General features: G+C 41.9%; 1 pseudogene; it reads left to right on the top strand.

Annotated features, from left to right (window-relative positions):
• Window positions 1–33,015: 33,015 nt before the first annotated feature.
• LOC132816202 (uncharacterized) lies at window positions 33,016–35,761 on the top strand (annotated as a pseudogene).
• The last annotated feature ends 36,328 nt before the right edge of the window (window positions 35,762–72,089 follow it).

Genomic DNA, 72,089 nt, shown 5'->3' with positions numbered 1-72,089 from the left:
TTGTTTAATGTCTATGACTTGTAGTTGATTAAATTAAGAGTGAGAGAAATGGCGCTTAAAATTGCTGAAGAGGTTCTGGAATTTGAAGATGATTCACAAATTTGCCAAGAAAGCTTAGAAGGAAAGAAAAAGAATTAGCAAGTAAGTTAGATTTGAGTTTACCAAGGACAAAAGTAAAGCTGAAATTGTAAGGGAGATACTCAAGTACTTAAGGGTATCAAAGAAACAGGGAAGTGTAGTAGAGGTTGAAAAACTGAAATTACAATTGTGGAAAATGGAGTTAGAAGATAAACAGAGAGAGAAAGAGAGAGGTAAAGAAAGAAAGAGAGGACAGAAAGGGAGAAAGTTCTTAGGTGAACAAAGAGAGAGAGAAGAAAGGGAGAGACAAAAAGAGAGAGAATTTGAACTTGAGAAGTTGTGACTTAGTCAGCCAAGTCAAGTTAACAGGATAGAATTAAAAAAGAAGGTAGTGATATATACAAACATGTCAAAACTCTGCCATATTTTGATAAGAAAGATGTTGAAGCCTTCTTTATTTTATTTGAAAAATTGGCTAGGCAGATGAAGTGGTCCGAGGTTTTATAGGTAATGCTAGTTAAGATTAAACTGGTAGGCAGAGCTAGTGAGGCATTTGCCGCATTGTCAGATGAAATGTCAAGAGATTATGAAGAGGTCGAACAGACTATTTTAAAATGCTTATAAATTGGTACCAGAAGGTTATAGACAATGGTTCAGAAACACAAGAAGGAACCAGGTCAGATTTATGTTGAGTTTGAAAGAATTAAACATAGTAATTTTGATAGGTGGGTGCGTGCTTTGAGAAAAGGTAGGAACTTTGAGGCTCTATGAGAGATTATTCAGTTGGAGGAGTTGAAAAACTCTCTTCCAGAGATGGTAAGAATTCACATGGAGGAACAGAAAATTCAGGAAGTGAGAAAGGCAACAGAATTAGCAGATGAATACAGGTTGGTGCATAAGACAAGCTTCTGGCCAGAATTTCGTCCTGTGAGGGATAGAAGTTGGGAGAAGGGAAGATCTTGCACTATGAAACCAAGGATAGAGAGCACTGATAAGAATTTGCCACAGGATAAAAAAGGAGTCAAAGAGGTTGGAAAGGAGGTGAAAGACCTCAGGTGTTTCCACTGCGGTAAAGTGGGACATGTAAAGTCACAGTGCTGGTCATTAAAGAAAGGCACTGTGGGAAAAGATGTGGTAAAAGAAGCTAAGCCAGTGGCATTACTGAAAGTAGGAAAGGAAACCCCAAGAAGAGCCAAGGAGCCGCAGGAGAGTGCACAGCCTAAGCAGGAATTGGGTATGGAGTTAGAAAATGATCTTGACAAAGAATTTGCCTCTGTGGGTAAAGTTTACTCAGAAAGAACAAGGGGAAGAGGGCAAGAAGTTATAATTTTGAGAGATACAGGATCCAACCAGTTGCTAATATTAAAGGATGAGTGAATATGCACTCTTTCTGATCTGTTACCCGAGAGTGTGTTAATGTGTGGGATAGATGGACAGAAATTTAGTGTTCCCCTATGTAAGATCAGGTTGGAGCATCATCTCAAGACAGGGGAAGTTACAGTGGGAGTGATTGACAGTGTCATTTCCAGAAATTCGGTTTGTTTTTGGGAATGGTTTGGTAGGGTCCAAGGTGGGAGTGACACCCCTTGTTGTGGAGAAGCCCAAGGAAGACCAAGAAACTGAGGAGTTAAAACAGAAATATCCTGGCATTTTCCCAGACAGTGTGGTGACCAGATCCCACTATGATAAGTCACAGCATGAAGCGTAAAGTAAAGAGAAAGATGGAGGAGTTGAGGTTCAGTTAGCAGACACCCTGTTTGGCACAATGGAGCAAGAAAAACCTTAACAGGCAGAGGGTCAGACAGAAGTGTTCAGTACTGAAAGGCTAAGAGACTTGCAACAGCAAGAAAGATGATAAAAGATATATGTGGAGATGCGTACTCTGAAAGGAGGTAGAGAATATTCCAGAGGATTATTATCCGAAAGATATAATCCTAGAAATGGACACCATGGCAGATTAGTGCAGAGGAGAAATGGGCCAAAATGCATCAGATTGTGTTGCCGGTAGCATACAGTCAGGAGGTGCTATGGGTAGCACATGAACTACCTATAGGAGGTCACCTCGGGATACAAAAGACTCAAGCTAAGTTACAAAAACATTTCCATTGGCCTGGAATGCTCAAGGATGTGGTTAACTTTTGTTGAACATGTCATACATGTCAAATGGTAGGTAAGCCACAGGCAGTAATAAAACCAGCACCTTTGTTGCCAATTCCCACATTTGAAGAACCTTTCACATGCGTTATAATTGATTGTCTGGGTCCCCTCCCGAGAACTGAAAATAGGAACCAATACTTGTTAACCATAATGGATGTGTCTATAAGATTTCCGGAGACAATTCTATTATGGAGTATCAAGGCAAAAAGGGTGGGAGAGGTGTTCAAAGCTTTCTTCACAAAGAATGGCCTACCCAGAGAGATTCAGACAGACCACGGGCCAAATTTACTGCTGGACTGTTTAAGGAGGTTATGGATAACTTAGGTATACAGCAATCTAAATCCAGTGTATATCATCCTGAATCCAGGGAGCTTGAGAAAGGTGGCATCAGACCTTGAAGACTATGTTGGGAGCATCCTGTCAGGATTACCCAATTGATTGGGATGAAGGGATCCCATTCGTGTTGTTTGCCATTAGAGATGCCCCAAATGAATCTGCTCAGGTGACTCCCTTTGAATTAATATTCGGGCATGAAATGAGAGGTCCTTTAAAATTAATTAAACAAAAATTGACAGGACCTAAGTCGGAGATCTCACACTTAGATTATCTATTGGAGGTGAGGGAGAGACTAAATCGAGAGGTGAGTTGCTAAACCATACCTAAAGAGAGCACAGTATAGAATGAAGCAGGTGGCAGATAAAAGCTCTGAGACTCAGACGTTTTCCCGAGGGAATAACTTGTGAGTACTGTTACAAGTGATAGGAGATCTCTTCAAAGCCAGGTTGAGTGGGTCCCTATCAAATTGAGAAAAAGTTGAGACAGGTGAGCTATCTGGTAAGAATGCCAGATAGAAAAGAAAGGTATCTAGTATGTCATGTGAATATGTTGAAACCATATTATACTAGAGAGGAAGAACTGGAGAAACAGGTGTTAGTTACTGCCCCTCAGAGTGAGGAATCAAATCCAGATTATGTGGATTTTGATGTTCCTCAAGATAGATTAAAAAAATGAAGAAGTCCTTGAGGAGTGGGATAGGTTAGTAAGTTATCTGTCTCATGAGCATAGAACACATTTAAAAGATTTGTTACTGCAGTATAAGGACATATGATCAGGTGTACCCAAGAACTCTGTGGGAAGCTAGAGAAGTGATTGCTGGGCCCCTTGCTGAGATATTTGTATCATCGATAGTCACAGGTGAGGTGCCCGAAGACTGGAGGTTGGCAAATGTGGTGCCACTATTTAAGAAGGATGGTAAAGGCAAGCCAGGGAACTATAGACCGGTAAGCCTGACCTCGGTGGTGGGCAAGTTATTGGAGGGAATCCTGAGGGACAGGATGTACATGTATTTGGAAAGGCAAGGACTGATTAGGGATAATCAACATGGCTTTGTGCGTGGGAAATCATGTCTCACAAACTTGATTGAGTTTTTTTGAAAAAGTAACAAAGAAAATTGATGAGGGCAGAGCAGTAGATGTGATCTATATGGACTTCAGTAAGGCATTCGACCAGGTTCCCCATAGGAGACTGATTAGCAAGGTTAGACCTCATGGAATACAGGGAGAACTAGCCATTTGGATACAGAACTGGCTCAAAGGAGAAGACAGAGGGTAGTGATGGAGTGTTGTTTTTCAGACTAGAGACCTGTGACCAGTGGAGTGCCACAAGGATCGGTGCTGGGCCCTCTACTTTTTGTCATTTACATAAATGATTTGGATGCGAGCATAAGAGATACAGTTAGTAAGTTTGCAGATGACAGAGGGTTACCTCAGATTACAACAGGATCTTGACCAGATGGGCCAATGGGCTGAGAAGTGGCAGATGGAGTTTAATTCAGATAAATGTGAGGTACTGCATTTAGGGAAAGCAAATCTTAGCAGGACTTATACACTTAATGGCAAGGTCCTAGGGAGTATTGCTGAACAAAGAGACCTTGGAGTGTAGGTTCTTAGCTCCTTGAAAGTGGAGTCACTGGTAGATAGGATGGTGAAGAAGGCGTTTGGTATGCTTTCCTTTATTGATCAGAATATTGAGTACAGGAGTTGAGAGGTCATGTTGCAGCTGTACAGGATATTGATTAGGCCACTATTGGAACATTGAATATAATTCTGGTCTCCTTCCTATCGAAAAACTGTTGTGAAACTTGAAAGGGTTCAGAATAGATTTACAAGGATGTTGCCAGGGGTGGAGGATCTGAGCTACAGCGAGAGGCTGAACAGGCTGGGGCTGTTTTCCCTGGATCGTCAGAGGCTGAGGGATGACTTTATAGAGGTTTACAAAATTATGAGGGGTATGGATAGAATAAATAGACAAAGTCATTCTCCTGGGGTCGTGGAGTCCAGAACTAGAGGGCATAGGTTTAGGGTGAGAGGGGAAAGATATAAAAGAGAAACTTTTTCACACAGAGGGTGGTACGTGTATGGAATGAGCTGCCAGAGGATGTGGTGGAAGCTGGTAGAATTGCAACATTTAAAAGGTACTTGGATGGCTATATGAAGAGGAAGGATTTGAAGGGATATGGGCCGGGTGCTGACAGGTGGGACTAAATTGGGTTGGGATATCTGGTCAGCATGGACAGGTTGGACCGAAGGGTCTGTTTCCATGCTGTACATTTCTAAGACTCTATCTCTAAATGTAAGAATCAGATGGGGAGGACTAATGCTATTGGACATGACATTGACATAAAGAGTACTGTTCCGATAAAACAACACCCATATCAGCTTAATCCTTTCAAAGCCAGACAGGCCCAGATGGAGGTGGAGAGCATGCTCGACGAGGATATCATTGAACCAAGCCAATGTGAGTGGAGTTTGCCAATTGTCTTAGTTACAAACTGGACAGGACTCAATGATTCTGCATGTTTTGTTGGAAGGTCAATGCCATGACAAAATCGGACTCATATCCAATTCCTAGATTGGAGGGCTGTATCAAGAAAGTCAGACAAGGCCAGTTACATCATCAAGTTGGTGCGTTAATGCATGGTTACTGGCAGGTACCTTAATCACAGATGGCAAAATAAACCTTTGTGTGTAACCCCAAACATGCTATGTCAGTTTAGAGTGATGACATTTGGAACGAAGAATGCACCCGCCACATTCCAAAGACTCATGAATAGAGTTGTAGCTGGGTTAACAAACTGCGCAGTCTATTTGGATGATGTAGTGATCTTTGTAAGTCTTGGAAAGATCACATGGTACAGTTGGCAGAGCTCTTTAAATGACTACGAGAAGCAAAACTGGTGATAACCTTAAATAAAATTGAATTTGCAAAGCAGAGGTGACATTTTGGGACATAACATCGGTCTTGGAAGGTTGACCCCATGGAATGCAAAGATGAAGGCCATCGAGGAATTTCCATGACCAGCCTTGAAGAAAGACGTGCTTCAATTCTTCGGATTCAGCAGATTCTATCGGAAGTTTGTTCCCAACTTCAGCAGTGTAGTGGCACCGTTAACTGATTTGCTGAAGAAGAACACATAGTTCGGTGGACAGAACCATGCCAGGAGGCATTCGACCATTTGAAATCGATACTAACTACCAAACCAGTTTTAGCTACACCAAACCTTTCAAAACCTTTTAAAGTTGCTATTGATGCTAGTGACATTGGAGTTGGAGCTGTACTCCCACAGGAAGATGAGGATGGAATTGAATTGCCAGTTGGTTACTTTTCGAAGAAGATCAATATCCACCAAAGGAAATACTCCACAATCGATAAAGAACTATTGAGCTTAGTACTGGCCTTACAACATTTTAATGTGTATGTCACGAACAATGTGTTGGAGATGATTATATACACAGATCACAATCCTCTTACATTCTTAGAACACTTTAAAGACAAGAATATGAGACTAACTCACTGAGGTCTTATGTTACAGACTTTTAATTTAAAAATCGTGCATGTTGCAGATCGTAGGATTGTAAATGCAGATGTGTTGTCACAGATTAATTGATAAAGTTTAGATGAGATTTGCTTTTGTTTAATGTTATCTATGTAAGCACAGTTATATGTGAAGAGGTTAAGGTGAATTAAGATTAAAGTTATCTGCATGTTAGGGTAATGTGTTTAAACAATAGAAAAAAACATCTTTTCATTATGATGGTTCATTTTCTCTTAAGCGGGGAGGTGGTATGAAGGTGTAGAAGTATGCAGTACCTTTAAGAAAGTTAAAAGCTAGCAGAACTACCTGACAGCATGAATGGTGCTGAACAAGAAACAATGTAACTTTTTGGTCCAGCGGCTAGTGTAGCTGGTTGCCTGGAGACAAAAACAAATTTGAATTAGGCCAATCAATTTAAATTATACCCCCAAAAATACCAAACTCCAATCAGGTTTGAATTTAATATATTGACAATATTAAAATCCAATGAAACAATCTGATGCTTTGGGATATAAGATTGGGAAAAATTGAACAGTTGAGGGAGAACTGCCAAGCCACCAGCATGCACACACTGCCCAAAAAATAGCTCTCTTACAGTACCTTTATCGATCAGTGACCTGTGAAACAGAAATCCCTAAGAAGAAGAAAAGAAAACAGAGGAAGGTATAAAGAGAAGAATCGATACCTGGCTGGTTTTGAAATTTGAACTATGGTAAATATTAATCAGGGGTTTTATCAAACTAGTATTATAGAAGGGAAAGTAGAAGACAAGGTAAAGAAGGACTTGTCAATATTTGTTAATTAATTATTCTCTGTTATGCTTTATTGTCCACATGGCAGTTAAGAATCAACCACATTCTGGGGGGTCAGGAGTCACATGGAGGCCAGACTAAGTGAGGATGACAGTTTCCTTCCTGAGAGGGCATTAGTGATCCAGATCTTCAGGGTTTTTTCAACAATTAGCAATACTAATAATCATGATGATTATTAGACTCTTAATTCCAGATTTTTAAAAATTGAATTCAAATTCCACCCTCTGCCATGGTGGGATTTGAACCCCCAGTACACAGGCGAGCACTGAATTTCCGCATTAATAGTTGAGTGTTTTACCACTAGGCTTTTGTCAGGATGGTGCGTGGCTTTAAGAAATAAAGTTGCTCCTTTTGCTTTAACTAGTTCTTCGCCTCTTGAATTTTCACAGATTATTGCATGGGATAAATCTTTTCTGTATTGCAGGTTTAAATTAAGCATAACACCGCACCCACCCACCCGTCCCCCCGCACGCACACACTTACACACACTCTATCCCTCTAAACCTGCATTTCCTACAAATGATCCACCTAACATACACATCTTTGGCCTGTGGGAGGAAACCAGAGCACCCAAACAAAACAAATCTGGGTCCCTGGTACTGTGAGGCAGCAAAGCTGACAACTGAGCCATCTTGCTGCCCTTATTTGCTTTCTCAGTTGTTTATTCTACTTAAGAATGTGGTGGTGAGCTACGTAATTAAACTGCTGCAGTCCATAAAGACGTACTTTAAAAAAAAATATTCACTTGTGAGATGCAGGCTTCATTGTCTGGGCCAGTATTCATTTGCATCACTATTGCCCTTGAGAAGATGATAGTGAACTATTTTCTTGAACGGCTGGATTCTAAATGGTATAGGTAAATAAACCACATGCTGTTAGGGGTGGAGTTCCAGGATTCTGTCCCAACAGCACGAAAGAAAGGCATTTTCAAATCAATAGGTTGAGTGGCTTGGAGAGGAGTCGCAGGTGGTAGTGCTCGTGTTCTTCTAGGTGGTAGTATTCGTGTGTTTGGAAAGTGCTGTCTGGAAGGTGCGACATTGGAAGATGCTGTTTGGAAGGTGCGACATTGTTGACAAACTGCAGTGCATCTTTTAGATAGTACGCACTGCTGCCACTGAGCATCAGTGATGGACAGAGTGAATGTTTGTGGATGCAGATAGATGTTATTCACCTGTGAAGGTACTGCCATATAATTCAGAGTATTTCTTTATTCATGGGATGTGAGCTTCATTGTCTGGGCTTCCATTTATGGTCCACCCCAAATTGTCCACAGGGCAGTTAAGAATCAACCACATTCTGGGGGGTCAGGAGTCACATGGACGCCAGACTAAGTGAGGATGACAGTTTCCTTCCTTAGAGGGCATTAGTGATCCAGATCTTCAGGGTTTTTTCAACAATTAGCAATGCTAATAATCATGATGATTATTAGACTCTTAATTCCAGATTTTTAAAAATTGAATTCAAATTCCACCCTCTGCCATGGTGGGATTTGAACGCCCAGTACACAGGCGAGCACTGAATTTCTGCATTAATAGTTGAGTGTTTTACCACTAGGCTTTTGTCAGGATGGTGTGTGGCAGGGAGGGGAGCAGGCAGGTGCTGGGATTCCTATGCACATTCTGCCTTGACTTTTTAGGTGATAGTGTTTGAAGTTTTGGAAGATGCTTTGAAAGGAACCTTGCTGAATTTCTCCAAAAAATAAATCAAAGTGGAGGACTTGCAATCCATACTTACCTGATCAAGTTAAAGGTAGTAACAAAATCAAACAAAAAGCTGATAGCTGTGCAAAGATGAATGGCAAGTCAGGAGTTTGGATATAATATAAAAATAGCAGAGGAGGACTAAAAGATTAGTAAGAATGATAAAATTAGACCATGAGAGAAAACCAGCTAGAGATATAATAACAGCTAGTAACAGTTTCTATACATATTTAAGAAAATAATGAGTTAACAAAGTGATCATTGTTCTGACAGAAAGTGGTCTGCTAATTAATATTGGAAAGTAAGAAAATGAATTGAACAGACATTTTGCACTCTTCACTGTGGAAAATATGAGTAACATCCCAAAATTGGTGATACATCAGAAAATGGAAGAGAAGAATGTCCAGAAAATTACAATAACCAGGGAAATGATACTGGGCAAACTGTTGAAACTGCAATTTGATATGTCCCTCAGTCCTGAGGAACTAAGGCCTTAAAAATAGTGGCAATTTAAATAGTTGACAAATTGATTTAAATTCTAATTCCCTGGAAATGGAGATGGTTTCCAAAGAGTTAAAAATAGAAAAATGAACTCCTTTATTCCAAAAAAGAGGATAACAGAAAGCAGGAAACTAAGCTTGTTAACATCTGTCATGGGGAAAATGTTAGAAGCTACTATTAAAGGAAATGTAGCAGGGCATTGAGAAAAAAATGTTATCAGGCAGTGTTAACGTGGCTTTGTGAAAGGGAAATCATGTCTAACCATTTTCCTTACTGAGAGAGGAAAATGTGAACAAAAGGGAGGAGGGTATCGTACGTCCTGGAATCATGGATCACTGCTTGTACCTCAACTATTTACAATTTATAGTCGTAATTTGGATGAATGGTTGCTAAATTTGCTGACAATGGAAAGATAAGTAAGAAAGTAAATTACTAATAGAACATAAGAAGGCTACAAATTATAGATAATGAAATTAATGGGCCAGTGGAGTAAGCGTAAGTGAAAAATGTGAAATTGTCAATTTTAGCATTAAAAAAAGCATAGTATTTAAATAATAAGAGATTATAGAGATTGAAGATGCAGAGGATCTGGTGACGCATTTCATAAATTTCAAAAGGTTAGCATGCAGATGCAGCAAGTAGTTAGGAAAGCTAATAGAATTTGCCACTCAGCAAAGGGAACTGAATACAAAAGTGGAGAAGCTATGCGACTGGGCAGAAAAAGGTGTAGGTAATCCCATAATTCATCAACATCATTGACGTGAAAGGATATTTCAAGATGGCTGCAGTGTAGGAGGCTCCAGCCAGAGCTCCTCTGCTCCACCCTTTTCTTACCTTTTTTCTTTTATCCCCCTTATTTCTTGAGTGTTTTATTTAAATTTTAAACTTTTAACTTACTCAGAGGGGAATGGACAAAGCCATTCTTGGCTGGTAGGCCATCGCAGAAGACCAGACCGGAGGCCAGTGTGGGGAGATGAGTCCCAGACTGGAGATGGGCGTGGGAGGGGTGTCCCAGTCAAGTCTGACTTGAGGAGGCAGGTCCCAGACCAACACGGAGAGGAGAGTCCCAGACCAGAGACCGGTGTGGGAAGGCAAGTCCCAGACTGGAGGCCAACATGGGGAATGTTGGACTTAGGCTCAATCTACCAACTTATTTTCTTCTATGTGTGAGCCCAGTCCTGCGTGCTCTTTAAATAAAGCAATAGGAGAAGATATTCAATCTTACAATTTTAGTTTTATTCTATCAGTAAGTGAATAAAGTATACAGAGCTCTGGGTCTAAACTTTTCTGTCCCTGACAAACTACTAAGTAAGTCAGTTCACAAAGAACAAAAGACGTATTCCTTCCCCTGACCCAGTCTTTTATACCATACAAAACATCATACCATCACTCAAGTGAGATTGTCTTCTAATTGGCTGTTGCTCTGACTCCATTCCCCACCTCCTCGCATGCCCGGATGTCCGATCCCACGTGACCCTCCTTTGTCTCTGAAAAGGAGCACCACGCGGCCTCCTGTCGGCGCAAAACGGCAGACTTGCACACTTCCGGGGCGCGAAACGGCCGATCACGTGACGTCCCGGCACTCTTCCAGAGCGAGAAACTGGGAGACCATGTGACCGCGCCCGCGTCTCGGAGCATCACATGATCATCCTCTGCGCACGCATCAGAGGACCACGTGACCTCTGAACGCCGAGGACACGCCCACTCAGAATCTACAATCTATTTTACCGGTAAACTATATATATTTTTACAGGAAGCAAGTCCCAGACAAGTCCAACACAGAGAGGAGAGTCCCAGAATGGAGGCCGCCATGGGGAGGAGAGTCCTAGATCAGAGACCGGCGTGGGGAGGTGAGTTCCAGACCAGTCCGACACAGGGAGGTGAGATCCAGACTGAAGGCTGCTGTGGGAACGGGAGTCCCAGACCAGAGATAGGTATTCGGAGGGGAGTCCAAGACTGGAGGCTGGCGTGGGGAGGGGAATCCCAGACTGGAGGTACACATGGGGAGAGGAGTCCCAAACTGAAAGCTGGAATGGGGAGAGGAATCCCAGACCAGAGGTAGGAGTGGGGAGGGGAGTCCCCAGACTGGAGGCTGGTGTTGGGAAGGGAGTCCCAGACCAGAGGCTGGTGTTGGGAGAGGAGACCCAGACCAGAGGCTGGTGTTGGGAGGGGAGAGCCAGACTGGAGACTGGTGTTGGGAGGGGAGTCCCAGACCAGAGGTAGGCATTGGGAGAGGAGTCCCAGACTGGAGGTAGGTGTTAGGAGGGGAGTCCCAAACTGGAGGTAAGTGTTGGGAGGGGAGTCCCAGACTGGAGGTAGGTGTTGGGAAGGAATTCCCAGACTGGAGGTAGGTGTCGGGAAGGAATTCCCAGACTGGAGGAAGGTGTCGGGAAGGGAGTCACAGACCGGAGGTTGGTGTTGGGAGGGGAGTCCCAGATTGGAGGTAGGTGTTGGGAGGGGAGTCCCAGACTGGAGGTTGGCGTTCGCAGGGGAGTCCCAGACTGGAGGTAGGTGTTGGGAGGGGAGTCCCAAACTGGAGGTAGGTGTTAGGAGGGGAGACCCAGACTGGAGGCTGGTGTTGGGAGTGGAGTCCCAGACTGGAGGTAGATTTTGGGAGGGGAATCCCAGACTAGAGGCTGGTGTTGGGAAGGGAGTCACGGACTGGAGGCAGGTGTTGGGAGGGGAGTTCCAGACTGGAGGCCAGCGTGGGGTGGCAAAACCTTGGGCTTTGAAGCCTGGTCTGATCTGGAGGCTAAGTGCTGGCATGAACAGGGGTGAAAAGACTGTACATTTATTTTATTTTTTTCTTTTTATTCTTATTCTGTATTTTTATTTATTATTCTTTCAATTTTGCACAAAATACTTAAGTATCTGTACCTAGATATCTTGTACCTAAGATGGCACCATTAGTGGTGACATTGCAAACATTTCACTGCACTCACTTGACTGCACATGACAATAAAACTAATTCATTCATTCTGAAGTGCAGTCATAAACACTTAAAGCCCAAGCTCTCAAGGACCTACTCCAATGAGAATGGAATGATACTCATCAAGGTCAGAGAAGCAGCCAGTGGATGCTGGAAGGATCACTTTGAGGAATCCTTCAACTGAGATTCAGCCATTAATCTGAAGGCTGTTAAGTATACCCCACAGCATATTATTTGCCACCACCTCAGCATAATGCCAGCCAAAGACATGTGTGAAAATGCCAGCCAATGGGTGGCAATGCAGGTGGAATCCACATTTAAATATTGAAATATGGTGGGGAATCATTTTTGACGTCAATACATATAGAGTCATTGAGTCATGGAGATGTACAGCATGGAAACAGACCCTTCAGTCCAACCCGTACATGCTGACCAGATATCCCAACCTAATCTAATCCCACCTGCCAGCACCCGGCCCATATCCCTCCAAACCCTTCCTGTTCATATACCCATCCAAATGCCTCTTAAATGTTGCAATTGTACAGCTTCCACCACATCCTCTGGCAGCTCATTCCATACCCGTACCACCCTCTGTTTGAAAAAGTTGCCCCATAGGTCTCTTTTATATATTTCCCCTCTCACCCTAAATCTATGCCCTTTCGTTCTGGGCTCCCACACCCCAGGGAAAAGACTTTGCCTATTTACCCTATCCATGCTCCTCATAATTTTGTAAACCTCTATAAAGTCACCCCTCAGCCTCCGATGCTCCAAAGAAAACAGCCCCAGCCTGTTCAGCCTCTCCCTATAGCTCAAATCCTCCAAACCTGACAACATCCTTGTAAATCTTTACTGGACCTTTTCAAGTTTCACAACATCTTTCCAATAGGAAGGAGACCAGAATTGCAGCAATATTCCAAAAGTGATCTAACCAATGTCCTGTACAGCCACAACATGACTTCCCAACTCCAGAACTCAATACTCTGACCAATAAAGGAAAGCATACCAAATGCCTTCTTCACTATTCTATCTACCTGCGACTCCACTTTCAAGGAATTATGAACCTGCACTCCAAGGTCTCTTTGATCAGCAACACTCCCTAGGACCTTATCATTAAGTGTATAATTCCTGCTAAGATTTGCTTTCCCAAAATGCAACACCTCGCATTTATCTGAATTAAACTCTATCTGCCACTTCTCAGTCCATTGGCCCATCTGGTCAAGATCCTGTTGTAATCTGAGATAACCCTCTTCGCTGTCCACTACACCTCCAATTTTGGTGTCATCTGCAAACTTACTAACTGTATCTCTTATGCTCACATTCAAATCATTTATGTAAATGACAAAAAGTAGAGGACCCAGCACCGACCCTTGTGGCATTGGTCACAGGTCTCCAGTCTGAAAAACAACACTCCACCACCACTCTCTGTCTTCTATCTTTGAGCCAGTTCTCTATCCAAATGTCTAGTTCTCCCTGTATTCCATGAGATCTAACCTTGCTAACCAGTCTCTCAAAGGGAGTTTTGTCGACTGCCTTACTCTGAAATCCATATAGATCACATCTACCACTCTGCCCTCATCAATCCTCTTTGTTACTTCTTCAAAAAACTCAATCAATTTTGTGAGATATAATTTCCCACGCACAAAGTCATGTTGACTATCCCTAATCATTCCTTGCCTTTCAAAATACATGTACATCCTGTCCCTCAGGATTTTCTCCAACAACTTGCCCACCACCAAGGTCAGGCTCACTGTTCTATAGTTCTCTGGCTTGTCCTTACCACCCTTCTTATACAGTGGCACCACATTTGCCAACCTCCAGTCTTCCGGTGCCTCACCAATGACTATCGATGATACAAATATCTCAGCAAGGGGCCCAGCAATCACTTCCCTAGCTTCCCACAGAGTTCTTGGATACACCTGATCAGGTCCTGGGGATTTATCCACCTTTACCCGTTTCAAGACATCCAGCAGTTCCTCCTCTGTAGTCTGTACATTTTGCAAGATGTCACCATCTATTTCCCAACAGTGTATATCTTCCATATCCTTTTCCACAGTAAATACTGATGCAAAATACTCGTTTAGTATCTCCTCCATTTTCTGCAGCTCCACACAAAGGCCGCCTTGCTGATCTTTGAGGGGCCCTATTCTCTCCCGAGTTACCCTTTTGTCCTTAATGTATTTGTAAAAACCCTTTGGATTCTCCTTAACTCTATTTGGCAAAGCTATCTCATGTCCCCTTTTTTGCCCTCCTGATTTCACTCATCTCCCTCACCTGAAAGGAGGAAACCATGCCAGCATATCGCTGAAATTCTATAATTATGATCCGGGGAAAGTACAAAGATCAAAAGTAGTCTTTAAACGTGGCTATCTTCATACCTTAAAAAAGCTTTCAGCTCAGACAATAGGGTTGTAGAGTATTCCCCTTCAATTAGGTTGTTTCTGTTCTCTGTGCGCTGTTTCACAACATGCCAGCCACAATCCTCACTAGCGGATCCACACTGAACCAAACATTGCTAAACTGGGGTCAAGCAAGACTGTGTTATTGCATCAATGGATATTGCCATCTTCCTTGCCATAATAATGCAGCTGATATTCATGAAACGTTGCAGTCAAACTTCTTTACAGGATGAACGAGAAGTTGTTCAACTTACAGCACCTCCAAAGCAGAAGTAAGACTACCCCAAATTTGTCATTAAGTTGCAATACTCAAACAAGTTTGTGTGTGTACAAACTCAGATGCTGAGCTCCAAAACCACTGGTGTGCATTCACAGAGACATATGGGAGAATGGAACTCCATTTACTCATCAAGAAGATTAAGGTCCTTCACCAGTCTGCTCCTGCTAGGCAACATTAACCTCCACATGTCTCAATACATGTCAAAGTTTCTGAACAACATTAATCAATTCCTGTATCTTGGCTCTGATCTCAGCAAGTTCAGCCATGTCTGGTGAAATTCAAAATTGTCTCCAGTGTGCTAGCATACCCTTTGGCTGCCGAAAGAAAGTGATAATAAATACGCTAAATCCATCAACAAGCTCATGTTCTTTGGAGTAGCAATGGCACTTGCTCTTATGAATGTGTTGCAAACATGGTCAATGTATAGCAGACATCTCTAATCCATTGAGAAATATCATCAGCTATGCCTTCAGAAAATCGAGCAAAACCCAATGGTAAGATAAATGCTCAACTGTCAGTGTCCTTTCACAAGCCACAGTTTTCAACATCAAGGTTTTGGATGTCATCAATTAGCTCTATTGGGCTTGTCACATCATCTGGATGCCTGAAAATGAATTTGCAAAACATGCTCTCTTTTCCAAACATTTGTCATAACAAGCAGTTATCAAGAGGGCAGAGGAAACTTTGATATCCTCAAAGCTTCCCTGAGAAAATGCCACATGCACTCCAACTCCTGTGCATCTATTGCTCAAGACCATGGAAAATAGAGATGAAACACCTTTGAAGATGTCAATCAACTGAGAGTCTCTGACAGTTCTGAAGAAGAATGATTGCACTCAAAATGTCTCTCTCTCCAAATGTTACCAGAGCTTTAGCACTTCCTTTCTCATATCCAGGACAGATGGTTAGGTTCGGTCTTGTTGAAGATGGTCATAGCCGAGCATTTACCACTTATCCCAAGCCTTAATCTTGTCCAGGTCTTGATTCATATTCACACAGCCTGCTTCAATATCTGAAAGACACTGAATGGTACTGTACTTTGTGCTATCATCTGTGAACATCCTTGTTTCTGATGTTATGATGGAAGTAAGGCCATAATGTAACAATTGATGTGAGATCCTTCCTTCATTGAATACAGTTGCACAATTGTGAACTTCTTTTCTGCTTGCACCATTCCAGACCCCAGGGCATTTTTAAAAATAACATAGCTAGTGCATCCATTATTTCTGCAGCTACATTTGATTTACCTGAAGATGAAGGCTATTCATCCTGAGAATTTGTTGGAGTTTAGATTCTCCAGTGCTTCGCTGCTGATATTAATTATCATAATTTACCCACTCTCATTATCTCTTATATTCTCCTTTATTTCTGTTGTGTAACTTGTATATTTTATTCTGACAAAAAGCAGAAGTATTGTTATTGCCCCCAATATTTTTTTCTATCTCTGCTTCTTAGGGGACAATCTTACCTTTTATTACTATTATTAAACCTCTTACCATTTGGTTTTATATTCCTGGCTAATTTAATCCCTTGGTCTATGTTTTGCTTTTTTTTCCAATTTTAAAAAAAAAGCCCGTTGTTTGTTTCTATAACACTCTTGACATTCAGATTTGGGAATGTTCTTTGTATAATTATAAACCTATTCTTTTAATTTAACCTGCTACATAACTAATTGTTGGATATATCTTACTGAGTTTCTATTCTCAATGGAACTAGTTTTGAACATTTTGAATTTTTAAAGAAACTGTTTATTTAGCACACAGCCTTTCAGTCTATTTTCTCAATCAACATTGACGAGCTCTTCTTTCATATGTATTTAATTGGTTTTGTTTAAGTTGAAGATTTTTGTTTGTAATTAGACTATGTCAGATTTAAACTGAATACAGAATTCAATTATATTATGATCACTGTTTCCCAATAGATCTTTAACTATGAAATTACTAATTAGCCCTGCCTAATTGTACAATGTTAGATCTAAATGACTTTATCACCAATTGGTTAAAAAACTGTTTGTTCAGCAAGCTGCCATTAAAGCTGTCCACAAACTTAACTTCCAAGCCTTATTTGCCAATTTGAGTAGTTCAGTCTGTATGAATGGTAAGCACCGCAACAACTATTACCAGGCATGACTCCCACCCTCTAATCTTACCTGAGGCCCTGAAGTCTGTACTTCATCTCTTGGCAAAGATCTACACCTTGTCCTCAATATGAATTTACACTGAAATCCTCGGCTCCATCTAATGGGACAAGTTCAGCTGCTTCATGCATTGCCCAACTTCTATTACCAGATGGAACATGGCCAATCTAAACGTACTATATATGCGAATGCAATTCTTTAAAAAACAATCTGTTGTAAAATTTATTTTATCTTTAATGATCTATTGTATTTTTAAAGTTGCTTCAACTATTTATTATTACATGTGTACAGTGCAGTATTTCAACATGTGCACTGTTTTTATGGGGATGAAATTTCTAAAGGAACTTAACTCTGGCTTTAACATTGATTCCTATGGGAATCTATGAATCACTTAAAGTCATTTCACTGTAAGTAAGGATTTTATGTAGCAATTTATACTGTCCTCCATTGAAAAGAAGTCTGCTTTGCAAAATGTTTACCTTTTGTTAACAAGAGCCACTGGGATTCAAAGCTCCTTGAATTTACAAAATAAATCGCTGCCTCAATTTTAACTAGTACACACTGCCTTCAGGCAATCTGTTTTAAACTAACCTCTTGGCATATGGAAACTGACCGATGTATACAATATGGGACAAATTTAACATGGCTTCACAAGTCTTCTGAGTATAAAATTAATCTTGAGACGGTCAATATTTGCTTATAACATTCTGTGATCAATCTCTCATAAATTGCACATTTTCTAAATTGGAAGCTTTCACCATTCCTTCTCCACCCAGTTGTATTTGATCACAAGTAGCCTTTAAAGAGAGCACAGAACAAATACGCTAACTCCATCTTACCACATTGAGCTTTCTTTTTACTATTTGCCTTTTAGTTGTTCATTCCTACGGCAGTCCCAAATCACCTGAACATTTCATTTGAGAAACAATACTTTTTCAAAATGCATAGCAAGCATTTCATTTGTAAAGGACGATCTAGCAAAATAACCTGTAGGATCTTCTAAGCACATGGATGATTACAATTATACGGAGTGATTTGAGATACTGAGACTATATTTAGGAACCAGGGAAAGCTACAGAGATTTTTTTTAATGCCATAATTTCGATAGACTGAATTGGAAACTTTACTTCCTTGAATTGAGAGCACTTCCTATGGATCACAGCTTGTTTCAGAGTGCTTATTTTGCTTATTTTGTAGGCATGTTTGTATTGTAACAAATAACACTGATACCTTGTCCACAGCAAGCTCTCACATACAGCAAAGTGATAATAACCAGTTAATCTGTTTGTTTGTGATTCAAACTGAGGGATAAATATTAGCTGGCAAATTTGCAGACAGTTCCATGCTCTTTGAACTAATGCCAATGATTGTTTATATCCACCTGCGAGAGCAGATAGGGGATCCATTCGATGTCCCATCTGCAAGGTGACATTTTGACACTGCAACAGTCTGAGTACTGTCCAGGAGTGTCAGCTTCAGATTTTGTGCTCAGGACCTGGAGTGGATAAATCTATAGCTATCCAATTCAAATTCAAGAACGCTACCAGCTAGCCCTGACAGAAATGAAAGATCACCAGGTTCAATTTGTCACTAAATGAGTGAGAAGAGAGGCCATGAGTCATTTGATTCAATTCATATGGAATCCTTTGCCACAGAGAGTGAATGTAGAAACACTGTTGTAACTTTCAAAAAGAAAATTGTTTAATATTCAGAACTGAAGAAAGGACAATGCCATTTACAGAACTCTGGACTGTGCGATTCGTTTTGAATAGAGCTAGAAAATGCATAGTTGGCATAAAACGCCCTTCATGAAGATAATTCCCTGTGGTTTAGTGAAAATCAGAGGATGACTCTTCTTATGCATTTAACTCCTACTTTTACTTGAATTGTATCAGGATCACACATGATTATCGATATTCTACCAACATTTGTATGGGTAACAAGGTAATATTCTTGGAAAAAAATGTTTTTGGTAGTTTGCGTTATTTGAAGAAGGAGCATGAACTTTCATAGAGTCATAGAGATGTACAACGTGAGAACAGTCTCTTTGGTCCAACTCATCCATACCTACCAGATATCCTTACCTAATCTAGTCCCATTTGCCAGATTGTACCTTTTACAAGGATAGTGTAAATTCGAAATTCCACTATTTGTATTTTGGTGAAGAGAAAAGCCACTTGTAAAAGCTCCACCAACACTAGTTTAAATTCTCTATCAACTTTACTGGATTCTGAAGAAGAATCATACCAGAGTTGAACTGTTAACTTTGTTTCCCTCTCAATATATGCTGCCAGAGCTGCTGGGATTCTCCAGTATTCTCTGTGTTTGTTTCAGATTTCCAGCATTTGCAGCATTTTAGTTTTATGAAAATTCCTCTTTTCTATGTGAGCAATTCCTTAGTTTGCCAACTGTGGCAAGTTTGTGCTTACTCAAGTTAAGTTAATTTATGCTTACCAGAAATTTTGGGTAAGAGCATCATTGTGAGTAATGCTGCTGGGGATCTGTCATGTCATAGTTTTCATTCTTCAATTTCACTCAATGCTGTGCAGTTTTGAGAACCACACTTATTGAGCATTACTGTGCTGTGAAGATGTTGAAAAAAAAACAAGAAGGATGATTTCAGAATTCAGCACTAAATTATGAAGAGATATTCACATACTCATTCAGTTTCGTTACAGCAAGGAAGATTAAGTAGCAACTTCACTAAGGTTTTTAAAATGTTGCAAGTGATGGACGATGAAAATGCAAACAGTGTTATTTAACTTGAATTATATGTGCAGAACAGGAGTTCATTTGCACTGATTTAAAGTGACAAGTCTAAGGGAATGCGAAGGCTTTCTTCTGTGCTGTATAGTGAAATGTGGAATTCACTTCTGGCTTAAAGAATGAATAGTCAGCTATGGCTGACTATTAGCTTTGGAAAGAGAGCATGACCAAATGTCTAATGTGACAAATTAGAAGTGTGAATGTTATCGACAAATAGAAGTACTCCATGACCAGGGAGATGAATCAAAGGTGCTACTTCTGAGTTGAGCCCCAAGTTGCTGACCCAAGCACAGTGACCCCATCCTGATGGCCTAATCCCTGGCTTAGACACTGTGGACCCATTCCGACACCACCCAAACACAATTAGGGGTGACTTACAGCCCAAGTCTTAGTTAGTGAGCCTTGATATTGATATTCTTCTTCTGGTACAAAGAAGATATGGCTGTAATAATGATAATTGGTTTATAATATGAATGGAAACCTTGTGGGCCTGATAAGGATCTCTGTTGACAGCCAGTGAGAAATTTGTATCATCTCATTTGGGAAAGGCTGCTGCATCTTTTGCTGCACAGGCACTAGACAGGCCAGCAGTGGGCCTTCCAGGCAGAAACCCTGCTCACTAAGAACTGTGGGCAGATCAGAGCATGGCAGCTCGTCTGTAGTTAGTAGCAATGGGTGGGACCAGTACCGCACCCTCATGGATCAAGGAGGATCCCTGACACTTGTAAATGATGGCAGGGAGGGGATTGCAGGGGAAAGGTGCAGTGATGCCAGCAGCAAGGGCAGTCACACCTCCACACACAATCTTCCTGATGCCAGCTCCCTTTTTCAGACACTTTGAGTGAGGGGCCACCCCAGGAGACTGCTACCGAACAAGCCAGGGGTTTTCTGTTCAAGCTCGCTGGATGGCAAGCCTCTAGTCTGCTGCTCAGTTGATAATAAAAATTTTGGGATGCCCTTAAGTAAGCATTATTAGCCACTTATGGACCCCAGTTGACAGGTGGAATGTTGGCCTTACTGCCACAGACTGAATTGGGGTAAAGGCAGGTAAGAGACAGCATCCCATTAACCAACCTCCTGTCTGATTTAGTGACCCTTGTCACCAAGCTCACCTCAGGGAGGCACAAGACTCCATCCACAATATAACACCAAAATAAGTATTTTGGAAATTTTGTTTGATTCAGTTTGGGAGGTAACTGAGAAACATTTTATGACAAGTCGTTCAATAAAGTAAATGAGTGTGGTAACAGATACAGTAAGGGCTTTTAAGGGATTGGTGTTTTCAAGTGAACTTGCTTTCTCTCTACATTATGTTTTACTAATCATCCCTGAAGGTTCAGTTAATAATAATACCCATTTGATACTACTTGATGAGTAATTTATTCAAGCAATACCTTAACATTGTCAAGAAAGAAAATAGCTGTCTCATTGATCCGTTCATTTATCTGCAAGCACTGTTGATAAATCCATGTAAAATTGTCAAATTTGCACTTGCCATAAAAGTACTGATTTGGAGACAAAAGACATAACAATTCTCTGCACCAACTGTAACCAGAAATATGGAAACCTCATTCTGTGCAGAAGGATTGAGGATGACCTTGGAACACTTGCACATTGAGTTCTAAAAACTAACCAGATGATTCTAAAAGGAATTCACTGGATTGCAACTTGATTGTCTAACTTGTTCAGCAATTCTGAAAATTAGCAGGTAATGCCAACACACGGAGGAGGGGGTTTCACACAACTGCTGCTTGCCAGTAAAATCCTCTTAATCTGCAATTCCTGTTCAAATGTTGAAAAGTTTGCAAAACCAGTCTGCTTCGAGAATGCATTAAGCTATGGGAAAACTATAACTTGCTCATTGAGAGGCCCGTACAATTTCTTCAAGGCTTGTTGTGGTCCCATTAAGCAAAAGGATACAATTTATGAGACATTTGTCCTTGCAGGAGTCTCTGGTTCTACCTTGTTAAGCGACCTGTTAAATGAAAAAAGGCATCTGGGGTGGCAGCTTTCCTCTATTAATGCTTTGCTTTTAAAGGTATCTTTTATACATCAGCAGAAATGACAGAAGTCATTTCTCATTGATAAGTGTCAATCCCATGTGAATGCCTATGACAAAATGAATGGTTAGAATATTCCAGGGCACAGATTTCCAATTTGCTTTTGCACACTTACAGAATAAAATCTGCCAAAAATGGCAAACATTGCTGAAGCATATTAATGAATAACCTGATATTAAATTGAAAATTTAATAGACAGAATGTGAATCAAAATTTGACAGTTTTATTATTGAAAATGAGCTGCTATAATACTACAAGGCAATTACAATCTTGTGCATTGTTTTACAAATTGAATTTTTTGCAGTGATATAGAACGCTGTTTTCCAAATTTAATTACGAAGATCACTTTCAAGATGTAAAGCTTGAAGGCCCAAATTTCCATCAGAATCAGAAATCCTATTTTTGACCCTGATCAAACAAAAGAAATACCAATTACATTCCTGAATAATCTTCTGATGAAACATGATTCAAAACTGACTCAGCAACACAAAGCTTGATGGGAAGAGTAAAAGCCCTTTCAATGAAACTTTTCACACCAGGTGGGTAGGCTAGCAGGTGGGTAAGGTGGCGAGATGATGGGTTGGGAGAGTGGCAGGTTGGTGAGATGACTAAGATGGGTAGGATAGCAGGTATGGAAGTGAGGTGAGTAGGTGAGTCTAAATAGTCAGTTCAGAGCAAGAGGATTGTCAGGAAGCTAAGCAGGGCAGATAGGGGGGCAGGTGGTCAGGGAGGTAGGCTGATGGAATCAGCTCAGAGGGGAGGTTGAAAGAGGCTGAGCCAGGTCAGGTGAGTTGGAATAGAAGGGCTAGTCAAGCAGATCAGAGCAGACTTATGCAATCAGTGGAGTAGTCAGAGGGTCAGGTAAGGAATTGAGGGAGGGGCTAAGATCTTAGAGTCTGTGACTGGAACATCAAATATATAGTTACTCAGGAAATATATTAGAATTTTTCTGCCTGATGTTTTCTGGATAACTATCCAGGCAGGTATGTTTAGATTAGATTACTTACTGTGTGGAAACAGGGTCTTCAGCCCAACAAGTCCACACCAACCCTTCAAAGAGCAACCCACCCAATTCCCCTACATTTACCCCTTCACCTAACACTACAGGTAATTTAGCGTTGCCAATTCCTCTAAATTGCACATCTTTGGACTGTGGGAGGAAACTGGAGCACCCGGAGGAAACCCACACAGACACAGGGAGAATGTGCAAACTCCACACAGACAATTGCCCGAGGCGAGAACTGAACCTGGGTCTCTGGTGCTGTGAGGCAGCAGTGCTAACCAAACTCCTGCAATTCTATTTTGATTCTAGGTCAAACTCCATGACTAACCAGAGAGCCGATTGAGGTCTTTTATGGACACATTTATGGACAAATTTCTCTGCAGTGTGTAATGGTATGAAATAGTTAAAGCAAATTTAAAAATCACACAACACCAGATTATCATCCACCAGGCTTATTTGGAAGCACCAGCTTTCAGAACATCGCTCCTTCATCAGGTGGTTGGAGACTATCGGAGTAAAGGAGCAGTGCTCCAAAAGCTAGTTCTTCCAAATAAACCACCTGGACTATAACCTGGTATTGTGTGATTTTTAACTTTGTCCACCCCAGTCCAACACTGGCAGCTCCTCATTGTCATTAAAGCAGACAGCATTGACAAATGAAAAGGAACTTGATTCATAAAGAAGGAGATAGAAAAAGGGTGAGTAGGTATTAGATGGAATAATATAATTTCAATAGGAAAGGCCTCTTTTGAAGTATGAATATTAGTGTCGTCCAGTCAAGACAAATTTGCCATTCCTATCTGTCAATGGTTTGTGATGCAATGCAATGGAATTCAGATCTGAGCTTCTGTGTCTTGTCTGCTAAGTAAAGCATGCACAATTTGAAATGGTTATAATTGCATTGAACCCTTGGCATTAATATGTTGGAACAAATATATTGTTAACTCACTGACAACAAGTTTCCCAGGTGAAACAATAATTCTTTGCACATATTTTCAATTATTAAAATAAATTAATGTCACAATAATAACACTGAATATCAAGAAAGATGTGAATATTTTGTATATCTGTGTTGAATACCAAAATCTTCAAAATAAAGAATGGTTCTATCCAATTAAAATATCAATCTTGCCAATTAAATTTTAGAAACAATCTAATCTCCTTGTAAGTTAACGGCAGAGTTTGATGTTTAATTCCTTCAACAGACAACTGACACAGTAGCCACTTCCGCCACTGTACTCCTGATGTTTGTAGTTAGACAAAAAGAGAAAACTTATCACACAAAAATCGTGCCTTAAACAATGTAAGAGTGAAATTATAAGTGAAGAAATGAGCAGAAGCAAGTTACAAACATTACAGCAAACACTGGAACATCTTCAAAAATCTAATTCAATGCTTTTCCATGTGGCTATTTTAGATGGAGAAGTCTATAAAGAGAGAGAAGGTATTTGCCAAATTAGTATGGAATGTTAAGTCTCATTGGTATGGCATTGAAGAGAGAACTGCATTGACAGGTGTCACTTTTCACATGCTATCTGCTGTCAAAGCAAGACTCACAGGAGCCCAGAGCAAAGTACAGTCAGGAGAGATCTCCCCAATGTCCTGGTCAACGTTTATCCCTTAGGCAACAGTTAAAACAGATTATTAAAATATAAAATGCTGGAAATATACAATGTGTCACAATGGAATTCTGCAGGAGAGAAAAAAAAAGTCAATGATTATGCACTAACTTAGTGCATGATCATAAAGTGAGACCATTCGGGGTCATAAATGACAATGGTGAAGTAGAAGACATTGTGCAGCCTTATTAACTAAACCACAATATTAACATCCTGCCTCTGGCTTCCCTGGCCAATCAGGGATAAATGTAATAGATCTATCAAAGGAAACTTTTCTGGTGCAAAAGACAACAACATGGGTTCAAACTTTACTACTGTTATGGACCAGGCCAGTCCTCCTGAAAACATTTCAAAAAAATAGCCCGGACCTTAACTTTTCTCATTGTTTTAAGCAGGTGTATAGTGAATATTCCAGGAGGGATGCAGTTGGCTCAACCATTTAGTTTTTTAAAAAAAAGAATTTATTTGCAAGATGACCAAATTAAACACAAACAAAAGAAAACAGAATATAGAATAACAACCTATCTGAAAACCCAACTTAATGATGCTGTTCCAAATTCTGGCAACCATCTCCATAAACACCCCTTGGCAAAAAAGGTAAAATCCAACACAGAGTCTTCCAGGAGAGAGAGAGATGGCAGTGAGATGGAGCATGGAACACCTTCTTCCATGAAGCTGTTTCATTTGGATTCCCAGGTTACAACTGACGAGTAGCTCTAAACAGCCAGACAGCTAAAAACCAAAACCAAACCCGAGTATAACTGAGTTGGGAGAACTGGCCAATCACTTTTCACTCTACAAGTGTTTCTTTTTAAACTTAAAAGCTTGTTCAAGTAGATAAACCCAGCCACCTTGGCAACTCTGACAAAGGCAAGGACAACACAATCTTGTTAAAGGAGCAGCATCGTCAAATGACACATGGATTCCTGACCCTACAGAAGAATGGAGAAAAGATCTGGGAAGGCTGACTGCTGGCTCTGTCAGCCTTATTTGGACATCGCACTGCAAGATCCAAAGGATTGCAATGAGATGAGCTCTCCCCATGATGAAAAAAGTACAATTTTTCCTTCAGGACAAGCCAAAATCCTCCACTACACACAACTCCCCACCCCCACCCCCACCCCAGCAGCTTCGTCAGGGTACCCTTCCAAAGCCCACCTCCCAGCCTCATAAGTCCTGAAGAAGGGTTACACCCAAAAAATCAACTTCTCCACCCCTGATGCTGCCTGGCCTGCTGTGTTCCTCCAGCCTCCTGCCTGTCTACTTTGGATTCCAGTATCTGCAGTTTATTTGTCTCTGAATTGATTGAAATGCAACAGCAGAAGTGTACTCCTTCCAGCCTGGAGTTAGTGTTCCAAAACATCAGTTTCCTGTATATTGGAGGGTAGCTAATGTAACCTCACAATTTCCAAAATGAAGGTAGAAAGAAAACAGGGAATTAAAGACTGGTTAGCCTGAGATCTATCTGGGTTGGGGGGGGTGGGGGGGGGGGGGGGGGGGGGGGAGGGGGTTGGATTCCGAGAATCTCTTATAAAAGATCCAATTGCACGACACTTAGAAAACAGTGACAGGATTGGACAGAAACGATATGGATTTACCAAAGAGGAGTCACTGAGATCATGAAACATTAACTCTGTTCCTCTATTATATATGTTGCCATACTTACTGAGTTTCTCCAGTATTCTTTGTGTTTATTGTAAATGTAATATCTCCAAATTTTCAGACAACACAAAGCTGGCTGCTGATCGAACTGTGAGGAGAAAGCAGAGATGTTTCAGTGTTATTTGGACACCAGTTATTGAAAGTAAACAGGGTAAAAACAATGACTGCAGATGCTGGAAACCAGATTCTGGATTTGTGGTGCTGGAAAAGCACAACAGTTCAGCCAGCATCCGAGGAGCAGTAAAATCGATGGTTCGGGCAAAAGCCCTTCATCAGGAATAAAAGCAGAGAGCCTGAAGGGTAAACAGGCAGGAGCAGTTGATTTGAAGAAGACAATTGATATGTTCATAATGAGATGATTTGAATATAGAAGCAGAGATGTCTTGTTGCGATTGTACAGGGCATTGGTGAGACCACACCTGAAGCATTGTGAGCAGATTTAATTTCCATATCTGAGGTGTTCTAGTTATGGAGGAAATGCAGTAAAGATTTGCTAGACTGATTCTTGGGATGACAGAAGAATGAGGGGAGAATATAAAGCAAAACCAGGTGCTCCGGTTTCCTCCCATTATCCAAAGATGTGCAGCTTAAGTGAATTGACGATGCTAAATTGCCCATAATGTTCATGGATGTGTAGGTTAGTCAAGGGTAAATATAGGTTAGGGGAATGGGTCTGGGTGATTTACTCTTCAGATGGTCGGTGTGGACTTGTTGGGCTGAAGGGCCTGTTTCCACACTGTGAGGTTTTAAAGTTTAATTCTAATATGACAGCAACCCATCAGATTCGAAAAAGACTAGACAGTATAAACATAGAAACAGATAAATGGCAGTTACAGAGCACCTTACGTACCCATCCTCAGTGTAGCATGTTGCTGCTTGGAGTCCTCATGGCTACCAGTCAAATGGTCTCATCCTCATCCTTACCTCATTAGTATACTCAGTCTTTAAATAAATAACACAACATCCCTTTTTTTCTCCCAAAATAAAATGACATACACTAATACAGATGTATTTTTATGCTAATAGAACATGGTGTATCAACATGCAGCTCCAACTTTCAATATTTGAGACCTTTATGGACTGAAGTGACTTTTAAAAAGGACAAATGGTGCCAAAATCCTGGAGGGTGGCTAATATTGTACCTTTATTTGAGAAAAGCTGTCAGGAGAAATCGAAGAACTATAGACCTGTGAGCCTGACATCAGTGGTGGATAAGTTGTAGGAGGGGATTCTGAAAGATAAGATTTGGAGAGGCAAGGACTGATTAGGGATAGTCACCATAGCTTTGCATATGGGAAATTTTGACTCACAGACATGATTGAGTTTTTTGAGGACTTAACCAAAAATTATGAAGGCAGAGTGGTAAACATTAACAACATGGACTTTAGCAAAGCCTTTGACAAGATTCGACGTGGTAGACTAATTCGTAAAGTTAAGTCATATGGGATTCAGGAAAAGCTCACCAAAATTAGTTTGACAGTAGAAGACAGAGGGTGGTAGTGGAGGATTACTTTTCAGACAGTAGTCGTATTGTTGAACAGAGAGACCTAGGGTTTCAGGTTAATAGTTCTTTGGAAATTACTTCACAGGTAGACAGAGTGGTTAAGAAGACATTTAGCACACTTACTTCATTGCTCAGACATTGAGTAGAGGAGTTGTGATGTCATGGTGAGGTTGTACGAGACATTGATGAGGCTCCTTTTGCAGTGCTGTGTACAGTTCTGGTCACTCTATTATAGGACGGCTATTACTAAACTGGAGAGGGTTCAGAAAAGATTTACCAGGATGTTGTTGGGACTGGAGGGTTTGAGTAATAAACATAGGCTGGATAGGATGAGACTTTTTTACTGGAGCATAGGAAGTTGAAGAGCTTCAGTTACTAATCATTACATGATTTCCTTTTAAAATTCCACCTCTGAAACATTTATATCATCTTCATTTGGCCAACAGCATCTGAAATTGTCTGTCATCTCTTGTATTATGTCAGATCATCCTTCTATAATAAAATGATAATTTTCCATAATGCCCTCAGTCATGCTTCATCAGCTTTGTTTGAAATGTTTGAAATTTGTTGCATTTGTGCTGATCAATTGACTTTAAGAATATCTTCCACCTGGATAGCACCAGGTGCTACTGTCAAGAAGACACTTCTTCCTGAGGTGGCTGAGAGAATTCAGCAGGTCCATAAGGACAATCACCAATTTTTACAGATACATCTTTGAAAGCATTCTATACAGGTGCACAATAGCCTGGCATGGCAACTGCTCTGCCCAGGACTGTAAGAAGCTACAGAAAGTTGTGTGCACAGCCCAGATCTTCACAAAAGCCAACCTCCCATCCATGGGACTCCACAGAAAGGCTGCCAACATATTAAAAACCCCATGCCTCCCTAGAAATGTTCTGTTGCAATTTTGTCAGACAGAAGATACAGAAGCTTGAGCATATACACCAACATGTTCAAGAACAGCTTCTTCCATGCTGTTAATGGACTGATGAATGGATTTTCTAACTTCAAATAATATTGAGCTTGTTAATATTGATCTTGCTTTGTGCACCTCCTGTGCAGCCGTAACCTCGTATACCTTGCTCTGCCTAAGCACCCTATGATCTGTATGTCCTTGTTTGCTATGATCTGCCTGTATGGATCACAAAGTAAAACTTTTCACTGTACTCACTTCATGTGACTACAATAAATCAAGTCAAATCAAAGTCAATACTGTGTACTTGAAATGTAGGTGGAATTTTCATATTCAAAATTAAATGTGGTAATCTGCTCAATGTGTCCAAGAAAACCATTTTGGTACCAGGTTTGTTGCAGATGTCAAAGTCTTTTCTTGTACTTTTACAAAAATCATTTCCAATGGTTTGTGATTGACTTCCAGTGTGAAGTGCTTACTGTACAGATACATATGAAAACTTGTAATGCTGAATACTACAGCAAGTGTTCACATTGCACATTGGAATAATGGGATTCATTTACAGTCCAAATATATTCATTTGCCATCTTGGATGGTGCATGCCCTTAGCCCTTTCTGAACTGCATTGACTTTCAGGAATTCTTTTCCTTGGAAAATAGTATTGAAGGATACAGGTTTCAGGGCAATGCTTGTTTACGTGATTCAAAGATGTGTTAACACTCATCCTGCCATACACAGAGAACATCTTTTTTTTTTAGACTTACAGTGTGGAAACAGGCCCTTCGGCCCAACAAGTCCACACCGACCCGCCGAAGCGCAACCCACCCATACCCTTACATTTTTACCCCTTACCTAACACTACGGGCAATTTAGCTTGGCCAATTCACCTGACCCGCACATCTTTGGACTGTGGGAGGAAACCGGAGCACCCGGAGGAAACCCACGCAGACACGGGGAGAACGTGCAAACTCCACACAGTCAGTCGCCTGAGTCGGGAATTGAACCCGGGTCTACAGGCGCTGTGAGGCAGCAGTGCTAACCACTGTGCCACTGTGCCGCCCTTTTCTTCTGAGCTTTCTTAATGATGATGTTTTACAGAAACGTTTTGTATGAATGGTGCTAGGAAGTGAACAAAAATTTGAGGCATATCTGCAGGTCTTCTTTGTCTTGGTGATTAGGTATTGTAAAATATATATATAGCTTACCGGTAAACTTCCGAGTGGGCGTGTCCTCAGCGTTCGGAGGTCACGTGGTCCTCTGATGCGTGCGCAGAGGATGATCATGTGATGCTCCGAGACGCAGGCGCGGTCACGTGGTCTCCCTGTTTCTCGTTCCGGAAGAGTGCCGGGAGGTCACGTGATCGGCCGTTTCGCGCCCCGGAAGTGTGCAAGTCTGCCGTTTCGCGCCCAAAAGGAGGCCGCGTGGTGCTCCTTTTCAGAGACAAAGGAAGGTCACATGGGATCGGACATCCGGGAATGCGAGGAGGCGGGGAATGGAGTCAGAGCAACAGCCAATTAGAAGACAATCTCACTTGAGTGATGGTATGATGATTATTGTATGGTATAAAAGACTGGGTCAGGGGAAGATATACGTCTTTGTTCTTTGTGAACTGACTTACTTAGTAGTTTGTCAGGGACAGAAAGGTTTAGACCCAGAGCTTATTGCTAGAATAAAACTAAAAGTGTAAGATTGAATATCTTCTCCTATTGCTTTATTTAAAGTGCACGCAGGACTGGGCTCACACATAGAAGAAAATAAGTTGGTAGATTGAGCCCAAAATCTAACAATTGGTGACCCCGATGCGATACAGACAAAGTGACGTAAATGTGAGAAAAATAGAAACAACGGACACTGACGTCTGATGACGACAACAAGCGGCGCCGCATAAAAAAAAGGTGAGCAGACACCTGTTTATATCGAAGTTCTGCGATTTGGAGATACTAAATTGATTGTTGTCATTAGACTGCAAGTGTCCTAGTAATAGTAAGTGGATAAAGTATTGATTTAATACGTACGGGTTTAAAGTCCCATGGGGTTAGAGTCCTCATAAAAGCACCAAGGTACGTAAGTGTGAGAAGGTTTAAAGTCCTTTGAGCAGGATCTCATAAAAGCACCGCTCACAAGTGTTGATTTAATACGTACGGATTTAAAGTCCCATGGGGTTAGAGTCCTCATAAAAGCACCAAAGTATGTAAGTGTGAGAAGGTTTAAAGTCCTTTGAGCAGGATCTCATAAAAGCACCGCTCACAAGTGTTGATTTAATATGTACGGATTTAAAGTCCCATGGGGTTAGAGTCCTCATAAAAGCACCAAAGTACGTAAGTGTGAGAAGGTTTAAAGTCCTTTGAGCAGGATCTCATAAAAGCACTGCTCACGAATTTTGGTTGATGATTGATGTGTTGTAAGTTTTAAAATTATATTGGGAATGTACGGAGGGTAGTAGAAAAGCCAGTGATGTCTCTGAGACAAAAACGGTGGTGTCTCAGTGAGAAAGAGTAGGCAGTAGAAACTTAAAGGTGATAACGAAATTGCTGATAACTTGAACTGTAAGAATCAGTTGTTTGGGTGTATTTTATACAGATTGATTGGCAACCGGGTTTGTTTTTGATTGGGTTGGTTGTTTGGCTATATTAAATATAAATTGATTGGTTATTGGGCAGGAGGATTAAAAAAAACAGAAATACATAAAATGGTAGGGAATTTGATAAAGAGTGTGAAGAAAACAGAGGATGTTCTTCTGATTTATTATTGTCTGTAAAACAGCAGTGGGGTAAAGTTAGAAGTCAGTTAATTAGTGGGCTTGCAAAGAACAAACAAAAAACAATGATGGAGAAATATGGGAAGATTTGGGAAAATTTATAAAAGCAGGGCAAAGTCCCTAAAGATGAGGAGAGGAAGAAATTGTCACCGTTTTTGGGAAAAGCAGAAGAGCAGGTTAGATTAGAAGTAGAAGAGCATGTGAAGGGAAAGAAAAGGTCGATATTGGTTAGAAGAAAGTGGACAAAAGAAGGCGAAGAGAAAGAAGAGAGGAGGAGTCAAAAGTAGCACAGATAGTGAAGACGATGAGTCCCGCCCAGGGGGGCGGTCTAAACACGTACGCTGTCACTTTAAAAGGCTCACTTACCATGCATACTGAACAGAACCCATTAGGGGTACAGCCTCTGTTTGAAAACAGTTATGATTTGCGACAGAGGGAGATATTGTGGCTGCACATAAAATATCAGCACCAACTGCCTCTAGTTTATAAAGGCTCTTTAATGGGGGATGTGTATCAGCCCTTTACCTATACGGATATGAATTGTATTTTGGATAAAATGCCCCCACCCATGGAGGGAGGTGGACCCTGGATGACTAAATTTTGCCAATATACACTAGGCTTCCAGGTGGCCATGGGCGATTGGAAAGCATTATTGGGCAAACAATTGAGTATGTGGGAGGTACAGCAGATTGAAGTGTCTGCGGGGACCACCTTATTATCTGACTCGGACCCGTTTGCGCAGCATGCCACCTCTGTGGGAAGGGCAATGAGGGATAGATTCCCGATTCCACCAGGAGCGATGCACTCGCTCACCTTCACAATGAAGGAGGGCGAGGAAATGCCTGCCTTTTTGGCTAGATGTAAAGGCACGTGGACAGATACTGCGGGGAGCCATCCAGGGTCAGGTCAGCTACAGACCACATTATTTAGGAATGCCGTTATGGCAGGGATGCCTAAGGAAGTAAAAGAGGCAATGGAGAGTAATCCTGATTATCCCAGGGTGTTCTACAGAACAGTGGGAAAAACATTTGATGCATCGTATGAAGCGATACAGGACAAAACAGAATGAAGATAAACAGAGCAATGAGTCAGCACAAGTGCAGTTGCTGAAGTTACAGCTTGATGAGGCTAGAAGGAAGGTTAATGAAACAAAGAAGGCCTCCCAAAAGATGACTAATCAGATGGTTCAGCAGCCGTCGCCACAAAACCAATCTGCTGAGTCTAGACCCAACACCTGATTCGATGCCATACTACCCCCTTTATGGGGGCAGGCCAAGAGGTGTTTCAGGATGAATGCGTGGTAGAGGAAGGGGCCGTGGAGGAGTCAGAGGTTAGCCACCGAACACTTGTTTTGAATGTGGCCAACCTGGGCATTGGAGAAGAAATTGTCCCCTGCTGTGGGGGCCCCAGGGATGCCAGGGATTGATCCGAGGACAGTATGTCCCCTTAAATCAGCCTCCTAATCTGCCTTTGATATCGCCACTGATCACATCAGTGGCCGGACAGACTTTTTCATCACCAATATATTTCATCACCTGCATGTCCTGTGAATTTGATGGGACGTGACTTGTTGGTGAGATGTGGGGTCTCGGTTCTGTGCGGACCAGACGGACTCGTAGTGACCTTTCCAAATGGCTATTCTGTTAACTGTTCGATGGCGATGATTTACTCTGGACCCCAAATGATATTATCACCAGACACATCACCAAAGGCAGAAGGGCAGTGGGCAGATATACTGGCGACTCCTTGAATCTGAGGAAGGGCAGAATAACGGCATACAGTCTTTATACAACCAATGGCGACCCTGGGCTCAGATGCTGCATCCCTATGCTCCTCCTGCAGATCCCCTTCATGTGACCCTATACTATGACAGATGACAATAAAATCTATCAGCATGCATTCTATCAACATCTAGAAGGTGTGGTGAATGTTGTGGAACTAACTCTGGAACAGTTGGAATGGTACGAGATGTCTGAAGAAGCTATGCCGCCTTTCACATTGGCAGTGCATGCTGAATATCAGGCCAAAGATCTGGGACCTATGTCCAAACGTTTGATAGAGCTAACTGATTGGGTTTGGACTCAGTTACCCGGCTTGCAATATTCACCCTCAGTTGAAGCTTATAGACTTATGCACAGAACAACTGAAAAGGTGTTGCTGGAACATAGGCAGATTGAAAGGTTTCATGGCAGGGAAAAGACGGACCATCCACAGGCTGCAGCGATGCTTGATACACTACCGGATGCCTTGTGGTCAGCAGGTTCGACGGACGTTGGTTACTGCGAACACGTTGCATCAATCACATTCGATTTAATAGACCACACTCCGATTTGGCAGAGACAATACCCACACAAACCAGAGGCTGAAGCTGGCATTGCCGACACAGTTGAAGGATTGGTAGCAGCAGGGGTGCTAGAACCCTCTCAGTCAGCCTGGAACACTCCTATCTTACCTGTAGAGAAGCAGAATACAGGCAAATATAGGATGGTGCATGATCTTCGACGGATCTACAGTGTCGTTTCTACTCCAACAGTTCCAGTCCCAAACCCCTATACTGCGATGTCTGTGCTGACCCCTGACCATAAGTGATTCTCGTGCATTGATCTGGCCAATGCGTTCTTTTGTTTGCCCCTAGCTGATCATTTCAGGGACATTTTTTCGTTTACCTATAAAGGCCAACAACTTTGTTATACAAGGGTCCCTCAAGGGTTCATTTTGTCACCTGGGGTGTTTAATCAGGTACTGAGACAGCAGCTGAAGGATCTGATGCTCCCAGACGGGGTGGTATTGATCCAGTATGTGGATGACATTCTTTTGGCAGCACCCGACCATGTTTCTTGTTTGGCAGCTACAAAGTCGTTGCTGTTACTCTTGTATAACATCGGTTTCAAAGTTTCATGGGCTAAATTACAATGCTGCTGACGGACGGTGTCTTTTTTGGGTAGAGTTATTTCCAGTAAGGGAACAAGTGTGTCTCCATCCCATGGATCCTCTATTCTGCATCATGCCAAACCAGTCACTGTAAAAGACATGCTCTCATTTCTTGGGTGGGCAGGATACAGAAGACAATTTGTTCCCTCATATGGGGGACTTACTTTCCTTCTAAGGGCCATGGTAAATGAGCAAGACATAAGAAATTTGTTGGCCCATTTGCAGTGGACCACGGAGGCAGACGAAAGTTTTATATCTCTTAAACAGGCCCTAATGCAGGCTGCTGATTTAGCGGTCCCGGATTACAAAGAGCCATTTTTCCTCGATATTTCTGAAAAAGCACACACAATAAATGGTGTTCTTTTTCAGAAAAAAGGGGGAGGCAGGCAGGTGCTGATGTATGTAAGTGTTACCCTTGACCCAATAGAGGACAGATACCCGCCATGTACAAGACATGCAGCAGGGGTAGCAAAAATTCTCCAAAAGGTAGCACATATAGTCATGGGCCATTCACTAACAGTACTGACGACACATAGTATAGTGGCCTATGTGAACTCAACAGCCTTTACAATGACGCCACTGCGGCAGATCAGGTTAGAGAAAATCCTGAGTGCACCACATATAATTTTTACACATGAAGGAATTAACATGGCTGATAACATGGGAGAAGGAGAGCTACATATGTGCGGAAAGGGCACAGAGAGACGCCAAAGTTAGGCCAGATTTACAGGCAATTCCATTAGTAGACCCAGAGGAAGTGCTGTTCAAAGATGGTTGCTGTTACAAGCATCCAACTGAAGGACTTAAAGCAGCCTAGGCAGTGGTGCGACAGACAAGTGAGGGATTTGAAGAAGTGTTGATAGGAAAAGTGACAGGCAAAGAATCAGCCCAATTGGCTGAACTACAGCCAATGATTGAAAATTATATCAGAGAATGTAAAACGTGTTCAGAATATAATGTAAAAGCAACAGTGAAACCACTAGAGGGAAAATTCCCTCTCCCAAGAATGCCAGGTCAGGAAATAGTGATTTACTACACTGACATGGTAGAGAGAGTAAATGGATACAGGTACCTTTTGGTAGCAGTGGATGCATACACTGGTTGGCCAGAAGTGATACCTGCGAAAAAGGAAGATGCAAAGACAGTGATCAATTTTTTGATAGACCAATATATTCCAACTCATAGGTTTCCAAAGAAAGTCACGTCAGATGATGGCACACATTTTAAGAATAAAGACCTGCAAGAACTAGAAGCAGCTTTAGGATTGAAACATGCATTTGGAACGGTGTACCATCCTCAGTCACAGGGAAAAGTGGAGAGAATGAACCAGTTCATAAAGGGAAAAATAGGAAAAGTCTGTGCACAAACGAAGTTAAGTTGGGTGGATGCCCTACCTTTAGCCTTAATGTCCATTAGAAGCTCAGTAAACTCTATTACAGGGTTTACCCCGTACGGGCTAACAACAGGGCAGCAGTTACCGGGACCAACAGCTGGAATACAGATGTTAGAGGGAGGAGTCTCAATGAGGTACAAACCTTATTATGATCAACTAACAGCTTTGGTCTCAGCTTTCTCTAAACAGGTTGGATTGGAAAAGGGGGACCTACAGAGCCAGGCGCCATCCACCACAGAGTGGGTCCTGCTGAAGGTGATCAAATGGAAGTGGTCAGAGCCACGGTAGACAGGACCTTACAAGGTGGTGGAAAGGACATCTCATGTGGTTTGACTACAAGGGAAAGGAGACACTTGGTACCATTGGAGCCAGTGTGCAGCCACGGAACCGCCAATGAGAACTCTAGAACAAATAAGAACAGAAAAAGAGTAGAAGGGTCTTAAACTTTTAATTTTTGTGTAACGAATATCATGTTTATTTTAGTAGCTAGCCCACATTATCCTAGGTCGTTAAGGTTGAGAGTTTTTGCTATTTTAAGTATAAGTGTTATGATGTTGTTAATAAGGGCATCAACCGCGAGGGACAAACACACAGACGAGGTAGAGAGTCCCAGGAATAAGAGATCAACAGGACAAGAGATGGACAAATGTTAAGGGAGCCGGGTACATATTAGACATGATAAAAAGCGTGATACAATATACCAGTTTGACTTATGTCACGTAAATTGACTGCGGCTAAAATACAGGGAACTGGAGGGAGTATGATGTATATCTTTGTATCTACACTATTTACTATGACCCATGCCCTTCGTGGGATAGTGTAGTAACATGGACTGGGGTACAATGGACACCTAAGAAGTTGTCACCCTCGGATAATAGATGGGAGGTTAGAGACTATGTGAGCCTGACAAAGGGGGAAATCAACCATTCCTCAGAGCTAAAAAATCCACTCCTGTTAACCCTGACAAGATTCAACATTAATCCTGGGTCTGAAGAGGTACAGATTTACTGTGGAATTGATGACAGAAGCTTTTATTTTGTAATAGGGGTTCCCCACAGAGTACCTGATGAATATAAGTTGGTAGACCAGGTAACAACAGGATTTGAGAATCTCCCAATTATTAGTGCTTTATTCCCAGTTACGCCGAATAAAAATGTTGATCGAATTAATTATGTACATTACAATGTACTCCGGCTAGCCAATAGAATTAGAGACGCGGTAGTGGGACTCTTTGAACAACTGGCAGCGACCTCATTGATGACAGTACAAAATAGAATGGCCTTAGATATGTTGTTGGCAGAAAAAGGGGGGAGAGTGCTCTATTTTGGAGGTCAATGTTGTACGTTCATCCCCAACAATACAGCACCTGATGGCTCGGTAACAAGAGCCCTGGAAGGATTAAGAACTTTATCTGAAGAAATGCATGAACATTCAGGTGTTGACAACCCTCTAGGAGGCATTTTTGATTCCTGGGTAGGGAAATGGAATGGATTAATTGTGTCTGTGTTTATATCCCTCGTTGGTATGACCATTGTGTTCGTGTTGTGTGGATGTTGTTGTATCCCCTGTATTAGATCATTGTTGAACAGGGTAATTATTACAGCAATTGAAGGGAAGGCTCCACCGCCCTACCAGATGTTACAGATGGAGACGGAAACCATGGCTCTGGCAAGAGGGGAAGACTATGTGTCGGAGAGTGAATGCGATGCATAAAACTGGTTTGTTGGTCTCATTTTCATGAGACCAAAAAGGGGAGTTGTAAAATATATATATAGCTTACCGGTAAACTTCCGAGTGGGCGTGTCTTCGGCGTTCGGAGGTCATGTGGTCCTCTGATGCGTGCGCAGAGGATGATCACGTGATGCTCCGAGACGCGGGCGCGGTCACGTGGTCTCCCTGTTTCTCGTTCCGGAAGAGTGCCGGGAGGTCACGTGACCGGCCGTTTCGCACCCCGGAAGTGTGCGAGTCTGCCGTTTCACGCCCGAAAGGAGGCCACGTGGTGCTCCTTTTCAGAGACAAAGGAAGGTCACGTGGGATCGGACATCCGGGAATGGGAGGAGGCGGGGAATGGAGTCAGAGCAACAGCCAATTAGAAGACAATCTGACTTGAGTGATGGTATGATGTTTTGTATGGTATAAAAGACTGGGTCAGGGGAAGATATACGTCGTTGTTCTTTGTGAACTGACTTACTTAGTAGTTTGTCAGGGACAGAAAGGTTTAGACCCAGAGCTCTGTATACTTTATCCACTTATTGCTAGAATAAAACTTAAAGTGTAAGATTGAATATCTTCTCCTATTGCTTTATTTAAAGAGCACGCAGGACTGGGCTCACACATAGAAGAAAATAAGTTGGTAGATTGACCCCAAAGTCTAACAGTATATGTCTTACATCTTCAGTGTTGTTTGGATCAGGACAGGTCCCATAACCTGAAGGAATAATGGATCTGATCTATTCATCTGGTTCTTCATGCCATTGAAGATGAGACGTCTATGCTGTCATCAGTGATTAAAGGCTTGAGTCTTGCTCTTCTTTGGTTTTGCCCAATGCAGCAATATCATGCATGTACACCTGGGAATTCCTTCTGTTAGTCTGTCAGGAACAGATCCTGACTGACCAATTTACTGAAAGGTAGTCTGTAGAGCAATACCTTCCAAATGGTATTCTGAAAGTCATAATTTCTTGATTGTTTGGCTAAGTGAACCAACCAATATCCATGTTCAGCATCCAGCTTTGAAACAAATTTAGCTCCTTGTGAATTTGAGATTCAGTCCCTCTCATGTTGAAATTTTGTCTGGATATCTCTTGAAGGGTACATTTGGACAACTTGGATCCTGATTCTGCCATCTTAATTTTGTGTATGTGCTCGGACTATACTGGTCTGTGTGCTAATGTACATGACAAATAATAATGTCATGTTGCACATTATCCGGCTTATTTTATGCCTTTTAAACATCTGAATGCTGCCCTTTCTGGGAGAGTCAATTGACAGAGTTGTACCTTCCCAAAGGTACAATATGGGTGGCACAGTGGCACAGTGGTTAGCACTGCTGCCTTACACTACCAGAGACCCGGGTTCAATTCCCGCCTCAGGTGACTGACTGTGTGGAGTTTGCACATTCTCCCCGTGTCTGTGTGGGTTTCCTGCAAAGATGTGCAGGTCAGGTGAATTGGCCGTGTTAGGTAAATGTAGGGGTATGGGTGGGTTGTGGGTCGGTGTTGACTTGTTGGGCCGAAGGGCCTGTTCCCACACTGTAAGTAATCTAATAACATCTTCCTTTTTATTTCCTATAGCGTTACACCTGTCTTGGCATACTTTCTCTAAGTCCTCAAAAGAATTTAGTGCTTGATGAATCTGTTTCCTTTTAATGTGATATGTATTGATGAATTCAGATATGTGCTTTAATATTTAATTGTAAAGTAAGGCACCACAATAACTGTACTGGAACAGGACAGCCTTAAATATCATTACAACAATTTGTTACTTGGAAATTGTGAGTTAACTTATGTGTGCGGGTGCCACTTGTTCTGGCAACGATCCATTATTTTGTGACAACTCTGTGTACTTGTCATTTCATAAACCTTCACATCAGTCAGAATCACTTAACACTTGAACTAGTCAGCACCATTTTATTTTTACAACTTGATGCTTTTTGAATTAATATGAGAATTACAGTTAAATTAAAAATAAATGTTTCACTTCAGTCACAGAAATTATGCTAGAGACATAAAACGTGACTGTGCTCTTTGATTGATGTGGTGCCATGACTGGGAATGAGTAGGAGGATATGTTTTCATTTGGCATCTGAAGTCATGTCAAATTGATAAGTTAAGAATATTTCAGTGTGTGTCAAAAATATCCAAGGGGTGGTTGGGTGAACAAATAAATAAAACAAATATGAAAGAAAATGTCATTTCCGTGAAATAATTGCAGGTTGTAGCATTTGAAAGATATTTTGCAATAAATGATAGTGAAGCAGTGGCATGTTGGTATTGGCTGCAGTTCTGTGAACCACTCACAATTCTGATTTGTATAACTGATATTCTGCTTCAGTCAATGTAATCAAAGTTGGGCCAGATTAATGTACTATCATTTGTGAATTTAAAACAGATTGAGGAAAAATTTATAAGTATGAAGCTTTGGAAATACCAATGTTGGGAAGGACATAACAGAATAGAATGTTTTGCAGCAGAAAGAAAATAGATATGTTGTTCCAGCAACAGGAAGTGCAGGAGCGTCAAACAGGAGGCTGTCGGGATGGTGAGCAAAAATGTAAGAACTCACCTTTAGATTAGATTCCCTACAGTGTGGAAAAAGGCCCTTTGTCCCAACCAGTCCACATCAACCCTCTGAAGAGTAACCCACCCAGACCCATTGATCTAATACTATGGGGCAATTTAGTATGACCAATTCACCTAACTTATATATCTTTGGACTGTGGGAGAAATCCAGAGCACTTGGTGTAAACCCATGCAAATATAGGGAAAACGCAAACTCCACACAGTCACCCAAGACTGGAATTGAACCGGGGACCCTGGGACTGTGAAGCAGCAGTGCTAACCACTGAGCCACTATGCTGAGATCAGGAGTAGAGGAGCCTCAGCTTTTGAACTTATCCAACAGGTATGAGATTCTTGCTCCCTGTGTGGATCAGGAAAAGGGCTGCAGGGAGGATGAGCCAGCTGACCACGGCACATCGGTGCAGAAGGCCATTCAACAGTGGGGAGCAAAAAGACAAGTGGTAGTTAAAGGGGATTCTATAATTAGGGGGATAGAAAGCATCATTTGCAAGCTAGATGCCAGGGTGCAGGACATCTCTGACCAGCTTAAAAGGATACTGGAGTGGGAGGAGGAGGATCTAGTTGTTGTGGTCCATTTTGGGACGAACAAATAGGCAAGGCTAGGAAGGAGGACCTGTTTGGGGATTATCGAGCACTATGAATGACATTAAGGAACAGGTCCTCAACGGTCATAATCACCAGATTATTCCTCAAGCTAAGTGCAAATTGGCTTAGGGACAAGAAAATTATGGAAGTAATCCCGTGGCAAAGGAAATGGTGTGGGAAAGAGGGGTTCCATTTCATATTTCATGGGGCATTGACATCAGTTTTGGAACCAGGGGTGAACTGTACCGATGGGACGGTCTCCACCTGAACGGATCTGGAACCAGTGTTCGAGCAAAAAGGATAAATAGGGTGGTCACTAGGACTTTAATCTAGTTAGTTGGGGGGAAGGGACAGGGAAAGCAACAGGAAATATGGTAATAAATGAAAAGGTAAGCAGCTGGTTAGCACGCATGCAGAAGGGTTTAAGTTCAACGCAGACTATGAAAGAAGCAAAACAGAAGGATAACTCAGGAGATATTAGAGGTGTTGTGAATCATGATGATAAGAAAGCCAGCATAAAGGCACTCTGCCTAAATGCTCATAGCATTTGTAACAAGGTTGATGAGTTAACAGCACAAATCATCATGAGTGAATATGATTTGGTAACTATCACGGAGACATGGTTGCAGAATAGTCATGACTGGGAATTAAATATCCAGAGGTACCAGACTATTTGGAAAAATAGACAGGAATGCAAGGGAGGTAGTGTACTGTGACATTCAAGGATGACATCAGGGTAGTGCTAAGAGATGATATAAGTTCTATGGAGCATGAAGTCAAATCTATTTGGGTGAAAATTAGGAATTCCAAGAAGAAATAGTCACCGATAGGCATACTCTATAGGCCACCAAATAATAATATTATATTGAGGCAGGCAATAAACACGGAAATAACTAATGCCTGCAAAAATGGTACGGCTATTATCATGAGGGATTTTAATCTGGATAGCTTGGAGGAGGAGTTTGTTGAGTGTATCTGTGATAGTTTTCTTGAACAGCATGTAGTGAACCCAACGAGGGAGCAAGCTTTCCTAGATCCTAGGCATGATGGTGAATATCCTTGCCAACATTTATAGGTACGCCATCGAGAGCATTTTGTCTGGATGTATCACTACCTGGGATGGCAACTGTACCACTCAAGATCAGAGACGGTTACAGAGATTGTGAACTCAGCCCCGACAATCAAAAAGGCCAACCTTCCAACTATAGAAACCATCTACCAGGTCTGCTCTCAAGGAAAGGCCACCAGCATTCTTAAAGATCTATCCCAACCTGGCAATGTTTTTCTACAACCTCTACCATCGGGGAGAAGGTACAGAAGCCTGAACATATGCACCAGCTGGTTTCGAAACAGTTTCTACTCTACTGTTGTTAGGATAATGAATGGATTCACCAACTTTTAACATTCGCCTGTACCTGTGTTTTTGTTTTTGCTGCTGTTTACCTGTTATTTACTTATCTATGCTACTTAACTCTGTGATCTGCCTGTACTGCTGGCAAGACAAAGCTTTTCAATGTGCCTTGGTACACATGACAATAAATTCAATTCAATTCAATTCATCTGGTCCTGTGTAATGAGACAGGAGTAATTAATAACCTCATAGTCAGGGATCCTCTTGGAAGGAGTGATCACAGTATGGTTGAATTTAAACACAGCTCGATACTGTGAAGATTAAATCCAATACCAGGGTCCTGTGCTTGAATAAGGGGGACTATGATAGAATGAGGGAGGAACTGCCTAAAAGAGACTGGAAACAGAGACTTTATCGTGCCACAGTTGACAAGCAGTGGAGGACCTGTAAAGAAATTTTTCAAAGTGCTCAGCAAAAATATATTCCAGTGAGAAGCATGGACTGTAAGAGGAGGGATAATCTGCCATGGCTATCCAAGGAAATAAGGGAGGCTACCAAAGTGAAAGAGAAGGCATACAAGAGGGGCCAAAAACAGCAGGAATCTAGAAGATTGGGAAAACTTTAAAGGTCAACAGAAAGCCATAAAAAGAACTATAAAGAAAAGTAAGATAGAGTCTGATAAAAAACTAACACAAAAAATAAGGATAAATAGCAAACGTTTTATAAATATATAAAATGAAGAAGAGTGGCTAAAGTAAATGTTGATCCTGTAGAGGATGAGAAAGGGCAGTTAGTTATGGGATCGGATAAAATGGCTGAGGCATTGAACAGGTACTTTGCATTGGTCTTCATAGTGGAGGGTAATAACAACAGGCCAGTAAATGACGAAGAGACAAAGGTAGGTGAGGACCTGGAAACAATTATTGTTATGGAAGAGTTAATGTTGGATAAGCTAATGGAGCTAAGGATTGATAAGTCTCCTGACCTTGATGGAATACATCCCAGGGTACTAAAAGAGATGGTGGAAGAAAAAACAAATGGACTGGCAGCAATTTTCTAAAATTCGCTGGACACTGGACAAGTCCCAGCAGATTAGAAAATCGCAAATGTGAAGCCACTGTTTAAAAAGGGAAGTAGACAAAAGATGGGGAACTACAGAACAGTGAGCTGAACCTCTGTAGTGGGGAAGATGCTTGAGTCTATTATCAAAGAAGAAATAGCAGGGCATTGCAAAAGAAGTTTTCCCATTGTACAGATGCAACATGAGTTCATGAAGGCAGGTCATGCTTCATAAATCTTTTGGAAGTCTATGAAGACATTTGAAACACGGTGGACAACAGAGACCTAGTGGATGTGGTGTACCTGGGTTTCTAAAAGGCCTTTGACAAGGTGCCACATATGAGGCTGCTGTATAAGCTAAGGATGCATGGTGTTAGGGATAGAGTATTAACGTGGATAGAGGATTGGTTGACCAACAGGAAGCAAACAGTTGGGATAAATGGGTGCTATTCTGGCAGGCAATCAGTGACTAGTGGTGTGCCTCAGGGATCGGTGTTGGGACCACAATTATTTACTATTTATATAGATTCCTTGGAGTTGTGGACCACGTGTACAGTGTCAAAATTTGCCAATGACACTAAGATGAGTGGCAGTGCAAAGTGTGCAGAGGTCTGTGAGACTTTGCAGAGGAACATAGATATATTGAATGAGTGGGCAAAGGCCAGGCAGATAGAATACAATATTAGTAAATGTGAAGTCACACATTTTGATAGGAGTAACAGCAAAATGGATTATTGCTTGAATTGTAAAAAGTTGCAGCATGTTGATTTGCAGAGAGATCTAGGTGTCCTTGTGCATGAAACACAGAAGGTTGGTCTGCAGGTACAATTAAGAAGGCAAATGGAATTACTAAAGAGGTTAGTTTAAAAGCAGAAAGGTAATTTTACAGCTGTACAAGGTGCTGGTGAGGCCACACCTGGAGTACTGTGTGCAAATTTGGTCTCCTTACTTAAGAAAGGATGGACTGGAAATGGAGGGGGTGCAGAGAAGGTTCACTAGGTTGATTCTGGAGTTGAGGGCGTTAGGTTATGAGGAGAGGCTGAGTAGATTGGGATTATATTCATTGGAATTCAGAAGAATGAGGGGGGAATCTAATAAAACATATAAAATTATGATGGGAATTAATAAAATAGAAATAGAGAGGATGTTTTGACTGGTAAGTGAGACTAGGACAAAAGGGCAGAGCCTCAAGATTAGAGGAAGCAGATTTAGAACTGAACCGAGAAGGAACGTCTTCACCCAGAGGGGTGTTAATCTGTGGAATTCCTTGCCCAGGAAAATAGTCAATGCTACTTCGATAATCATTCTTAAAGTTAAGGCAGACATCTTTTTGAAAAATAGATGCATTAAGGGACATGGTGAAAATGCAGGTAAGTGGAGCCGAGTCCATGAAAAGATTAATCGTGATCTTATTAAGTGACTGAGCAGGCTTGAAGGGCCAGACAGCCTACTCCTGCTCTTGGTTCTTGTGTTCTTAGGTTGACAGATGCAATCACAAAATCACAAAGGTGTTGCAATGCAGAAAGGGGTTATTTGGCCGATTGTGCCTGCACTAGGTCTTCAAACCGGCATCATTGCCTAGTTCCAATTTCCCACATTTCCCCATATCATCAGAAATTATTTTAGTCCAAATAATCATTCAAAACCTTCTGAATGTTTCAGTTGAACTTGCCTCAATCACACATTTTAGCAACCCATTCCATAGCTGAAAATGTGTTGCTGGTTAAAGCACAGCAGGTTAGGCAGCATCTCAGGAATAGGGAATTCGGCGTTTCGAGCATAAGCCCTTCATCAGGAATGAGAGAGAGTAGCCAAGCAGGCTAAGATAAAAGGTAGGGAGGAGGGACTTGGGGGAGGGGCGATGGAGGTGGGATAGGTGGAAGGAGGTCAAGGTGAGGGTGATAGGCCAGAGTGGGGTGGGGGCGGAGAGGTCAGGAAGGAGATTGCAGGTTAGGAGGGCGGTGCTGAGTTGAGGGAACTGACTGAGACAAGGTGGGGGGAGGGGAAATGAGGAAACTGGAGAAATCTGAATTCATACCTTGTGGTTGGAGGGTTCCCAGGCGGAAGATGAGGCGCTCCTCCTCCAGCCGTCGTGTTGTTATGTTCTGCTGGTGGAGGAGTCCAAGGACCTGCATGTCCTCGGTGGAGTGGGAGGGAGAGTTAAAGTGTTGAGCCACGGGGTGGTTGGGTTGGTTGGTCCGGGCGGCCCAGAGGTGTTCTCTGAAGCGTTCCGCAAGTAAGCGGCCTGTCTCCCCAATATAGAGGAGGCCACATCGGGTGCAGCGGATGCAATAGATGATGTGTGTGGAGGTACAGGTGAACTTGTGGCGGATATGGAAGGATCCCTTGGGGCCTTGGAGGGAAGTGAGTGTGGAGGTGTGGGCGCAAGTTTTACATTTCCTGCGGTTGCAGGGGAAGGTGCCAGGGGTGGAGGTTGGGTTGGTGGGGGTGTGGATCTGACGAGGGAGTCACGAAGGGAGTGGTCCTTGCGGAACGCTGATAGGGGAGGGGAGGGAAATATATCCTTGGTGGTGGGGTCCGTTTGGAGGTGGCGGAAATGACGGCGGATGATACGTTGTATGCGGAGGTTGGTGGGGTGGTAGGTGAGAACCAGTGGGGTTCTGTCTTGGTGGCGGTTGGAGGAGCGGGGCTCAAGGGCAGAGGAGCGGGAAGTGGAGGAGATGCGGTGGAGGGCATCGTCGATCACGTCTGGGGGGAATCTGCGGTCCTTGAAGAAGGAGGCCATCTGGGCTGTGCGGTGTTGGAACTGGTCCTCCTGGGAGCAGATGCGGCGGAGACGAAGGATTTGGGAATATGGGATGGAGTTTTTGCAGGGGGCAGGGTGGGAGGAGGTGTAGTCCAGGTAGCTGTGGGAGTCAGTCGGTTTATAGTAGATGTCTGTGTTGAGTCGGTCGCCCGAGATAGAGATGGAAAGGTCTAGGAAGGGGAGGGAGGAGTCTGAGACAGTCCAGGTGAATTTCAGGTCGGGATGGAAGGTGTTAGTAAAGTTGATGAACTGTTCAACCTCCTCGTGGGAGCACGAGGCAGCGCCGATACAGTCATCGATGTAGCGGAGGAAAAGGTGGGGAGTGGTGCCAGTGTAGTTGCGGAAGATGGACTGTTCCACATATCCTACGAAGAGGCAGGTATAGCTGGGGCCCATGCGGGTGCCCATGGCAACTCCTTTAGTTTGGAGGAAGTGGGAGGATTGAAAAGAGAAGTTATTCAGGGTGAGGACCAGTTCAGTCAGTCGAAGGAGGTCCCCGCCCCCACGCAAACCTCCGTCACCACGCATAACCCCGCCCCCACAAAAACCTTCGTCACCACGCATAACCCCGCCCCCACACCGACTTTCGCCACCACACGTAACCCCGTCCCCACGCTTATTTCCGTCACCCTGCCCCACGGTTGACTCCGCCCCCACATCGAGCAACGTCACCACGTCTAACTCCGCCCCACTTCGATCTCTGTCCCCGCCCCAACCCCGCCCCCAGCCCCAGCTCCAATCCCACACCAGGTCCTAGCTTCCAACCATGCCGGATTTTCACCATCCCTCCAGATCTCCCCCTCTCTGAGGATGAAAGATCAGTCCTCAGCAGGGGCCTCACCTTCATTCCCTACGCCCTCGGATTAATGAGTTCAACACGCGCCGAGATATTGAACAATTCTTCTGCCGCCTTGGCCTCCGTGCCTACTTTCACAACCAATACTCCCGCCCACCCTCTGACGACCCCTTCTCCCGCCTCCAACACACCCCATCCACCTGGACACCCCGTGCTGGCCTCCTACCCGCCCTCGACCTCTTTATAGCCAACTGCCGCCGTGACATTAACCGACTCAACCTGTCCACCCCTCTCACCCACTCCAACCTCTCACCCTCAGAACGTGCAGCCCTCCACTCCCTCCGCTCCAATCCCAACCTCACCATCAAACCCGCAGACAAGGGAGGCGCGGTGGTAGTTTGGCGCACTGACCTTTATACCGCTGAGGCCAAACGCCAGCTCGCGGACGCCTCCTCTTATCGCCCCCTTGACCACGACCCCACCTCCCACCACCAAACCATCAAATCCCAGACCATCCATGACCTCATCACCTCAGGGGATCTCCCATCCACTGCCTCCAACCTCATAGTCCCACAACCCCGCACCGCCCGTTTCTACCTCCTGCCCAAAATCCACAAACCTGCCTGCCCCAGCCGACCCATTGTCTCAGCCTGCTCCTGCCCCACCGAACTCATCTCCCAATACCTCAACACGGTCCTGTCCCCTTTAGTCCAAGAACTCCCCACCTACATTCGGGACACCACCCACGCCCTCCACCTCCTCCAGGATTTTCGCTTCCCCGGTCCCCAACGCCTTATTTTCACGATGGACATCCTGTCCCTGTACACCTCCATCCCCCATCACGAAGGACTCAAAGCCCTCCACTTCTTCCTTTCCCGCCGCACCAACCAGTACCCTTCCACTTACACCCTCCTTCGACTGACTGAACTGGTCCTCACCCTGAATAACTTCTCTTTTCAATCCTCCCACTTCCTCCAAACTAAAGGAGTTGCCATGGGCACCCGCATGGGCCCCAGCTATACCTGCCTCTTCGTAGGATATGTGGAACAGTCCATCTTCCGCAACTACACTGGCACCACCCCCCACCTTTTCCTCCGCTACATCGATGACTGTATCGGCGCTGCCTCGTGCTCCCACGAGGAGGTTGAACAGTTCATCAACTTTACTAACACCTTCCATCCCGACCTGAAATTCACCTGGACTGTCTCAGACCCCTCCCTCCCCTTCCTAGACCTTTCCATCTCTATCTCGGGCGACCGACTCTACACAGACATCTACTATAAACCGACTGACTCCCACAGCTACCTGGACTACACCTCCTCCCACCCTGCCCCCTGCAAAAACTCCATCCCATATTCCCAAATCCTTCGTCTCCGCCGCATCTGCTCCCAGGAGGACCAGTTCCAACACCGCACAGCCCAGATGGCCTCCTTCTTCAAGGACCGCAGATTCCCCCCAGACGTGATCGACGATGCCCTCCACCGCATCTCCTCCACTTCCCGCTCCTCCGCCCTTGAGCCCCGCTCCTCCAACCGCCACCAAGACAGAACCCCACTGGTTCTCACCTACCACCCCACCAACCTCCGCATACAACGTATCATCCGCCGTCATTTCCGCCACCTCCAAACGGACCCCACCACCAAGGATATATTTCCCTCCCCTCCCCTATCAGCGTTCCGTAAGGACCACTCCCTTCGTGACTCCCTCGTCAGATGCACACCCCCCACCAACCCAACCTCCACCCCGGCACCTTCCCCTGCAACCGCAGGAAATGTAAAACTTGCGCCCACACCTCCACACTCACTTCCCTCCAAGGCCCCAAGGGATCCTTCCATATCCGCCACAAGTTCACCTGTACCTCCACACACATCATCTATTGCATCCGCTGCACCCGATGTGGCCTCCTCTATATTGGGGAGACAGGCCGCTTACTTGCGGAACGCTTCAGAGAACACCTCTGGGCCGCCCGGACCAACCAACCCAACCACCCCGTGGCTCAACACTTTAACTCTCCCTCCCACTCCACCGAGGACATGCAGGTCCTTGGACTCCTCCACCAGCAGAACATAACAACACGACGGCTGGAGGAGGAGCGCCTCATCTTCCGCCTGGGAACCCTCCAACCACAAGGTATGAATTCAGATTTCTCCAGTTTCCTCATTTCCCCTCCCCCCACCTTGTCTCAGTCAGTTCCCTCAACTCAGCACCGCCCTCCTAACCTGCAATCTCCTTCCTGACCTCTCCGCCCCCACCCCACTCCGGCCTATCACCCTCACCTTGACCTCCTTCCACCTATCCCACCTCCATCGCCCCTCCCCCAAGTCCCTCCTCCCTACCTTTTATCTTAGCCTGCTTGGCTACTCTCTCTCATTCCTGATGAAGGGCTTATGCTCGAAACGTTGAATTCCCTATTCCTGAGATGCTGCCTAACCTGCTGTGCTTTGACCAGCAACACATTTTCAGCTGTGATCTCCAGCATCTGCAGACCTCATTTTTTACTCAAAGCTTTTTTTTCAACCCATTCCATACCCTAACTACTCACTGAGTGAAAAATGTTTAGTCACATCATTCCTGGCTTCTTTCGTGAATCACTTTAAATCTATGCTCTCTTGTTCATGTTCCTTTTACAAGTGTGAACAGTTTCACCTTATCTACTCTTTTCAGCCAACTTATGATTTTGAAAGCCTCTATTAGATTTCTTTTTAGCCTTCTTCTATCCAAGAGAACAGTTCCAACTTCAAGCTGTCTTCATAACTGAAGTTCCTGATCCCTGGAACCTCTCTTGGAAATCACTGTTGCACTCTCTCCAATGCATTCATATTCCTCCACCAACGTAGCACCCAGAACTGAACAATGTGTCAGGTGAGGTCTCACAACTGGCTTATACAAGTTCAGCATTAACCTCTTGCTCTTGTCCTGTCTGCCTTCTTAATAAAACTGAGGATACTGTATGCTTTACCTACTGCTCTTTCCACCTCATCTACCACTTTCAATACACATATCCACCCTCTGCTCTTATCCCTCAGTGAATTTTATATCCATGTTGCCACTGACCCTTTCATTCAATGACCAGTAACGTTCCTCAAAGGACTGTTGTATGACACAATATCAACTGACTTCAAGGAGCACTTAGCATAATAACATTAGCAATAAATTCTTCCACTTGTCACCTTGGCAGCAATTTTTGACACACTGTGCCCTAATTTAACAACATGTAATAAATTACGATATCCAATTAATGCAGAATTACAATCATCATAGCTAAGTATCTGAGCATGTAAGGATGAAAGTTTTTGACCCAGTGCATCTCCGAGGGGGAGCTAACCTCATCAGACAACAGCTCAGTAAAATATTAAAAACACAAAGGTTTTGCTTACTGAGAGAAATTACCATGGAGAAGGTTATACAGTCAGGAGGACTGTATTTTTATTTGACAGAATTCACAGTGCACACATTTCACAGAAGTCTTGGTGACAGCTAAACATAATTTCCAGATTTTCTTTTAAGTGACTTAATGATGTGAAGAAAACCACAAAAGAAAATGATTCCATTGCAAACTCCAGGCATTAAGCTTTGTTCATTTAATATACTTAATTGGGCATAGTTCACAGCATTCTAAAAATAAATAGTGTAGGTCATGAATATCAATTTCAAAACTTGATTTGGAAAATAGTCTTGTTTCCAATGGCTGGATTTGAAATTCCTCTCAGCCATTTTAGACATTTCTGTAGTGTCTACTACTGACATTTACTTTAGGTGACATTTTACAACCTCACATTCATATTCCTTATGCTAAATGGAATACACCATTAACTTTACAAACAAAAATGCATTGAAATGCCCCATTTAGCACAAAATCAAGGATGACTCTCTGGTGTACTATTGAGGAAGTACTCTACTGTCAGAGGTGCTGTCTGTTGGAAAACATGTTAAAACAAGGCCTGTTTTTGCACTCTCATTGGATGCAAGGGAACTAATGGAACTGTCTCGAAGTCACAGAGGCTACCCCCAGTGTCCTGACCAATATTATTCCCTCAATCTACATTACAAAAACAGATAAGATGCACATTAGCATATTGCTAGTTGTTGGTTTTTGCTGCACACATTTCCGACATTACAATAGCTGGCAGTTTTGATGCACAATTGGCAGGGTAGGTGGGGGGTGGCGGGGTGTGGGTGGAGTGCATTGACTGCTGATTGGGTACTCTGGTGACCTGCAAATGACCCATTAGTGATAAGAGCCCTGCTGATGAACTATTCCCATGCACCCCACAAAAAAACCACTAAATTTAGATGCAAAGTGGGCATAATGGGCATTTCTAATGGCATTGGCAGATAAAAATATTTGATTATGATTTGTGAGCTGCAGTACGATTCATATTGTTGATTGGCAACTCATCGGATGGTCAGGAAATCAGGGAAAATTATTACCTGAAAAAGTAGCCTGAATCTCCTAAAAGGGAGGGATTTTCTGTTTTAATTTAACTGAAACAGTACAGTACATTGCAAATGGACTGCAGAATAAAGAGTTCAGAAACTTGGATAGAGAATAATGATTAATATGTTAACCTACGACAATGCAAACATTACCTTCAGCAGGTTAGATGATAATACCAGTAGTTCATTTTATCAGGCTATTGCTTAACATTATATTTCTTTTACTCTTGAAAAGACAAAAAATTTGGATGCATTACCTTATCATGTCTTTTTCAGATGCTGCAAAATATTTCACGTAGGTTATTTTGGAATCCAAGTAATGTACCAATTAATGAATGCAATCGAGGACCTTACAAATAACATTCGAGTAATGTGAAGGTGGGAGTGAGGGAGGAATATTGGCAAAAGATTCTGAGATATATATTCATCTTTCAACTATGCTGTGGGAGGAAACCTAGTGGACCTTTCAGTAATATATAGGAATGACAGGCCAATAGCACTGCGTAAATATGTAAAGTATCTGATCAAAATGGGAACATTTAGAATGTATTTATGTCTTATTTCTTGATCACTTTTTTTTTTGCCCACAAATAAACAAGTGATTGGTTAATTAGTTCTGTCTAATAAAGTTAGCAGAGCATAAAAGCATCTAAAAATAGTGGCTATAAAAGAATTGAGTTAAATGTAGAAATGGAATCAACAAAGAAGAGTCAAAGATAAGTATGCAGGACTGGAAAAATAAAATATGAGGTTGGTATAATGTGAAGTCATATGGTCCAAATGAAGATTTAGTGAAAACACTTATGCTTCAACATTGGAAAACCAATCTCCAAGTATAAATTGATAAAACACCAAGTAGCTTTAATCTTTGATGGGAAAAAATGGAATAAATAATTAAATAGACAATTATGGATAAACAGCAAAGTCTGTCAAAAATTTCATTCTGTGATCTTCTAATTAGACTTGAATATGAGTTTTACATAGATATTCCACTGAAGTTTCGGCAACTGAGTTGGAGTACTCCAGAAGAAATTCCAAGTGAACAAGACTAAATTGCATTTTAAATGAAAGACTAATGTTGAAATAGAGCTAAACATGCTCAATCAAATGTTGAAGGAAATAGAATTTGCAACATACCTGTAAGAAGATGATTACATTAATTAGAAGGGCACATGAGCAAAGGCTGGCATATAACATGAAAGGTAATACCAAGAACACAATAACTATGAACAGGAGTAGGAGTATGAACAGGAGTAGTCTATTGAGATTACGCCACTTTCAATGCAAGCATCACTTCAACTCTACTTTCCTGTCCACTCCCTATACCTCTTTCATTCCCAGAAAGATGAAAAAAATCTGCCATCACATCCTTAAATGTATCAGAGAAGTAGCATTCAAAATTTACTGGAGTAAGGAATCTGATGATTTACAGCAGTTAGAATGTAATATTCCTTCTCACTACAGTCTTAATTGATCATCCCCTTATCATCACATTTAAGTATCCTAATATTTAAGAACCATAAACCAGCTGAAACAATCTTGCAAGGTTTACCCTATCAATCCCCTTCAGAATATCATGTGAATCGATTAAATCATGCTAAACCCGAGAGAATCTGAGCCGCATTCATTTAGCCTCTCACCTTAGGACTGCCGAAGGTGACACACTGACACACTAACAAAACTAACACACTGAACCATTGCCTCTAAAACAGGTATGTTTATAAGCACATTAAAAAATAAAACAATGTTTCAAGAATGGTGGTACTGCTTGGAGATGAATCAAAGTGTACTTGTGATGGATTAAAGAATGACAGCATAATTAAGTATGTGACTTACACCACTTTTTAGTCATGATGATGATAGTAATAAGGTACAGGAGGCATATGAAATTACTGTGAGACATAATTGTAGAATGTAATTGGTTCTGAAAATAATGCGGGTCAGTAACCAGAGGATGCACATTTATGGTAATTGTCAAAATAACCAGAGGGGAATGAGGAAAATTCTTTTGGATGATGAATTATTATGATTCAAAATGAATTGTTAAAAGGGTGATGGAAGAAATTCAATTGTAGCTGTCAAAATGGAAGCATGTAAATAATTTTAGGGGGAAAATTGCAGAGCATTGGGGAAAAAACAGAGGAATAGGACTAATTGGAAACTTCTTTCAAATGTTTGATACAGGCATGATGGGATGAAAGGCCTTCTTTATTGCTGTATGATTTTAGCCTGTCAGCAATTTCCAAGGTGTAGCATTAGGTAGATATCTGAATGTTTACCATAACTAAATCAAGCTTTAGTATAACATCAGACTCAAGAAAATCTTTCAGCTAAAATTCAGTGTTTGGTGTTACGAACAATATATCTCAGAAAGTGTAACACAGCTGTAAAAAGATAATAGGAAAACACTATGCTTGAATTGAAACACCTGGGAAGGTGCCATATGAGCCATGTGAGAAGTAGGCACTGCAATATTGCAATCTCAGTAAATAGATGCATAGGTGACATTTTTGAGTACATACCTATGCAAATAAAATAGCCCTCGGCAGGTTACCATAGTGGTATAACTTTAAGAGGATATGTGAAATTGTATGATGATCATGACATAACAGTGCAGTTTTAAGAAGGCATTGGCCTTAGTTGTTTTTCATCAGGAACACCCTGTAAGAAAAATGATAGGACAACAGCTTCACTGAGATGAAGAGTTGGGGCATGAAAAACCAAGAAAGTGAAAATGTAGGCTAAAGTAATTTCATTTACTGTCTTGTTCAAAATTGCACTTCAAACTTCACTTGCCTGTGTGTCAAATTAATCACTGAGGCTTGGGCCTGCTTTAGCTTGTTCCACTATATCTGGAATAGATTTGACAGATTGAGTTGAGAAACAAAACAATTATAATAGAATTTAAGTATGGTGCATACATCTCCTGTTACAAATAAGAAATAAACTGGCAGTATACATTTATCTATAGCTTTCTCTATTGCTGCTGAGGAATTTTGTTTGAGGAAACAGCTGACGTGCATAGAATGTTTAATGTATCTCAGTAATAGGTTGTCAATACCTTCTATAAACATTTTATCTAAAGGGAAAACATCACTTATCAAATCATGTACATTTTCATTGTTATTATGCTCCAACCCCACCAATTGCTTCATGGAAATGCCACCATTTTTCTCTATCCAACCAGAAAGACAGTCACATCTACTTTGCACCAGAAAACCACACAGCCATTCAAAAGTATGCACACAGGAAACAGAGTCCAGAATCTGTGCCATGGGAGAGGAAAACAGAAGCTGTCATCAAGTCCCTGAAAGGGAATAGCCTGATGTATCACAACAATTCATTAGAATCTGCATCAGTAGTCAAGAGGACATGTTATGCACATGAGACAGATGCCAGATTGTTGCAGCAACATCTGAGAATTTTAGTAGATTAGTATAGGTACTGATTAAAGCTAACCATGGACAATGTTTATGCCAGTGTGCAATCTGGGAGCATCCAGAAGCACATTGGCATGGTACATTATGCATGAGCTGGGCACAGATGGTGGAAGGAGCTCTCTTAAGGTATATTAAGGCATTATACTTTTATAACCACTTTCACTGAAGTGGAAAATTACTTGGACAGATTTGATTCAAAGTAGGTGGTCCCACAAGAAAGTTGGCAGTGCATGGCAACTTTTACTAAAACTTGATTAAGTTCTGTAACACCCTTTTGTGTGTTTTTTGTAACTATTCAGAGATTCCATCTACCGTGTTACTTTATGTTAAGGAAAGTTTTCCTTATATTGGAACAGACAGGAGAGACACTGTCTATTGAATGCACCAGGGACCCATTGGTGATATCTGCACAATCAGTTGATTCATTGGTGAATGCATCTGTCTTCACAGGCTGTAAATAGTGACACAATCAATCCTTTCTGGGGGCTTGGAATGCAGTCTCACCCCTTGGAAATACGTTTGAAATGCCTGCATTAGTAAGGAACACATTTAAATAGCAACATTACAAGTTATGAATTTTAATATAGGAGGTAAAGTTCCAAACTAATATGAACTCAGTCACCATCCATTGTTGGCCTGATAAAACTCTGATCCCATTCTGAGCCCCTGTGCATTTGGAATACAGGTAATCTTAATTTGGTGTTCTAGTAGATGATTGTATATCTCCAACACCACTAATCTTTGAAAATGCAGATGGGAGTATTGTTCCTTTCACACCCACAGACACAGAATGCAATCTCTGAGAATAGTGGTGTGCCTCAGAGTTATGGTAAGAGCACATCAGACATGATGTGAACTTTATTCCCTTTTTGGCATTTCACCTCCAAGTTTATGCTTGTTGAATGTTGCACCACATTTAATTTTGTTTTTCTTTCTCACCACCTCCACTTCCAATTAATTAGCCTGTTAATTAATTAGCATTACAGCATTCTTCTCCAAATTTATGAGGCTTTGAGTACAAATCCAATTTGAAAGATTTGAACATAAGATCTAAGTTAACTCTTCAGTGAAACAGATTTTTCCTGTCAGAGCTGTCATCTTTGAATTAGATATTAAGTCAAATCTGCTCTCATCCATTCTCTTAGGTGGACTGAAGGATCTGAAGGTATATTTTCAAAGAAAAGGAGGGATGCATTTTTCTACTTTCCTGGTCAATATTTATTTCTTAACAATTCAAAATATGAACTGACATTGATGTTAATGGGACACTGCTATTTATAAAGTGGCTGCTGTTTTTGACACTTGCAATAAGAGGAGGAGGTGGTGGTATTGTATTGAGTAATGCTAGTGTCACTGAATTAGTAATCCAGAAGCAAAAACAGAAATTGCTGGTGAAACGCAGCAGATCGGGCAGCGCATGCGGAGAGAAAGTAAAGTGAATGTTTCAAGAACAGTGACTCTTTATCAGAATTTGGTTTCTATGACATCAGATTCGAACTTTTCAGTTATCCAAAAGCTCAGGCAAATGCTAATTAGATTACTTACAGTGTGGAAACAGGCTCTTCGGCCCAACAAGTTCACACCGACCCGCAATCCACCCATACCCCTACATTTACCCCATACCTAACACTACGGGCAATTTTGCATGGCCAATTCACCTGACCCGCACATTTTTGGATTGTGGGAGGAAACCAGAGCATCCGGAGGAAACCCACGCAGACACGGGGAGAATGTGCAAACTCCCCGCCTGAGTCGGGAATTGAACCCAGGTCTCAGGCGCTGTGAGACAGCAGTGCTAACCACTGTGCCACCGTGCCGCCCGTGCTCTTGGGGCTTGGTTCAAATCCCACTATAAATGCGAGAGGAATTTAAATTCAACTGAAACATCAGGCATTTGATATGCATTTAAAGGTGACCCTGAATCCTTTGTTGATTGTCAGTAAAAACCCACATGGTTCCCATTCTTCAAAAAATTTCCTGGAGGACATCTATTGACCTTTTGTGGTCTGCTTTACATGTGACTCGAGACCTGCTGCAACATGGGTCAATGAAGTGGCTCAGGAAGCCACTCAGATATCTCAATCACAGAATCACTTGAGTATAGGCATTTGTCCATCATGTCAACACTGTATCCACACTGTATCCAACAGCTCCCTCCTATCTGTGAAATCTAAAGTCTACCTTCCCAGAACCTGTCCTCCTTTACCTTCACTAACCGTCTCATTCTTCATATGGAAGCTAACTAGCCCTAGTATCTCCTAAAGTCACTAAAATGTCATACTTTCAATTCCTCAAGTCCTGGTAATGGATACCAATTTCAGAGTCTTGGCTAAGACTGCTGAGTTGCCAGCTCTGACAGCAACTAATCACTTGTCTGATCTTTAAAACAAATCTGGCCAGGAGAACGTTCCTATCTGCCATCTAGGCTTTGAGCTTCAATATTAAAATTTTGTCAAAGACATATGGAAGAAGTGTGGAGGAATATTATTGAAACCATTTACAGGTTTTGCTTTATTTTACCTGAGCGCACTTAAGTTCAGACCAAAAACTTATCAATAGTAAGCAAATTCTTCATGAAAATGTACTGAATTAGCAATAACTTGAATGGATTCAACGTAGATTTAAATTGTTCTGTAACATACTCTCAGTTCAGTCAAGCCATACAAATCAAAGAAAATGATTTTGGATTTAAGTCCTTATTTAATTTAAATTCCACATTTAATTTCAATATCCCTTTGTGAGTAGATATTGTAATCACAGTTCCAACACAACAGTCATCAATAAAATGACAATTTATTTGGTGCAAATAAATTAAACGAATTTACAACTTTAATGTAACATTATAGCTAAAATCAATTGATGATCAAAAGTAAATGAAATATTCTAAAATGAGTATCTTGCATCATTATTTGCTGTGGAGAGGATATGGAAGCTAGAAAACTTGGGACATACATAGCAACATCTTATGAACTGTCCATATTACAGAGGAGAAGATGCTGGATGTCTTAAAACGCATAAAGGTGGATAAACTCCCAGCACCTGAACAAGTGTACATGAGAACTTTGTTGACAGCTAGGGAAGTGATTGCTGGGGTCCTTGTATCACCGACAGTTACAGGTGAGATGCTGGAAGACTGGTGGTTGGTTAACGTGGTTGCCACTATTTAAGCAAGGTGGTAGGAAAAGTCAGGGGGCTGTAGAGTGCTGAGCCGGACATTGATAATGACAAGTTGTTGGAGGGGATCCTGAGGGACAGGATTTACATATATTTGGAAAGGCAAGGACTGTTTAAGAATAATTAACTTGGCTTTGTGCATGCGAAATTATGTGTCACTGACTTAATTGAGTATTTTGAATAAGAAATAAAGAGGATTGATGAGTGCAGGGTGGTGGACATGATGTATATGGACGCCAGTAAGGTGTTCGACAAGGTACCCCATGGGAGACTGGTTAACAAGCTTAGATCTCATGGAGTACAGGGAGAGCTAGCCATTTGGTTACAAAACTGACTCAAAGGTTGAAGTCAGAAAGTGGTGGTGGAGGGTTTCTTTTCAGACTGGAGGCCTGTGACCAGCGGTGTGCCACAATGATCGTTGCAGGGTCCACTGCTTTTCATCATTTATATAAATGTTTTGGATGTCAATGTAAGAGGTTAGTTAGTAAGATTGCCAATGACATCAAAATTGGAGGTATCGTGGATAGCGAAGAAAGTTACCTTAGAGTATCAAGGGACTTTGATCAGATTGGCCAAGGAGTGGCAGATGGAGGTTAATCTAGATAAATTTGATGTGCTGTATTTTGGAAAGGCAAATCAGGGCAGGACTTATATACTTAATGGTAAGGTCCTGGGGAACAAAGATTTTGCAGTGCAAGTTCATAGTTCCTCGAAACTGAAGTCGCAGGTAGTCAAGACAGTGAAGGCAGTATTTGGTATGCTTGCTTTTATTCATCAGTGCATTGAGAACAGGAGTTGGGAAGTCATGTTGTGGCCATATAAGATATTGGTTAGGCCAATTTTGGAATACTACATTCAATTCTAGTCTCCCTGCTATAGGAAGGATGTTGTGAAAATTGAAATGGTTCAGGAAAGGCTTACAAGAATGTTGCTGAAGTTGGAGACTTTGAGCTATTGGGAGAAACTAAATAGGGTGGGGCAGTTGTCTCTAGAACATTGGAGAACCTCATAGAAGATTATAAAATCAATAAGCGGTATAGATAGGGTGAATAGCCAAGCTCTTTTCCCCATGGCAATGGAGTCCAAAACGAGCGGGCATAGGTTTAAGGTGAGAAGGGCAAGGTTTAAAAGGGACCTAAGGGGCAACTTTTTCACACAGAGGATGGTGTGTATATGGAATGAGTTACCAGAAGAAGTGGTGGAACCTGGTACAATTACAACATTTAAAAAGTATCTGGATGGGTATATGAATGGGAAAGGTTCAGAGGGAGATGGGCCAAATGCTGGCAAATGGGGCTAGATTAATTTGAGATATCTGGTCGGCAAGGATGAGTTGGATCTTATGGTTTTTTAGATTAGATTTACAGTGTGGAAACAGGCCCTTCGGCCCAACAAGTCCACACCGACCCGCCGAAGCGCAACCCAACTATACCCCTACATATACCCCTTACCTAACACTACGGGCAGTTTAGCATGGCCAATTCACCTGACCCGCACATCTTTGGACGGTGGGAGGAAACCGGAGCACCCGGAGGAAACCCACGCAGACACGGGGAGAACGTGCAAACTCCACACAGTCAGTCGCCCGAGGCGGGAATTGAACCCAGGTCCCTGGCGCTGTGAGGCAGCAGTGCTAACCACTGTGCCACCGTGCCGCCCACAATGCCACCGTGCCGCCCATGGTCTGTTTCCATGCTGTACATCTCTATAATTCTATGACTCTAGTTAAAAAATCACACAACACCAGGTTATAGTCTAACTGGTTTATTTGGAAGCTCTAGCTGTCGGAGCACTGCTCCTTCATCAAGTAGCTGTGCAGCAAGACCATAACACACAGAATTTATAGCACATCTATGGCTAGCTCACATTATGTGTGCATATATTTGTTTAAAAGATATCAACAATTTGGAAGAGAAAGCAGATAGAAATAAATTTTTGGGTCCTGCTAGTGCAGAAGCAATTTTGGACCAGAGATGAGAAAACCAGCAAAAAGAAATTCTGTGGATGCTGTAAATCAGTAGTGAAAGCAGAAATTGCAGGAAAATCGCAGCAGGTCTCACAGCATCTGTGGAGAGAAATCAGAATTAATATTTTGGATCCCATTCTGAAGGAGGGTCACTGGACCCAAGACATTAACTCTGTTTTCTCTACACAAATGCTGCCAGACTTAGAGATTTTCCTGCAAATTTTGCTATTGCTGCAGATGGCTAAAGACCTAATAAGGAGGAAAAACATTCATTTTGAAAGGTAATTGGCAAAAAATAAAAACAAAAAAAGGCTTCTCTCAAAATATATAAAGAAAAAGAGTAACTAATGTAAACCTAGGACCCTTGGAGGATACAACTGAGGAATTAATAATGGGGGGACAGATAGATAAGTGACAGATCATTTAAACCAGTATTTTGCATCAGTCTTCACAGTGGAGGACAGGATAAACGTCCCAAATATGACAAATAAGCGAGGCATTAATGGGAGGAAAGATCTTTTCACAATTTACATAATGTGGAACAACGCATTCAAGATTAATGAGTCTTTTTAGAGACATTTAAGATAATCAGAGGGTTAGATAGGTTGGACAAGGAGAGCCTTTTTCCAAGTATGGGGACAGCAAACATGAGGGGACACAACTTTAAAGTGAAGGGAGGTAGGTATAAGACAGATGTCAGAGGTAGTTTCTTTACTCAGAGAGTAGTAAGGGTATGGAATGCTTTGCCTGCAACAGTAGTAGATTTGCCAAGTTTAAGTGCATTTAAGTCGCCATTGGACAGGCAAGTGGACGTACATGAAATAGTGTAGGTGGGGTAGGCTTCAGATTAGTATGACAGGAAAATCATACAGGATGACACAACATCGAGGGCTGAAGCGCCTGTACTGCGCTGTAATGTTCTATGTTCTATGTTTCTAGATTGGTATGATGTAATTTGCAGAATTCATAAGGTCAGACCCCAAAGCTTTATTATTGCCTGTCTATATAAATGACTTGGAGAGGGGGCAGAACCTAATGCATCCAAATTTGATGATGATATAAAAATAGAAAGGAGAAGATATTATGATGAGAATGTTGATAGTTTGGATAAATGGACAAAAATTGACACATGAAGTTCAATGTAAAAAGGTATGAAATGGGAAGAATCAAAAGGCCAATTATCATTTTTCAGTTTTTTTTAAGTTTGTTTGATTTATCATTGTCACGTATACTGATATAAAATGAGAAGTGTTGTTTTGCATGCTATACAGGCAGATTGTACCATATACTGCACATCAAGAAAAACAGAGCTGACTGCAGAATATAGTGTATTGGCTGCAGAGCAGGCGCAGACAGAAAGATCAGAATTAACATTTGGCAGGTCATACCCCAACAAAGTGCAGAGGAATCAAAGTGTTCTTATGCACAAAACATAAGATTTTTGTATGCAGATGCAGCAAGTAATTGTAAGGAAAATAGAAATTTAGTCTTTAATGCTCGGATGTTGGTATTTAAAACTTGGGAATTCTTACAGTTCTTACAACTATGTGCTGATGAGGCTGTATCAGAAGTACTGTGTACAGTATTGGTATCCATATTTAAGGAAGTATATGTTACAATTAGAAACAGATCAAAAAAGATTCAATCGGGTGATTCCTGCATTGAAGGAATTAACGTATAAAGAACAGCTAAACAATCTTAGCCCTTTGTTAATTAAAGTTTCGAAAATGAGGAGCAATCTTGTTTAAACATAGAAAATTCTGAGGAGACTTAACAAGGTAGACATCAAAAAAAAATAGTTTGTGGGGGAATCTCAAACAGGGGGTACAGTTACACAACAATACAAACCATCATTTAAAACTGAGATGCAAAAGCATTTCTTCTTCCAGAGGGTAGTGAATGTTTGGTTTTCTTTACCCCAGACGATCATGGAGACTATATCACTGAGGTTACTTAAAGAGAAGGGAGATCTATTTTTGAAATATTGCGGAGATGAAGGCTATGAACAACTGGTATTAAAGCAGATTTGAGAACCTGGTATAAATCAGTCGATGATCTTGTTCAATAGCAGGGCAGTTTGAAAGGCTGAATGATCTATTCTTGCTCTTATTTCTTATGTTTTTACAAATTCACTCTAACATTGTCCAACACTGAAATCTAAGGGCTTTTATCAATTATTGTGGACATTTTAAGTGTGTGCATTTTTGAAAAAAAATCCAGAATTCACTCAGTGAGAAATCTATGAAATGACGAGAACTTCTTCACTTGCATCACTGTCTCAAAACAAATGCATTGAAAACATTGCATCTTGTTGGATAAAATGTAACTGGGTCTTCAATACCATACTGACCACATAGTTCTGTAAAATATCCACAGTGGTTCTGAAGAACCACTTTTATATCTGTGAAATTCCAATTTTGATTATATGACACAAAGTTTCCACATATATTTAAATGATTTCTAAAAAGCTTATGATATCCTATCTTAAATCTTAATCCAATCATAATTATTCCCTCTACTATCTAAAGTATTTAAATTAAAACTGAGGAGTTCCCTCGTTTTTAACACTCTGGCTTGCTCTGTGTGTGCCAACTTCAATATGATTAGCTGCTTACCTTGCTTGCTGATGCTTGGAGATCCCTGTGACTGAATAACAAATTTGAGCAGCCTCTGGTGAAAAGGGGAAACCAGACCACAGCAATCTCTCAACCTTTATATCTTGTCTTTGTTGAAGTCAATGGAAAGAGCCGTTACTTCATTGTTGGCTGCGAAACCTAGTCTTGCTCCAACAGGTATTCATTCATTTTGTTTTGAAGAAATTATTGCCATAAACATCAGCATTGAGTTTCTACCAAAATTACTTTCTAATTATAGCCCGCCCACGCAGACCCTAAATCATTTAATTTCCACAAATAGTTGCTTAATTTGCTTCTTCCTACTTCGTCTTTTTCACTGTGCGGATCTTTTATTTAAATCTTTCATTTGCTTCATCAACCAAGTGATCCAAAGCTTCTTAAAGATTTGTTCATTTTTAATAGTTTCAAGAAACTTTGGATCTCCCTTGCAAATGTTTACCACAGTTGAAAGTTGTCATCCTCAGATTTTATGTTTGCAAGCTTTTAGGATAAATTTCTTCAATTTCATTTGTTCTTTCCTTTGTGCAATCATTTTTTTCTGTGAGCCCACATACCTTTTTCAAGAAATGCATTGTTCTATGTTTGAAACGGAAACTATATTTACTTGCTGTACATTAGAGTTAATTACTATAGATTTTCCTTAAAATATGTAATGACAAATTGCTTTTCAATTTCCATAAAAGAAAAATAGAAAAATTACTCATATATGTGAGTTAGGAATGGCACACAGCAATCCTGTTTTGTTTAACTCTGTTTTCCAATATTCTTTTCCTGTTACATGTCACACTAATAGGGATTTTTTCACCTTGACTGAGTTCCAGTTAATCCAATAAGATTAGTGTTTACTCACTGCCATTTCAGCCTAAAGGGAATTGCATGAATTGAAAAGATCTACATATTAGTCTATTCTTCCCATCTGATCTGCTTGAACCTACCTTCCTTTTACAGATATTATTTTTGGTGAACTGGGAAATATGCTGCTTTATATCAATGTAGTAATTGCACAATTTCCTTGTGGTCCAGGACAAGTAGGAATGATTGTCCAAGATCCGTAAGGAAGCTTTGAAGCTACAATGCTGAAAATGTGTTGCTGGTTAAAGCACAGCAGGTTAGGCAGCATCCAAGGAACAGGAAATTTGACGTTTCGGGCCAGAGCCCTTCATCAGGAATTTGAAGGGCTCTGGCCCGAAACGTCAAATTTCCTGTTCCTTGGATGCTGCCTAACCAGCTGTGCTTTAACCAGCAACACATTTTCAGCTCTGATCTCCAGCATCTGCAGACCTCACTTTTTACTTTGAAGCTACAATGACTTGCACTTGGCACTTCCCATCCTGAGCACAGCCTCTGCCTGACTATCTCTAACCCACAAATTTCCCAAACCCATCTCCTCAGGTCCATGGTTGTGACCTTCTGTTTACTGAAATTTCAACTGCCAAACATGTAATTGCAATATTGCAATGAGATTGATTAGAGTGGTGCCTCACTCCAAACATGGAAGCCTGGGAATGACAACAGTCTGGGCCTCAAGTTGACGTTACAAACAATAAAAAGACAGGACAATCCACAATGTAATTTTGAAGTGTAGTAATTGTTGTAATATCAGACATGTGAAAGCCAATATGTTGCCAGTGAATTTTAATGAACAGCACTGTAATAATGAGCATATCATATGTTTTTGTGATTCTGATTGAAGAATACATATTGGTCAGGATGACAGGGAGACCCTGACCCTGCCTGCATTCCCTTGGAGAACCAAAGGCCTCCTCAGCTCCCTAAATGGAAAACCTATTTGTAACCAGGATCCCATGGATCTCCTGCATTACCTGCTTGACTTTGTTTGATGCCTGGTGATTACCATTTCCTTTCTTCCCTCATATGGTGTGATCACTTCTCTCAACATGCTTTTTACTTAATACACAGTCTTGTGAATTTGCCACAGAGTCCCCAGCCAAACGTGGAGCTCAGGTTTCTGTAGTTGGATGCATTTCTGCACATGTGATCATCTAGGACTCCTGTCAGATGCATAACTTTCCACATATGCCAGGCCAAACATTCCACTCTGCTGACCTCACCTTTCAGGGATTAAACACCAATCTTCATAACTTTACTGATGAACTTTCCAATTACATAATCTTAAAGATTAATTTCAGTCTCCTTCTCTTATTCATTGACTTTTACTTAATGTGGGAAAGCAGTCACAGTTTGGAACTTAAAAATTAAGTGACTAAATTATATTGAGTCAGTTTTGGCTGACACAAAAATTTGACTGACTTCAAAGTAATGACTCATTTCCACCTGCCTTGTCAACCGTTAATCATGAAATTTTGGATACTTTCAACTATCATGTATGAAAGGGGAGGCCTATTGGTATTATCACTCAACTGTTAACCCAGAGACCCAGATAAGGTTCTGGGAAATTGGGTTTGAATCCCTCCCATGAGAGATGATGGAATTTGAATTGATAACATATTTCACCACCAAATGAAGGAGCTTTAGGTTGGTCTGGGTGACTAGATTTTAGTTTTTATTTTGTAAATGTATTTAAAAACTTGACTTTACAAAATTATAAAGATATTGAAAATACAACCAATAACACATACCAGTATAATAAAGAGAAAAAAGTACAATTTTTTTTAACTTTACAGACATATAAAGTTATTGAAAAATACAATCAATAACAAATATCAGCTGTTATTAAAGAAAAAAAATACAAATTACAATACACCTACTGTCTATTAACTACTAACCTACGCTATAATACAAAACAAAACTGAACACTGTGCAAAACAACAATAATAACAAAGTAAGTGACTAATTAATCAAAAAAAAGAAAAGCAAAAGAAAGCACAAAACAGCTATGCTTGGTGCAAAGCTTCCAATCAAAGGTACAGGAGCGTTGTATGTGCACCTATATTAACTCAGGAGTCCCCCCTCCAGGGCCCAGGGCTCAACAAACCTAACCATCCTAGTTAAAGAGTTAAGATAGCCGACAAATCTATATCCAAATATCTCAAATATGGCTGCCATGTCTTATAAAAATGGTCTTTTGTGTGGTGCACCATGTTTGTAAAAAAATCCAAGGGAATGTGCTCCATAACTAATTTCTGCCATCCCAGCAAGCCCGGTGGGTTCACAGACACCCAGTTCATCAGAATATTCTTCCGTGCACAGTATGCAATAATATCAAATAGTTTCTTCCCACACCCATCTAAAGATGATAAATTCGGTAGACCTAAGAGGAGAGATATCCGGTCTACTTTAACTTCAGTCCTCAATTCCCTCCCTATCTTACCTGCCATGGTGCTCCAATAAACACAGAGCCTGTGGCATGTACACAAACAGTGGGTAAGAGTATCTACATTTATTTTACATTTGGGGCACACTGGAGATGTCTCTTTTTTGAGAAGATTTGTCACTCAGGTTGGGGTTTTGGATATCGGTTTGCTCGCTGGGCTTGAAGGTTCATTTCCAGACTTTTCATCACCCTACTAGGTAACATCTTCAGTGGGCCTCAGGCCAAAGCTTCATATCTTTGGGTTTCTTTGGGTTGGTGATGTTATTTCCTGTGGTGAGGTCACTTCCAGTTTCTTTTCTCAATGGGTGGTAGATGGGATATAACTCGATGTGTTTGTTGATCGAGTTCCAGTTGGAATGCCATGCTTCGAGGAATTCTCATGCATGTCTTTGTTTGGCTTGTCCTAGGATGGATGTGTTGTCCCAGTCGAAGTGGTGTCCTTCCTCATCCATATGTAAGGATCCTAGTGAGAGAGGGTCATGTCTTTTTGTGCTAGTTGGTGTTCATGTACCCTGGTGGCTAGTTTTCTGCCTGCATGTCCAATGTAGTGTTTGTTACAGTCCTTGCACGGTATTTTGTAAATGACATTAGTTTTGCTTGTTGTCTGTATAGGGTCTTACAAGTTCATTAGCTGCTGTTTTAGTGTGTTGGTGGTTTGTGGGCTATCACGATGCCAAGGGGTTTGAGTAGTCAGGCAGTCATTTCCGAGATGTCATTGATGTAGGGGAGAGTGGTCGGTTTCTGGACGTGTTTTGTCTGCTTGTTTGGGTTTGTTGCTGAGAAATTGGCAGACTGTGTTCTTTGGGTACTCATTCTTTTTGAATACATGGTATCGGTGATTTTCCTCTGCTCTGCGTAGTTCCTCTGTGCTGCAGTGTGTGTTGGCTCATTGAAATAATATCCTAATGCAGCTTCAGTTGTGGATGTTGTGGTGATTGCTTCTATAGTTCAATATTCGGTCCGTATGTGGTGTTTTCCTGAAGACACTGGTTTGAAGTTCCTCATTGGCTGTTCACTCTACTATGACATCTGAAAATGGCAGTTTGTTGTTGTTTTCCTCCTCTTTAGTGAATTTTATGCCAGTAAGGGTATTATCGATGGCCTTGAAGGTTTCCTCTAATTTGTTTCACTTAGTGATGACAAAGGTGTTGTTCATGTAGCGGACCCAAAGATGGGTTGGATGGTTGGCAGAGTTATTTGTTCGAGTCTCTGCATTGCTGCCTCTGCTAAAGAACCCTGATATCAGAGATCCCATAGGTGTTCCGTTGGTTTGTCTGTAGGTTTTGGTGTTGAAGGTGAAGTGTGTGGTAAGGCATAGGTACCCTAGCTTGATGATATTGTCCTTGTTGATGATGTTAGTGGTGTTTGGTGTATGTGTCTTTGGGTCTTCTAATAGTGTAGTCAGTGTTTGCTTGGCCAGGTTAATGTTGATTGATGTAAACAGGGCTGTTACTCATGTCCCTTTTTTAAACTTTGTATGAACAACAGTTAATACGAGGGCACTTTGCTTGAGAGGCCTCAATATCCAGCCATGTTGAGCCCAGATCGTTACCTACCCAATCGCAGCCAAATGACAGCAAGGAATTCAATTGATACCTCCTGATGTCTGGGAAATCAACTCCTCCCCATCCTTGAGGCAACTGCAATTTAGTAAGTTTGATGAGGTGCCATCCATGATGCCAGACAAAGGAACCAAACCACCTTCTGCAGTATTAACCTGGGAAATATTACAGGGAGCATGTGCATGGGATTAAGCAAATGAGGAAGAACATTCATCTTAATGAGAGATATTCGGCCCAACCATGAATTTGGAAGGGCCTCTCATCTCTCGAGATCCCACCTAATATTGTCGAGCAAGTGAGCAAAATTAGACCGAAATAACTGATCAAACATGGTGGTAATAAAAATGCCTAGGTATTGGAACTCTGCCTGTGATCACTTAAAAAGGAACCTAGGGCCACCTTCAATTTCTGGCACTTCCTTGTGGTTTCCCAAAAGCATAGCCTCCGATTTTGAAAAGTTGATCTTATATCCTGAAATAGCCCCAAATGAATTGATATATTGTATCAGATGGGGTACAGAGTTCATTGGGTCTGATTGAACCAAAAGGATGTCATCCATATACAGTGTAATCTTGTGTACATCCGATCCCACTTCCGGAGCGGTTATGTGGACATTCTGATGAATAGCCTCTTCCAGCAGCTCTATCACCAAAGTAAACAACAACGGTGAGAGGGGGCAGCCTTGCCAACTACCCCTACCAATCCTGAAGTTCCCAGACTTCACCCCGTTGGTGATGACTGCGGCCAGAGTGATATAAAACCTCCACCCACCTAGCAAGGAACCCACCAAAATCAAACCGCTTTAAGACATAAAAAAGATACGGCCATTCCACCTGGTCAAATGCTTTCTCTGCATCTAAAGAAATCACCAACCCCTGAATGAATCATTGCTAACAGACTTGGACTATATTCAGCAACCTTATAATATTATCAGCAGACCTACAGCCCCTTATAAAGCCAGTGTCTGATCCTCTTTAATAATATAGGGCAAAACCCTTTCCAATCTCAGGGCCAAGATCTTAGACAGAATCTTAAAATCTGAATTTAATAGAGAGATGGGCCTGTATGAGGCACACTCCTCAGGAACTTTCCCCTTCTTAAGAATTAAGGAAATATTAGCTTCTCTCAAAGATGGTAGTAAGCACTCATGTATATAGGAGTGATTGTACATCTCCAACATCGGCCCTGACAGAATCCCTGTAAATGCTTTATAAAACTCACCCGGGAGACCATCGGGGCTAGGCGCTTTCCCACTCTGAAGCTGCCTAACTGCCTCCTGTATTTCTTGACCTGTCAAGGGGGCATTAAGGAGAGAGGCCTGTTCCCAGGTTATCCCTGGGAGGTCCAGGTTCTTAAAAAAGGCTTCCATTTTAGCCCTCCTGTCCTCGCAATCTTCAGACAGATACAATTCAGAGTAAAAACTCTAAAAAGCCTCATTAATCCTTTTGGCATTGCATGCAAGGACCCCAGCACTATCTCTGATTGCACTAATGGATTGGGGAACACGCTTTTTCCTAGTCAGGTACGCTAAATACTTTCTTGGCCTATCCCCATATTTGAACAGCTTTTGTCTAGCAAAAGCAAGTTCTTTCTTTGCCGTTTGTGTAAGTATTAAATTCAAGGCTGCCCAGAGGGCCATGGTACACTCTAGCTTAGTTACCAAAGGCCTTGCAAATGTACCTCCTCAGCGGCTTTCAACCAGGCCTCATGTAGATGCTGCTTTTCCCCCTTCTGTTGTTTCCACTTAGCCGAATAGGAAATAGCAAATCCCCTAGCAAAGGCCTTAGCAGTCTCCCATAGCATAGACAGATTACTAGGCGTGCCTGAGTCGATAATCAAGAATTCCTGAAACTCCTTCAAAAAGCATTCCACAAATTTGAAATCCTTAAGGAGAAAAGGATCCAGATGCCAATGCCCCAAACCCAGCACCTCACTCTTGGCTTTAACCTCCAAACATACCACCATGTGATCAAAGATAGCTATATTCCCAATTTTACAACCCATAATCAAATCCAGAAGGGCTGAGGGAGCCAGTAAGAGATCAATCATCATGTGAAATTTATGTGGGTTTGAAAAAAAGGTGAAGTCCCTGCCGGTAGGGTGAAGACATCTCTGAATGTCCGCCAGCCCCAACTCCTCGCATATGTCAGCCATCTACTTGGCCTGCGGAGAAATAGTTGGGGCCCACAAGGCATCCTGTCCACTGTCAGATCCAAAAGACAATTGAAATCCCACCATCTCCACCCACCCCCCTCCCCTCCCAATGTGCCGTGATCCAAAGGCATTCAGCTTAGAGAAGGCGCTCATCAAAAAATTGAGGGGATGCGCCGGAGGACAGGAGACATTTAAAATGCCATATTCCTCCCCATGTATCAGGACCTTAAGTATCACAAACTGCCCTTACTCATCTTTCACCTGCTCTAATAATGTGAGTGGAAGATTTTTCTGGATAAGTATGGCCCCATCCCTGCTTTTAATAGTAAAGGATGAAAAGAATACCCAGTCATTACCCCCCTGTTGTAGCTTCAGGTGTTCCCCACCATCAAGATGGGTTTCCTGCAACAAAGTGATATCAACCCTTTCCCTCTTAAGGTTAGAAAGCACCTTTTTAACAGGTGAATGACTTCCCCTGATGTTCCAAGTGCACCATTTAACAAGACACTTAGCCATACCCCTTCAGAGACCCTTGAAACCCTGGGAGGAGAACCTTACTTACAATACATCCAGCACATGTAAATAAAGACTCATAGAGTTGAAAAATTGTGTATACAAAAACTACTCTATCAAAGCTACAAACAACTGTTACTATCAAAATGCTTCCAAGAAAAGCAACTATCAAACCTTAAATGAAAGACTCTCCACCTTGCCTACAGGGAGCACTCACCTACCCACCCCCTCCTTCACAGCTCCTCCCAGCCCAGACTGTGCACCAACCTTAGGCGAAAAAAACAAGGAAGTGTTCCTTAAATCAACAAAAATAAAGACAAAGTCAGGATAAACACTCCGCCCATCCCCGGTTTCATGTCACCCCTACTTGTGACTAAAAGGGAAAGAGAACAAACCAAATAAAGGAGACAACAAAGAACATTCACAAAATTTCCCAGAATAAAATCCGGTGATTAAGATAAAATAGGAACAACATGTTCCAAGTTTTAAAAAAATTATTAGGGAGAGAGAAAGAAGAAAAAGGGAAAACACGGGAAAAGAAGGAAAAGAAGACGAACATTAACCGTATTCTTCAGGCCATTCCATCTAGTTTAAAGTATCTACAAAGTTTTTAGGTTCATCTGCTAATTCAAATGTATAAACTGAGTCCTCATGGCTGAAATGGAGCACTGTGGGGTACCTTGTGGAGTACTGGATACCCAGGCTCTTCAGCCTCTTTTTAACTTCATTGAAGGATTTCCTCTTTCGCATTAAAGCTGCCAAGAAATCCTGGAAAAACATGATTTTTGACCCCTTGTGCAGCAGTGTCTGTTGGTCTTTTCTCAGTAATCTGGAGGCTTCTATACATTTTGCATGTCCTTGTATGAGTGGAAGTGCACTCGGACCAGGCGGGGGCACTGTACCGGCCAAGACCTGTGCACTGCCATCCGATAGGCTCTTTCAATCTGCAGCTGGCTAGACTCGATTTGAAGGCCCAGAACCTGCAACAGCCAACTTTCAAAGAAGCTGACTGGTTGCCCACCTGCTTCGCCCACCGGGAGCCTGACAATGCAAAGATTCGTTCTTCAACCTCTATTTACAAGTTCATTGACCTAGTCTTGCATAGCCTGCACCTCTCACTCCAGCACCTAGATCCGACCCAATTGGGACTCCATCGCCACTTTTGAGGCCCTGGATCTCCCATTCCTGCTTCTGCAACATGGATGCAATTGGTTGGACCTGGGCACGAATGTCCTCACGTATGTGAAAAGTAATTGCTGAAGCTCTAGCGAAAAAGTAGAACTTGATCTTGAGGCAAAGAGACCTTGGATCGTAGGTTCATAGCTCCTTGAAAGTGGAGTTGCAGGTAGATAGGATAGTGAAGAAGGCGTTTGGTATGCTTTCCTTTATTGGTCAGAGTATCAAGTACAGGAGTTGGGAGGTCATGTTGTGGCTGTACAGGACAAGGGTTTGGCCACTTTTGGAATATTGCATGCAATTCTGGTCTACTTCCTAACAGAAAGATGTGAAACTTGAAAGGGTACAGAAAAGATTTACAAGGATGTTGCCAGGATTGGAGGATCTGATCTATAGGGAGAGGCTGAACAAACTGGGGCTGTTTTCCCTGGAGCATCGGAGGCTGAGGGGTGACCTGAGGGGTGATACAAAATTATGAGGGGCATGGATAGGGTAATTAGGCAAAGTCTTTTCCCTGGGGTCGGGGAGTCCAGGACTAGAGGGCATAGGTTTAGGGTGAGAGGGGAGATATTAAAAAGAGACCTAAAGAGCAACTTTTTCACGCAGAGGGTGATATGTGTATGGAATAAACTGCCAGAGGAAGTGGTGGAGGCTGATACAATTGCAACATTTAAGAGGCATTTGGATGGGTATATGAACAGGAAGGGTTTGGAGGGATATGGGCTGGCTGCTGGCAGGTGGGACGAGATTGGGTTGGGATATCTGGTCGACATGGGTTGGACCGAAGGGTCTGTTTCCCTGCTGTACATCTCTATGACTCTATGACAGTTCCACATTGATACATTGACCTTTATGTTCTTGAGGCTGCACCCATTCAAGTAAAGGTTCCTACAGTATATTAGATAATGCAGAGACTTTGAAATAGGTGGTGAGCCATTCCTTATACTGGTCCTTCAATAACATTGCTGTCATGGTTGACCATTGTCAGGAACAGAGCTTAACCTTTTCTTGTTGCAGCTATTCATCATTTGGTTCTTTTTGTGCCATGCATTTTATATTCAGTGTGACAACCCAATCTCAGATACTATTCAGACACTGTTGTGAGTTGTTATGAACTGCTTTATTAGCAGACAAGGTGCTATTGGAACCTTGTGGAAGCATCTGTGAACAGCCCCAGCCAAAAGCTTTTGAAGGTGAGAACATTATCAACAAGATTTTTTAATATAGATGAGGTTCACGCAATGTGATTCTGCAGAGTTTCTCTTCCCATTTTATCCTCAAGCATTAGGAATCGTATTTGCTTAACTTTGTCAGGATTAGGTAGAACAGAAGATTGTTTCAGGTATTGATGCTCATTCCCATCTTTATACTCAATTCCTTCTTATAGTTCATGAATCTTTCACA

This window comes from Hemiscyllium ocellatum, chromosome 5 (assembly GCF_020745735.1).
Source record: "Hemiscyllium ocellatum isolate sHemOce1 chromosome 5, sHemOce1.pat.X.cur, whole genome shotgun sequence".
In the NCBI taxonomy this organism is placed as follows: Eukaryota; Metazoa; Chordata; class Chondrichthyes; order Orectolobiformes; family Hemiscylliidae; genus Hemiscyllium; species Hemiscyllium ocellatum.
This window is presented reverse-complemented; position numbering and strand designations above follow the sequence as displayed.